This window comes from Rhamphochromis sp. 'chilingali' (assembly GCF_963969265.1).
Source record: "Rhamphochromis sp. 'chilingali' genome assembly, chromosome: 1".
Classification (NCBI taxonomy): Eukaryota; Metazoa; Chordata; class Actinopteri; order Cichliformes; family Cichlidae; genus Rhamphochromis; species Rhamphochromis sp. 'chilingali'.
In genome coordinates, this window is record NC_137929.1 from 2725268 (window position 1) to 2780811 (window position 55544).

General features: G+C 43.7%; 1 protein-coding gene across 1 annotated transcript; it reads right to left on the reverse strand.

Annotated features, from left to right (window-relative positions):
• Positions 1 to 24993: 24993 nt before the first annotated feature.
• LOC308398336 (uncharacterized protein) lies at positions 24994 to 55327 on the reverse strand. Its single transcript, XM_080884911.1, has 4 exons — positions 55273 to 55327; positions 54504 to 54576; positions 31604 to 31709; positions 24994 to 28378 (listed from the first exon to the last, which is right to left on the reverse strand). Exons 3-4 carry the CDS (start codon positions 31619 to 31621, stop codon positions 27089 to 27091), a joined length of 1308 nt encoding a protein of 435 aa, XP_080741037.1. The 5' UTR covers positions 31622 to 31709; positions 54504 to 54576; positions 55273 to 55327; the 3' UTR covers positions 24994 to 27088.
• Positions 55328 to 55544: the final 217 nt, after the last annotated feature.

Consider the following 55544-nt stretch of genomic DNA (forward strand, 5'->3'; position numbering starts at 1 on the left):
ATATATATCAGGTGCTGCTGCTTTCAGTCATTGTGCAAATGTGCTGTTTGTAAGGTTGTAAAGCTGCAGTCAGCTGAGACTGAAGAAGTCACCTGATCAGTGAGCAAACGTTTCTGAAAACGTCCAGATGAACAGAATCAACCTTTTGGGATCAGCCAGCAATGCAGCATCATTGTTGTTCAGCTTCAGAGGTTTGCAGGAATGAACTGATGACCAGAAACAGCTGCAAAGTCCAAGAAAATACCAGCTGGAGTTCAGCTGCATTTGAAGAAGTCAAAGAAAAGTAAGGATGGCAAAGGGCGACGTTTTCTTCCAAAGAGCTGCAAACATGGTCGACGCCTCATTAGAAGAATCATCTGGACATTTGTGAGGAACTCTAACCAAGAAAGCAACGTCACACAGATCCAACAGACAGTTTCCATGACTGCAAGTGTTGAGTGGAAAAATGCTACATTGCATTATTGCATCCTCTCACCACAGGAGGCGCTGTTGGCACCACTGATTGCTGATCAGCTGTTCTCTGATGATCTGATTGATACTGTGAATAACGGGACTCACTGAACTCTGTGACACAGTGAAGATTACAGAGTTTAACTTCAACATCTGACTGACGTCACACAGACAGAAGGATGAACCAGTGAGGCACAGAACACAGTTACTGGAGATACTGGATCAGCTCCATGTGAACCTCTGATGGAGAAGCTGCTGAGCCAGAGAAACATCAGGACATGACAGCAGCTGCACTTATCTAACAACATGTAGCAGAGCTGATCTATGTTAGAGGATCTATCACAGCAGCTGAAGCCAAAGTCCAACACTGGATACCAGCTGAGCCTGTGCTGAGTGTAGTGTTACAGGAAAAGGGCAGAAACACTGGTAGCTCCCAGTGATGCTGACTGGGGCACAGAGCTGAATGATGCAGCATCAGGACACTGTTTCAGTCTGACTGACAGAGAAACCTGTAGCTGTATCTACATGTGAGGCAGAGGCCACACAAGCAGCTTTCTATGTTTCACAGTGACTGAGATCTTCAGTGGGGGTGGACATGCTCCTGTACAGACCTCTGAGGAGAACCAAGGTGCAGTCAAAGAGTCCAGTCTGTCCTCACAGATGTGAACATGTGCTTTCATCAGGTCTGCTGTCAGCTAGCAGGCTCACATCAGAATCACTGTTCCTGAAAAACACAGTCTGTGTGACATCATCAGTCAGCTGATGGTCCCAGATCTGAATGGTTTCTGTCTCTACTGAGGAAGTCAGAGAATATCACTGAGGTGTGGATCAGGTCTGAGTGAGCTGTGGAGGGACAGCTTTAAACAGTCCACAGGTCTCACGTCCTGCTCAGTCTGCTAGCAGATACCTCGTATTGTTCCAGATGTGCTGACATCAGCAGCAGCACAGCTGTGTGATACCATGAATCTCAGTTATTGATCCAACACACAGTAAATACAAAGATCAGGATTTCTGAGAGTAATCATTATGAGTCTGAACACATGATCACTGAATGTTAGTCTCCACAATAATAAGCTAACACAAGCAAACACAGCTTTCAGCTCTTATTTTGAAACTGGCTTATTCAGAGAGCTGTGATGTGAGCGTGCCTGGCTCTGAGGCACTTGGGTCAGCCTCTGTTGTTTAGAAGTGTTACAGACTGTGAATGACACAGACCTGTCAGTTTCCATGTTTGTCTGTAACACAGCTCAGGGGCTCCATGCTGAACGCATCCATCCAGTGTTATTGATCCAGGACTGATACCAGCATTGGGATCAATACTACAACACACAATCACATGTGTCCACGTGATGCAGTTTGAAGAGCAATCAGATGTCTCTGTATGAGGAGGCGGGGTCACAGGAGGTTCACAGAAACTCTGCAGCAGCATCATCAGCTCACATGGAAACTTTGATGATTCACTTCTGTGGTGTTTTTACAGAAACACGTCACAAAATTAGCTCCACCTGTTTTGTGAGCTTTGAGTTTCTTGTCTTCATCCTGGATTCTTGTGTTGCTGTTTTTACACACAGCAGATATTTCCTGGTTGCTTCCTTGATGACCACATGAAGCTTTCTGAAGCTTGGATTGAAAACGCTTCATTACTCAAAGCTTTCCAACACAGGCCTCTGTGCTGCCATCTGGTGGACAAACATGTGAAGTGCAGCGTGAAGCTACAAATGAAACTGCTTCAGCTACATTTATATATAACATACTATAACCTATATAATGTGGAGATGAGGGAAATTATTTTGTTGCTACTGTTAATAATCATCATCATTACCATTGCATTAATAATATAATCTACAGCATTGATATTGCATTCAGATGTTGAAACATTTTGGTACCCAATTAGCCTTTACTACAGGTGCAGTTATAACCACTTTAAACTGTTGAGTTGAATCTATGATCTTAAATGCTTTTGAATGCTTGTTATAATCTTAAGTGTGTATGGGCTGATTCTGTTGATTCTGAGGACACTCTGTGCAAAGTCTTGACAGGAAACTGCAGGTTTGCAGAGCGTGCTTTTGCAAAAGTGAAACTAAAAGCAGAGTGTAAGTGCAGCTTATTCTGAGGAGCTGTTTGGATGATGCTATTTGAATAACCAGGTTGTTCATTATTATCTTTTATACTTTTATATTCTTTTATTAAGCTTCTAGTAGAGGTTCTTGATTAAAACATTTATTCAATATACTACATATATAGTTTTAGTAAACTGCTGACACATTTGAGAGTGGCCTCTGTTTGACTGCGAGCGTTAGTAGGTGAGAGGTGACACAGAGTGCCAAGTGAGGTCGTGACACACACAGACACACACATAGTAGATACATTCAGTTATAGGTGAGAGGTTAATCATGTTTGCTTGCAACTGTGGGCGTGCAGAAGTGGTATCTTACTGCAGAGCATGGTCTGTGGTTTTGGAGAAGCGGCAGTCAAAAGGTTGACAGGAAACATCTGCCATGAAGATAGAGATAATGTTCTTTTCAAACTGTGTTAAAAGTCATTGTGGTTTTGATTTGACGTATGTATGTATGTATCTGTGTGACGTTGAAGGGGCGTCATTAAATTCAAACCCCGATGGTATAAAATATCTGTTTATGCTTTGATTAGTCGGAGATCAGCGCTGTCTGCGTACGGCGCTGGTCCCCCCACGCCTGTGTTCATTAAAATCAATTGTTTGACCAAGCTCTTCTGGACCTGGTTGTTTGTACTCTCCTTCCTCAATATTTGAACCTTAACAATAACTATATGTATAGTGTATTATGTAGGTGTTAGAGCTGGGGGTAGAACTGCTGATGGCCTGGTTGTTATTTATGTTCCCCATGGTTCACCAGCTCTCACACAACATCAGCACCAATGATCCACGTCCTTATAAACCTCTGAATCAGGTCCTGAAGCAGTGACGTCCTGAGTGAAGACCTCACTGATCACATGACTCTGGTCACCTGGACTCAGTGTTTCTGAAGCAGTGTGCTGGGTTTTTAAAAATACGTGGCTGCTGCCTGATGTTGGGCCCACAGAGGAAGACGACTCACTCGCTCTTCTTCACTTCCTCCTTAAACATGTGGAAGGAGAGCAAAGTGCTGCCAGACTCTTATTTCTGACAGGAACAGAAGAAACCACAGCAAACTGGTCCAGTTCTTCATCTTCATCACAATCTGTTTATTTCTGATGGTGTCTTCAGTCTGAGGTTTGAAGTTTCCATGTCTGTGTGATGTGTGGTGTGAAGGCTGCTGGTTAAACTGGGACTCACTGTTTAAAGCACTGAGTGCTCATAGAGAGATGCTCCATGAGTCCCAGTACAGACTACAAACATGGTGGAAACTTAGCTTTGATATCCACACACTCTGCACGTCTGTGAGTAACTGTGATGAAGATGTGCAGAGATCTGTGTCCAAACAGGAGAAAGACTGTAAAGACTCTGTGCTTCTAACAGCCTCTGTTAACATATGTGAGGCTGTTTGTTGTTGTTGCCATGGAGCTTTTCACTGTTTGGGTCAGCAGGTCATGTGATCAGGTTTGTTCTGCTGGACGATGGTTCAGTGTCAGGTTTGTTTGCATTCATCAATAAATATCTAAATAAATCAAAGACTCCATGTTTGTTCTTTCATCATGTGACCTCTGCTCATCCATCTCTGTGTGTATCAGGATACATTTGGTTCATAATACACAGAAAAATCAGAGTTATTACCTGTAATAAATGTGAAAGATTCCTGCAGTGATAACCAGGCAGGACTGAAACACATCCAAGCTGTCACCACGGTAACAGCACCGTCCATCCACAGGTGAGGGGAGGAGCAAAAAGAGGGACTTTGACCATTTTATACTAAAAACACTCAACTAATGTTTCTAATATGAAACAAATAAGCCCACATTAATGTGAGCGTTTATTAAATAATAATAATGATGATTTCCTCCTGATCTCATTTCCACAGCAGAGAAAACTGTGGTGTATATTGAGGTGGAGGGTGTGGTCTGTGGCTCAGGTGTAGAGTGAGGGTGGGGTGCACCACAGCAGCATGCTGGGACTGCTGAGGGTGGAGGAGGGAGTGATGATGACATCAGAGCTGCAGCACAGAGACCAGTGAACACACAGTCTGTTCATCTTTGCATAGATACAATATACAGCACAATATTGAATGACAGACACGCTGTGGGAGCTTCCACAGATACACTGACGTCAGCATCCAGAGTCCTCCTGCTGCTCCCCCCTCAGAGCCCCGTGATCAGCACCAACACATTCAGTTAGATGACAGAGTCCAGCTGCAGCTAGAATCAGCTCCCCTCTGTGAACAACAGCACAGCGTCAGTGTTTCACACTCAGTGAAAGGAGGAAACAGCAGAAGAACACCATGTGTGCTACGTTTCCCAGGACACACTACAAACTGCACAAATACAGAGCAGCACGTGGAAGGACCTGGAGCTGCATTTACAGAGCTGCAGACAGCGTGATGTCCTGTATGGACAGGTGGAAGGAACCAAGTCCTCAGCTGGAACACTCGTGTTTGTCCACAGACAGGAAACACAGCAGGAAACTTCCTCACAGAAGTGCAGCTCATGGATAACACACTTCCTGTCAGTCAGAATGAGGCTGCAGCCAAACACAGAAAGGTGTTTTTGTCCAGATGAGCCCAGAGAAGAAACACGAGTGTTCACAGACATCAGAAGCTCAGAGAGGTGAAACATGAGGTTGGAGTCCTCGTCAGCATCCAGAAGAGCTGCTGTGAAACCCTGAGTACTCATGACAGACTCTGATGGCACAAACACATCATGATTCAAACAGAAAGACAAACATGGAGCTCCTGATCCTCCTGCATGAGAACAAGCTGACATGAGCGCTGTGTCTGAGAGTGTCTCCCTGTCACAGTGACAATAACACAGCTGCTGCTCACAGTCATTAAACTGACCTGAGGTCAGCTGTGCTCCTTACATATGAACCATGTGACCTCACATCAGTGCTGTGGATGACTGTAGTCATAGAAGAGTAGAGCTGTAGCAGGTGGTGTGAGGAGGAGGTGGTGTATTGTAGTTAACGCAGTACTGAAACACTCCAGCAGAGGGCGCTGTTAAGTCCTTATTGTAACACAGTTACTGTGTGCAGTTAGACTTCATACATAATCTGCACTTATTTCCATCAGACATGCTGTCAGGAAATGATTGGTTTCTATTGATTCTACTTCCTGTTGACTCGTTTGATGACAGTGAAACAATCACAGCTGATTGTGTGATGATGTAAACTGTCACTGTTACATTCAGTGTGTGTGACATAATGTTAGTGCAGGCTGATAACAGCCTGGTTCTGTTAGAAACACATGAACGTGTCCATAGATCAGTGTGTGTTTAACATGAGAGCTTCAGCCCTGCTGATGTGTTAAATAAAGACATGCAGGAAAACTGATGAGACTCTGAAATAACTCTTTATATTTATAATGTAACTCTGCATCAAAAGAACAACAAAGGATCCCAGACAGGTTTCTGTGAACAAAGACCATTCTGATGTTTCTGTGTTTCTAACACTTTGACATTATTAGTAAACAGACTGCAGTGAGCAGCATTTATAAAGAGCTTCTATATAAAGATATGACAGCTGTTTGACAAGTTTATCACTCTGTGTTTGGACCTGATCAGTCCAGCTGTTTACTTGAAACATGTTCATTTACCTGTTCTGTTATATTCATGTTCTTGTCTCTGTTGAAAACACATTTTAATGTCCCTCAGCTACTTTTTGTCCTTTCTGTCAAAAACCTTCATGTGACTCATGAGAGACACGTTTCAGCTGTTTGTGACAGATCAGAGGCCAACAAGTCATTTATAACACTTTCCATCATTGTTTAAAGTTCTCAGTGTTTCTGTGTTGCTGCGTATAGGATCTCCCAGCATCATCACTGTGCTGTCCAATCATTGTGTGCGAGGTTACCCTTATAGTGCGATGTGTGTTTGCACAAAGAGAAGCATGTGTGTCAAATATAAATAAGCACAGAACAGAAACAGCTGCTCGTTTCTTCTGTTTAGAGTCAAGTTAGTGTTTTGTGTCTTTGTTTGAGGCCTGATGTCGAGCAGAGGTGTGTGTAACTGCACTGCTCTGTTATATGTGTGAAGTGTGTGCTTCTCTTCAGCATCATCTTTGTCACTGCTGATTCCTTTGTGTCATCATGTGTTGAGAAGAGAGAACAGTTATAACGGAGGAGCAAAAGGAAGCCCTGAAATCTGCATCAACAAGGAAGTGTTGGCTCACCAGTGATCCCAGCAGAGCCACTGGTTTGGCTCCAGTTGTTCTAGATTCAATGATGTTGTTGCTACAGATACATGTCAGCATCTTTATTGAATTTTATATGAAGCAGAAATGGTGTCATTAGGAGAAGAAGAGGAGAACAAGTCCGGCGAGGAGGCAGCAGCTCTTAAAGATGAAACAGCAGCTCAGCCCTGAGCTCAGAGAGCTGCACATGAAAAAGCTCCTCAAGCAGATCCTGTCAGAGGTTTGTCATCAACAGGAGGAACTGTTCACATCATAGGATGAAGATGCTGTCAGCTGGATGAAGAAGGTTATTTAATGCAAACGTTCACACTGAAGTCAAATTGTTGTCGTGTTGAACAGATTCATGTACTGATCGTCTCCAGAATGTTAGAAGAGCTTCAATGAATCATTAGAAACAACTTACAGCTGCACAGCTGTGTCAAACACATCTGTGTGTCATTGTGGGATTGTTGTGTTTCTACATGTGACACACGTCTAAAACATGCACACAATCTGAACACAAACAGGGACTCATGTGTTCCCACAGCCAGATGCTGAGAGCCATTTCCTTGTAGTCCTGTGTCTACATACATGAACCATTAGATGTTATTGGAATGATTGTCAGCTCTGATAGTTTCATGTGTGTTTAGCTGGACGCTGTTTGATCCTCGACATGTTTAAAGGTGTCCAGTCCTGAGACACTGGGGCTGGAAACAGCTGTGATGTCATTGGACTGTCACACAGACAGAAGTGCATGAAGTGAGCAGCCGAGGAGCCGCTGATGTTTTGGATTCAACAGCATTTGAAAGGTCGACACAGACACATTTGCACACAGAAAGCTGAATCTGTCATATGCCACAGTGAACTCACTGTTCAGTGTTTTTCAGGAAGCTTCTTAACTGCCTCTGCTGCCAAACAAGCAGCTGATGTCCTTGAGAAGAAGCTGAAGAAGTCTTCAACAACAAATACAGGAAGTGGACTTTCAAATACTAGATTCACTTTAGACTCACAGAGAAATGACTCAACCAGCTGTGTTTGATTGACTCCTTTGACTATATGAAAGGTCAGTGTGTGTCTGCACACAGACTGTTGTGTTGGACTGTTATTCAGTTGTCTGCTGAATGTTTTCAAATGTCTGCATCTCAGCTGTGATGAGGCTGGGGGTCATGGGAGGCCACCGTAGCAGCCTCTTCAACATCATGACATCATCATAAATGCTGCTGGACTGTCTGATGGGCTGACGGTGAAAAAGCCGTCGGGAAGGAAACAGAAGACGTTTCAGAGGCTGCAGCAGATTTCTTTGATTCGGGGCCTTTTTCAGCTTTATTGGACAGAGCAGTGAAGATAAGTGACAGCAAAGCAGAGAGAAAGGGGGCGTGGCCCGGGTCAAAGCCAGGCCAGCTGCTCTCCACCTCGTGGTCACCTGCTCATCCTAGTGAGCTCCACCAGCAGCCCTTTCACACACTTTACACTGTCAAACACTGTGTGTGGACCTCAGCTAACAACAGGCTACATTTAAGTCTGGACTACATGCTTTTATATTGTTTTTATTCCATCAGCAGCTCAACATCATGAGCAGCTTTGACATAAAGACATCAAACTCAAGCCGACTTTAAACTACTTTTAATACAGGGGCTCAAAAACAACAACATCTTTATTATATATCAGGACACAAAGTCATTTCATCTCAAAGGGAAACAGCTTTATTTGGAATAACCAGCACTATCAACTGGTTTGGGATCTCCACCAGTTTCATGTCTTTGCAGCTTCTCCAACAAAGTTCCTGTAAAATCAGCATGTTTGTCTTTATTGGTTTGATAGTGATTGATTATTCAGTCCCAATCTGCTGTCATCTAAAGAACAAAATGATGTTTCTATGAGTCACAAAGCTCCAGATGTTGTCGGCTTCACAAAGAAAACAAAGAACTTAAACACAAAGTGTTTGGAGCCAAAATGTTCCCAAGCTGCTCTTTTTGAAATGGCAGAGGTACAGTGGTGTCTAACAGCACACTGTGGAAGGCAAACATGTTATTGTTGGATGAAACTTCATGAATCCTTTGTAGATTTGAGCTGTTGGAGCCTTTCTTTTCTCTTCAGGTGTACAGATGCTGAGGAGGCAGGTGAAGCAGGTGGAGCTGTTGTGATGCTGGCAGAGGGTGTGTCTTAGTAACTCTGTGAGGCAGAACTGGATCCAACATTGTGGATGTGTTGATGTTGGAGCCATTAAGAGTCTCTGGCCACACTGTAGGATTTCCCTTTGATCCACTGTGGGGGCATTTTGGAGTCTGTCAGTGAAACTCTTCATGTTTGTGTTTGACTCCAGTTTATAGAAACAGAGAAATGTGTCATGCTTTTGTTCGGCCTCCACAAATACACACATTTGTTCATTGGTTGGACTTTTTGGAAGGAGACACATTGAAAACCATGTTAATAAGATCTTGTTGTTTCCTGTGGATCCGACACAGAGAGTGGACTTCAGACAGAAAGCGTGGAAGAGATTTTGGAGGCCGTGTGTGGCAACAGGAAGTTTCTGTGTGTTTGCTGATCTTACATGTGGAAAACAACACGTGATGTTTGTGAAGTCCTACAATGATCATTGTTCTCACAGCATTTTGAGTGGGAACAGTTCAAACTGGGAGTAGTGGGAGTTATTTACTGATTGAAACAAGCTGAATGTTTCTGTGACGATGAAGATCAGCAGCTCAGCTGATCAATGAACTGACATCTATCAGTCGTTTCATGAGATGAAGTCATCAGCAGACATTTGTTCTGACTGTGTGATGAATGTCAGAACGTCAGGGCTCTGCTTTAGTCACTGCTTGATGATCATTGGCTCATTGTTGAATCCAGGGGCCCAGGCTGACCTCTGACCTTTGCTGCAGGTCTTCTGTGTTATCTCCACTTTCATGTCTGATCTTCTGCTGTATCGTCCAAAATAAACATCTGGATTATTTCCAACACTTCAGCAGATCTTTAGTTTGGGCAGTGCAGAACAAAATAACACATATTGTACTATACTGCCCACTTCCTGATCTTATTGGATCTGTGTGTGAGGTTGGTGAAGGAAACACATGTTTACTGAGTGAGTCGCTGCCATTAGGAACTAGTTTTTATATCACAGCCTGGAAATCACACAGGACCATTTCTGCAAGTGAAAAGTCGTCATTGGAGGAAAATGATTGTGTAGTTTGTGCGACTGAAGAATTGTCCCAACTACATGTGCTGCTGACCTTTGACCTTTCTTTAGGTGCACAGAGGAGTCTGTGGAAACATCCAGAACTGAGGCAGTGCTACAGATGCTTCAAATAAAGTGGTGTATTATCCATGTTTTCTATGGATCACATCCAGTATCCTGATCTAACGAGCCCCCTTTTTGTGGATTTTAGAGCCTCTGACTTTTGCTGCGTCTCATTTCAAGCACAAGAGCAAGAAGTGGATGAAGAAATGGGGCGAGTGGGGTCAGTGTGGTGCACGTCAGCTGTGCTCACACATGCTTTCACAAAGAACATGTGTGTTCATCTGCAGCATTAAGGCGCACTTTAGTCTTCATAATAATAAAGTATTCTGACTTTATTCTTCTGAATCCTCACAGTTATGTTGCAGCTCTGCTCTGCTTTAAGAAAATGTTCTACCAGGATGTTACTTTCCTAAACGTGTTCTCCAAATGTTCCAAAGACTTTGTTCTTGTCAGAGGTAGTGTCGTGGATGAGAGAAGGAGGACCCAAACGCTGGACTCACAGGCAGGTAGGTGAAGGTGGATGTTTATTGCCGAAGGAGCGAGCAAACAGTACAGAGGGAGGAAATGGCTGGCTGACTGAATGAATGAATGACCAAAGGACTGACTGACTGAACATACAGACGACATAGACATCAGACGTACATCATCAATGACCCGACACTGAATGGGTAGAACAGAGGGCTTAAATACACAGACTGGTGATAATGATGATAATGAGAGACCGGTGAGTACACAGCTGAACATAATGAACTAATGATAATGGGAAGAGGACTGAACATAATGCACACAGACCAAGGCTAACACAATAAAACAGGAAGTGGAACAGGCAGTAGATAAACAGTGAACGTGAACTGAAAATACTGGGTCACCGACCCAGGAACCCTGACAGTACCCCCCCGTTCAAAGGCCGGCACCCGACGGCCAAAAGAAAAAGAACCAGAACAGGGCGGGCGGAGGGGGCCCAGGACGGAGGGACGGAGTCCACACAGAGACAGTTCAGGTGGGTGGCCACGTGGCCCGAGGCCGAGATGAGACAGGTCAGGTGGGTGGCCACGTGGAAGGCAGCAGCGACCACTGAGCCGGTCCGGTAGGTGGCTGCGGCGGTCGAGACGAGACTGTTCCGGTGGACCGACCGTGCGGAAGGCAACGGCGGCGGCGAAGGAGACGACGGAGCAGTTCAGGGGGCCGACCGCGTGGAAGGCAGCGGCGGCTCTCCAGTGTTAGGCGTGCTGGCCACGGCCCGGTGGGCACAGGACCAGACGAGGCCGGCCCAGGCGACGACGGGGCCGGACCAGGCGAAGCACAGGCTGGAGCTGCAGCAGGTGAAACAAAAGCCAAAGTCGAGGCTGGGCCAGACGAGGACGAAGACTCTGAGGCTGGGCCAGACGAGGACGGAGGCTCTGAGGCTGGGCCAGACGAGGACGGAGGCTCTGAGGCTGGGCCAGACGAGGACGGAGGCTCTGAGGCTGGGCCAGACGAGGACGGAGGCTCTGAGGCTGGGCCAGACGAGGACGGAGGCTCTGAGGCTGGAGCCGGACCAGGCGGAGCAGAAGCAGAGGCCGACGCCAGACCGGGCGACGTTGAAGGCGATGCAGAGGCCGGGCCGGGCGTGGGTGCAGCTGAGGCAGAGGCCGGGCCGGGCGTGGGTGCAGCTGAGGCAGAGGCCGGGCGTGGGTGCAGCTGAGGCAGAGGCCTGACCAGGCGAAGTTGAAGCCTCTGGCTGGAGACAGGCCGGGCCAGCGGGTGCGGAAACCCCTGGCTGAGGAGCGGCCGGGCCAGCGGGTGCGGAAACCCCTGGCTGAGAAGCAGGAGAGCTCACAGCTGGCTCTGGGTGCTGTGGCTGCAGGTCCGGGAACCGAACAGGATGGTGGACAGGCGACTGGGAAACAGGAGGCGACTGGACTGACTGGACAGGGGACTGAGCTACAGGAGGTGACTGGGGGACAGGAGCAGACTGGACTGACTGGACAGGGGACTGAGCTACAGGAGGTGACTGGAGGACAGGAGGGGACTGAGCTACAGGAGGTGACTGGAGGACAGGAGGGGACTGAGCTACAGGAAGTGACTGGAGGACAGGAGGGGACTGAGCTACAGGAGGTGACTGGACAGCAGGTGAGTGAACTGACTGAAGGGAAAGCTGAACAGCAGGTGAGGGAACTGACTGGAGGGAAAGCTGAACAGCAGGTGAGGGAACTGACTGGAGGGAAAGCTGAACAGCAGGTGAGGGAACTGACTGGAGTGGAGATGCTAAGGGAGGAACAGAGGCAGGCGTGGCTGATGACGGAGCTGAGGTTGGTGTGGCTGATGGCTGAGCTACAGACTGGGCTAGACAGGGAGATAAAGCTACAGCCTGGGCTAGTAAAGCTGGTGCCTGAGCAGGGGACACTTCAGCCAGCCTAACCAGGGATAAAGCTAGTGCGTGAAAGGCTGGATCAGGTGGTGGATGAAGTGGTGGACTGATTGGCTCTTCCGTGCTTCCAGAGCGTGAGGGCACTGGCTGGAGAGCCTCAGCTGAGTCTCTAGGGGGGTCAGGCCGGATCCTGGCCGCCCTCAGCCTAGGTGCTGGGACAGGCACGGGAGGTGGCTGGACACTAGTGATGTGACGTTCTGTATCGGGGCTTCGAAGCGTGTGTCGAGTAATGGAGGGGGCGTTTCCGCGAAGCGCGTATCGAGGCTTGCTTCATTTATGGGAGGAGCTGAAAATGATGACGTCCGAAGCCTCGCTGCCCGGCTGTACCACATGACTGGTTCATGAAGCGGTTCGAACTTTGCCGCAAATAATCATTTTCCACACTGCCAGTATAAATATACACAGTACACTGCATCACTACACTATAGGTGTTTTACACACTCCTTTTGTTGTTGACATTTACAGGCTGTGTGCAAAAGGCCACACTCTTCAAATTCATGCCAACTAATATTTTTACGTCCAGTAGGTGTCCTGCTAGAGCAAATGAAGCTTCAAGAAGCTTCGCGTTGGGGTGAACCAATTGGATGAAAAGCAATTCAATTCAATTCAATTTTATTTATATAGCGCCAAATCACAACAAAAGTCGCCTCAAGGCGCTTCATAGATACAGAGAAAAACCCAACAATCATATGACCCCCTATGAGCAAGCACTTTGGCGACAGTGGGAAGGAAAAACTCCCTTTTAACAGGAAGAAACCTCCGGCAGAACCAGGCTCAGGGAGGGGCGGCCATCTGCTGCGACCGGTTGGGGTGAGAGAAGGAAGACAGGATAAAGACATGCTGTGGAAGAGAGACAGAGGTTAATAACAGATATGATTCAATGCAGCGAGGTCTATTAATACATAGTGAGTGAGAAAGGTGACTGGAAAGGAAAAACTCAATGCATCATGGGAATCCCCCGGCAGCCTACATCTATTGCAGCATAACAAAGGGAGGATTCAGGGTCACCTGGTCCAGCCCTAACTATATGCTTTAGAAAAAAGGAAAGTTTTAAGCCTAATCTTAAAAGTAGAGATAGTGTCTGTCTCCCGAATCCAAACTGGAAGCTGGTTCCACAGAAGAGGGGCCTGAAAACTGAAGGCTCTCCCTCCCATTCTACTTTTAAATACTCTAGGAACAACAAGTAGGCCTGCAGAGCAAGAGCGGAGCGCTCTAATAGGGTGATATGGTACTACAAGGTCATTAAGATAAGATGGGGCCTGATTATTTAAGACCTTGTATGTGAGGAGCAGGATTTTGAATTCAATTCTGGATTTAACAGGAAGCCAATGAAGGGAAGCCAAAACAGGAGAAATATGCTCTCTCTTTCTAGTCCCTGTCAGGACTCTTGCTGCAGCATTTTGGATTAGCTGAAGGCTTTTCAGTGAGTTTTTTGGACATCCTGATAATAATGAATTACAGTAGTCCAGCCTGGAAGTAATAAATGCATGAACTAGTTGTTCAGCGTCACTCTGAGACAGGATATTTCTAATTTTAGAGATGTTGCGCAAATGGAAGAAAGCAGTCTTACATATTTGTTTAATATGTGCGTTGAAGGACATGTCCTGGTCAAAAATGACTCCAAGGTTCCTCACCGCGTTACTGGAGGCCAAGGTAATGCCATCCAGAGTAAGAATCTGATTAGATACCATATTTCTAAGATTTTCAGGGCCGAGTACAATAACCTCAGTTTTATCTGAATTAAGAAGCAGAAAGTTAGCGGCCATCCAGGTCTTTATGTCTTTAAGACATTCCTGCAGTTTAACTAATTGGTGTGTGTTATCTGGCTTCATGGACAGATAGAGCTGGGTGTCATCTGCATAGCAGTGAAAATGTATGCTATGTCTTCTAATGATACTGCCTAAGGGAAGCATGTATAATGTAAACAGAATTGGTCCTAGCACTGAACCCTGTGGAACTCCATAATTAACCTCAGTGTGTGAAGAGGACTCTCCATTTACATGCACGAATTGGAGTCTATTAGATAGATATGATACAAACCACTGCAGTGCAGTACCTGTAATACCTACAGCATGTTCTAATCGCTCTAATAGGATATTATGATCAACAGTATCGAACGCTGCACTGAGGTCTAGCAGGACAAGCACAGAGATGAGTCCACTGTCAGAGGCCATAAGAAGATCATTTGTAACCTTCACTAAAGCTGTTTCTGTGCTGTGCTGAGCTCTGAAACCTGACTGAAACTCTTCAAATAAACCATTCCTCTGCAGATGATCTGTTAGCTGTTTGACAACTACTCTTTCAAGGATTTTTGATATGAAAGGAAGGTTGGAGATTGGCCTATAATTAGCTAAGACTGCTGGGTCTAGAGATGGCTTTTTGAGTAAAGGTTTAACTACAGCCAGCTTGAAGGCCTGTGGTACATAGCCGATTATTAGAGATAGGTTGATCATATTTAAGATCGAAGAATTAATTAATGGCAGGACTTCTTTGAGCAGTTTTGTAGGAATGGGGTCTAAAAGACACGTTGATGGTTTGGAGGAAGTAATTATTGAAGTTAACTCAGAAAGATCAATTGGAGAAAAAGAGTCTAACTTAATATCAATGGTACTAAGAGTAGCTGTAGATAATATTACATCTGTGGGATGATTATTGGTAATTTTTTCTCTAATGATAAAAATTTTATTTGTGAAGAAGTTCATGAAGTCATTACTAGTTAACGTTAAAGGGATGGTTGGCTCAAAAGAGCTCTGACTTTTTGTCAGCCTGGCTACAGTGCTGAAGAGAAACCTAGGGTTGTTCTTATTTTCTTCAATCAGTGATGAATAGTAAGATGTTCTGGCTTTGCGGAGGGCTTTCTTATAAAGCAGCAAACTATTTCTCCAGGCTAAATGATGATCCTCTAGATTTGTGACACGCCATTTCCTCTCCAGATTACGAGTCATCTGCTTTAGGGTACGTGTTTCAGAATTATACCACGGAGTCAGGTACTTCTGATTTGAGGCCTTAGTTTTCACAGGAGCTACAGTATCCAGAGTCGTACGTAGTGAGGAGGTGAAATTATTAACAAGATAATCGACCTCTGTTGGGGTAGCGTTCAGATAGCTGCTTTGCTCTGTGTTGGTACAGGGCATTGGAGATGATAACAGTGGGTGGATTATATTCTTAAACTTAGTTACAGTGCTTTCAGAAAGACATCTACTTTGATAAAGTCTACTCTTCACCGCTGTGTAATCAATTATTGTAAAAGTAAATGTTATCAGGAAATGATCAGACAGGAGAGGGTTTTCAGGAAACACTGTTAAATGTTCAGTTTCTATGCCATATGTTAAAACAAGATCTAGAGTGTGATTAAAGTGGTGGGTGGGTTCTTTTACATTTTGAGAGAAACCAATTGAGTCTAATAACAGATTAAATGCCATGTTGAGGCTGTCATTTTTAGCATCTACATGGATGTTAAAATCACCCACAATAATTATTTTATCTGAGCTCAGAACTAAATTAGATATAAAGTCTGAGAAATCAGACAGAAACTCTGTGTAAGGCCCAGGTGGACGATAGATGATAACAAGTAAGACTGGTTTCTGAGTTTCACAGCTGGGGTGGACAATGTTAAGCATCAGGCTTTCAAATGAATTAAAAGTCTGTCTTGGTCTTTCATTAATTAATAGGCTGGTGTGAAAAATTGCTGCCACACCGCCCCCTCGGCCTGTGCTTCGAGATTTCTGGTAGTTAGAATGGCTCGGGGGTGTTGATTCATTTAAACTAACATAATCATCCTGCTGCAACCAGGTTTCTGTAAGGCAGAGTAAATCAATTTGTTGATCAATTATTAAGTCATGTACTAACAGAGACTTGGAGGAGAGAGACCTAATATTTAATAATCCACATTTCACTGTTTTACTCTTTGGTTCAGATGTGGATACTGTATTGTTCTTTCTTTGTGATTGTTTATGTTTAAGTTGTTTGTTGCTGGTTTTTAGTTTGTTTTTTGTCTTTTTGGAAGCTGACACAGTCTCTATGGAGATGGGTTTTTGGGGGGGTAGCAGGAGGAGAGAAGCTGCAGAGAAGCGTGTAAGACTGCAACTCTGCTTCCTGGTCCCAACTCTGGATAGTCATGTTTTGGGGGGTTTAATAAATTTGTCCATATTTCTAGAAATGAGAGCTGCTCCATCCAAAGTGGGATGGATGCCGTCTCTCCTAACAAGACCAGGTTTCCTCCAGAAGGTTTGCCAATTATCTATGAAGCCCACATCGTTTCTGGGACACCACTCAGACAGCCAGCAATTTAAGGAGAACATGCGGCTAAACATGTCACTCCTGGTCTGATTGGGGAGGGGACCAGAGAAAACTACAGAGTCCGACATTGTTTTGGCAAAGTTGCACACCGATTCAATATTGATTTTAGTGACCTCCGATTGGCGTAACCGGGTGTCATTACTGCCGACGTGAATTATGATTTTACTGAATTTACGTTTGCCCTTAGCCAGCAGTTTTAAATTTCCTTCAATGTCGCCTGCTCTGGCCCCTGGAAGACAATTGACTATGGTTGCCGGTGTCTCTAGCTTCACATGTCTGAGAACAGAATCGCCAATTACCAGAGTTTGACCCCCGGCGGGTGTGTCGCCGAGTGGGGAAAAACGGTTAGACACATGAACGGGTTGGTGGTGTACCTGGGGCTTCTGTTTAGGACTATGCTTCCTCCTCACCGTGACCCAGCCGCCCTGATTCCCCAGCTGCTTGGGACCTGCCGGGGAACAGCTAGCGGGGCCTACGCTATTTTCGGCTGCACCAGCTACAGGGGCCTGGCTAGCTGCGGGTGAATGAAGGGTGCGAAGCCGAGTCTCCAATTCAGTAATCCTGGCCTCCAGCGCTGCAAATATGCTACATTTGTTACAGATATCATTACTGCTAAAGGAGGCCGAGGAGTAACTAAACATCTGACACAATGAGCAAGAAAGTGCAGGAGGGACAGGTGAAGTAGCCATGGTGCTAATGAGTCGGCTACGAGCTAAGCTAGGCTAGCGAGACAGTACAGAGACAGTGAGTGAATACTTTGGCTATAAATTAGGTAGTGAGTACACAGAAAGTGTGCTTCGGAGGAAGCACGTGAAGATTATACTATGAAAGAAGAATGTATTTAAAAGTTGTTAATTAAATCGCTAAGCAAATAAGCTACTCAGAAACACCACTGTGTTTGAGCAGGAACAGGAAGTGATACTCTACCACAGAGCGAGCGAACACCAAGTGCTTCATGAGGCTTCATCTGCCCATCACTACTGGACACCAGTCACCCCCACCCGAGGAACAGAGGTGGGTGTGGAGGTATACGGGGTCACAGCTGCCCTCGTCCTGGGTGCGGGCACAGGTGTGGGTGTCGGCTGACTGACAGGAGTGGAAATGATGACTGGGTGAGTGATACTGACAGGTCTATCTGGATTTATTCTGGTCCTTCTGCCACCACTATTTACAGTCTTTGACTGAACAGTCTTTGGGGGAGCAGAGCAGAAAAAATCTTCCCAGTCCACTTCATCCTCTAGGAGGGAAACATCCCATGAATCAGAAAAGAGTCTATTGTGTGTTTTAAGTGAATAATCAGATGGTGAGTGCGAAAAACAGTCACTGGAGCTCACCATCGGGAGTTGCTGGAAATAGTCCTTGTTATGGCGACGTGTGCGCCGCTTTCTCCGGGAAGAGGCAGTGGGCGGGGTACACAGCCGAGCCTCTGGCACGGGAGCCTCCATTGAGCCGAGGTGGGAGGCGGAGCCACCGTGCCATGGCGAGGTTGAAGGTCCGGTGAGTAAAATGGCTGGTGGGCGAGCGAGGAGCGGAGCAGCGGAAGAGCGAGCGGCCGAAGCCTGGCCTGTGACGCCCACTCTCCGCGGCGAATGCTCCGATGCAGGTGAGGCAGCAGGTGGAGGACCGCGGCGTCTCCGAGGCCCGCCCAGAGCCAGGCGAGTCCCCTCAAAGACGTGCTCCCTCTCTGAGAAGAGCCGCTGTTTCCACCTGAGCTTCTCCGCCCAAATGGAGAGCGCTACGTCCTGCCGCTCGAAAAGGTCCGAGTCCGCTGGGTCCACAACGCGTGGTCGGGTCATTGTGTCAGAGGTAGTGTCGTGGATGAGAGAAGGAGGACCCAAACACTGGACTCACAGGCAGGTAGGTGAAGGTGGATGTTTATTGCCGAAGGAGCGAGCAAACAGTACAGAGGGAGGAAATGGCTGGCTGACTGAATGAATGAATGAATGACCAAAGGACTGACTGACTGAACATACAGACGACATAGACATCAGGCGCACATCATCAATGACCCGACACTGAATGGGTAGAACAGAGGGCTTAAATACACAGACTGGTGATAATGATGATAATGAGAGACCGGTGAGTACACAGCTGAACATAATGAACTAATGATAATGGGAAGAGGACTGAACATAATGCACACAGACCAAGGCTAACACAATAAAACAGGAAGTGGAACAGGCAGTAGATAAACAGTGAACGTGAACTGAAAATACTGGGTCACCGACCCAGGAACCCTGACAGTTCTAAGTAGTTCTACATGATGAAACATCCACACTAAGTTTAAGAAGGACACACAAACACCATCTGTCCTTTCATCATGTGTACAAACGTGTTCAGATGTCAAATGTACCGTGAATGGATGCAAATGTGGATCGTTCCAATAACATGAGACAGTTTTGTAAGTGGATCCCAGTTTGAAGTTCATTAAAACCTATAAGAACATGTTATTCAAACCAATTTTATCCAACAGGAAGAAGCATCAGGGGAACAGGAAACATTCAAACATGTTTACTGTAAGAACTGCACAAAGGAAGGAAACACAATCCTACACACGAGCACTTTAAAATGGACATTTAGCTTTTCAAACATCAGGGAGCTGCAATAACAACACTGTGCCCATTCTGATCAGACTGAAAGATTTATAGAGATTTATCCATGTGCTGGAAAAGGATTTGATATCAACATAGATGCAGATTAGCAGGAGCATTTTCTTCATATTGATTTAGAGTTCAGTACCAGGAATATGTAGAATTAACATCTGTGTGCATGACGAGTGATGAAAATTCAAAGTCAGGCTTTCAGAGGATGTCAGAATTGGTGTCTCTATCTGTGACTGTCCCAGAGGAACCTACCTGAGGGATTATTACAGATCTGTCTATATAGAAAGACTTGCATTGATTCACAGTGTACAATTCTTTCTAATCTATTAACATCTTCCTCCAAATCCTGTTTCTGCTGTTTAATGACATATGTCTGAATACAGACAGTGGAAAAATGTCAGTCCTAGTCTTACTGGATCTCAGTGCAGCATTTGATACAGTTGACCACAACATATTACTCAAACGACTGGAGAACTGGACAGGTCTTTCAGGAACTGTACTAAACTGGTTCAAAACATACGTAGAAAACAGGAAATACTTTGTATCAATAGGTAACTTCACATCTGAGCAGACAAGTATCACATGTGGAGTTCCCCAAGGTTCCATCTTGGGACCCTTTCTGTTTAACATTTACATGCTCCCACTGGCACAGATTATAAAGAACAACAAAATAAACTGTCATAGCTATGCAGATGACACACAAATATATATCACAATGTCACCAGGAGACCAAGGCCCCGTACAATTTTCTCCAGCTAAACAAAAACAAAACTGAGGTAATACTCTTTGGCGCCAAAGAAAAACGATTACAGGTCACCAGAGAACTTCAATCTATACATCTACAAACCACAAACCAGGCGAGAAATGTGGGTGTAGTGATGGATGCAGACCTAAACTTAGAAAAACACATTAAGACAATAACAAAATCAGCTTACTATCGCCTCAAGAATATTTCAAGGATAAAAGATCTGATGTCTCAACAGGACCTGGAAAAACTAGTCCATGCATTCATCTTTAGTAGGCTTGATTACTGTAACAGCATCTTTACAGGTCTACCTAAAAAATCAGTCAGACAACTACAGCTCATTCAGAACTCTGCTGCTCGAGTCCTCACTAAGACCAAAAAAGTGGACCACATCAGTCCAGCTCTGAGGTCCTTACACTGGCTGCCTGTCCGTCAGAGGATAGACTTTAAAGTTCTGATGCTGGTCTATAAAGCTCTGAATGGTTTAGGACCAAAATACATCAGTGACCTCCTGACCCAGTATGAACCTTCCAGATCCCTCAGGTCATCTGAATCCGGTCTTTTATCAGTTCCCAGAGTCAGAACCAGACACGGAGAAGCTGCATTCAGCTTTTATGCTCCTTATATCTGGAACAAACTCCCAGAAAGCCTCAGATCAGCTGAAACACTCAGTTTATTTAAATCCAGGTTGAAGACTCACCTGTTCTCAGCTGCATTTGAATAAAGCACCAAATCCACACTTTTAAGCTTAAATTTCAAAACTTACATTTAACTACTGATTTTATCTACTGTTCTGATCTGTTTTGATTTTATATACTGTTTTGTTTGTTTGTTTGTTAATTAGTTAGTTTGTTTGCTTGTTTTAATCAATTTTAAATCATGCTTTTTATTTGTTTTTGTTTCTAATGTCTCTGTAAAGCACTTTGAATCAGCTTGTTGTTGAATTGTGCTATACAAATAAACTTGCCTTGCCTTGCCATCAGAAGGGCTCAAACCTCCTGCTGTTTCTACTGGACCATAAATTCTACTTTATGATCATCTTCAAAAATAAAAACGTGAGTTTATTTGTGAACTCTGTGAAATGTGTCTGATGTTTAGTTTGAACCAATCCTGTGTCAGCTGCAGCCACATCATTGCCACACATACAAATGGGTGCGTTCCTGTTTAGACCTGCTGGCTGTCAATAGGCTTCATTCCATTTGATTTCAGCCATTTCCGGTGGTCGGCTGTGATCTAAACTCAACATGGCTCCTGTGTTAGAAGAGCCTCTGATTTTAAACTTTGCACATTTAATAGTTTCTTTCCAACACTGTGGAGCTACCAGTCCAGTATATGTAGCCACAGTAGATGGAGTTATCAAGCTGACTGACAAACATCAGGACTCATGTGATCCCTACATGTGGACCTTTCACAGATGGATCCAAGTGCAGATTCAACTCTGCATCACATTTGACTTCAGCTGTTACACACTTTCTAGCTGTGTCACTTCCTGCTTTTTGGATCAGATAGTTTATCCATGTCCACAAATGTTTGGCTGCATGTTTTTATCATCTATATTTCCAGTCTTCATACATATTTCATGTGAACTCCCAGCTGCCAGCTGCCATCATGTTTTCAGGGTTCATTCAGTGTTGAAATGTAGGACAAACAGCAGCACATGTTCTCTAAATGTTTGCAGTCATTTTACATGAAGCTGATACTACATGAGACGTTTTCCATATTTACTGTCTTTGAACAGAGAATAATAAAGCCATCAAACATATACAGGCTGTGCAAATACAAACTTCTGTGGTGCATTTGATGACCTGCAGAGGAGAACAAGTCGGGCTTTTCAGCCCTAACACAACCTCTTTGTTCTCAATACTACAAAACCTTCAAAGGCTGATATGCAAGTTTGCATGAATCACCAACACAGTTGTGTTTGTTTCTAGTATAGTTATAAATAAGCTGATCAAATATCTGCTGACTGATTAGATCCAGTATCTGTTACAGATGAACTGGATATCACAGCATGTTGTTGATCCGTCATATCAAACTAAACCGTGTTGCTGGTGTAAATATCCTCCAATAAAGTCAGATGAGGGCTACTGTTGCCAGGTAACGATGATGTCACACTGGATCTTCTGATCTTTAGCATCGTAGCGCTCGGAGTCTGATGTTGGCTCATGTGTTGTTAAACACCAACATGACGTTCTACTAGTCAAGGCCTCAGCTTCACCCACTGATGCTGATCACACAGACCCACTAATAGAACTGTTTTATCAGGGTTTGATGCAGCGTCAGCATTAATGTCACATTTAATCAGACCACATTTACATTACAAGCCCACTACAACCATATGGAACTCCAAAGTGTTCAAAATTAAATAAATAAATAAGTCATGATGAAATAAATAACTATGTGAATAAATAAGACACAGATATGTAATGTGAGAATGATATTGTGAAATAATTGAACACATTTTGAAAAAAAGCTCATTATTGTGAAATATATTGCATTCTGCTATATCCATCCATCCATCCATTCGCTTCCGCTTATCCTTTTCAGGGTCGCGGGGGGCACTGGAGCCTATCCCAGCTGTCATGGGGCGAGAGGCGGGGTACACCCTGGACAGGTCGCCAGTCTGTCGCAGGGCCAACACACAGGGACAGACAACCATTCACACTCACATTCACTCGCACATTCACACCTAGTGGCAATTTGGATTATCCAATTAACCTATCCCCACAAGCTGCATGTCTTTGGACGGTGGGAGGAAGCCGGAGTACCCGGAGGGAACCCACGCAAACACGGGGAGAACATGCAAACTCCACACAGAAAGACCCCGGCCTGATGGTGGAATTGAACTCAGGACCTTCTTGCTGTGCGGCAACAGTGCTAACCACCGTGCCACCGTGCTGCCCATTCTGCTATATAAATTTACTTATTATTGTGAAATATTATTTCATGATCATTATTTTTCACAATAACAGAGTTTATTCCTGAGGCATTTTATTTATTCCCAGCCATTTTTAATCCAAAATGTCCTTTTTTTCAAAGTCAGTCTTTATTTCAAAATCCCGTTTTTCCCAATGGCCTATTTATTTCATTATTATTACACATTATTTGACCACGAGCAATCTTTTCTGGTTTGACGCCGTCTTTGTAGCCAGAAACCAGCTCTCTCCTCGGCTTCCTCCACTACACGCTTCCCCCACGCCAGTCTCCTCCGTCACTATAAAGGGGAGAGTCATGAGCTCCATCACCCTCACCTGTGCCGTCCAACGTCCCGCCACCAGCCTCCGCTGCAGCAGGCCAGAGACCACACCCCTGCCACAATAAGTAAAAGTATATCCTTGCTGTACCCTTAATGCTAAATGTGCTAAATTAACCGCTGCCTTTGCCCCTTTGGGATTATTCTTATGTCACTGGGATGTTGACCTTTGACCTTCACATTAGAGAGATGGGCAGACATAATTAGTGTATGAATTTTAAAGTAACAGGTAATAAAGAGAGTGCAGCAAATGTAGTCAGGTTTATTACTCTGTATCACACATGAGTGCCCGAGGGAGGCGGGGCTGACTGGGGAGACACAGGAAACAGAGAGACAGGGCTGACTCGACATGAAACGATGAAACGTGGGACACGGGAACAGAAACTAAACACAGGCTGAAATGAACACTGAGGGAGGGAGAACTAAGATTACTGAGAGCCTGATAAATAAGAAGAACAAAAAGCAAGAAAAACAAGAGTCAAAGAAAACCAAAAACACAAAGCATTGGGCCAGGACCCACTGCTGTGACATTTATATGTGATAAAAACATTAAAAACTGCTCAGATGTTGAAATCTTTCTACGTATACTTTAGGTTCAGCTCTCCAGCCTGGCATTTGGTTAAGCATGATTCAAACATTTGATTTTGTTTAACTGGTTTTAATTATAGTTACTTTTTGTGAACATTTGTTGCAGCATTTAAAAATACATCATTTATTTTCAAACTTTTATTTGATTTAGAGCATCATATTTGACCAACGTAAATGTTTTAATTTCATATGAAATAACTGAAACAGTGAACTAAATATCTGAAATCTTTCCTTCCTTAAAAGTTATAATCCTACTTAAGTTATAGTGCAAACGCTTAAGCAACAAATATACTTGATGCTAATTAATTAATATTTCCCTTTGATGTTGCAACTATGCGGTCACTTCTGTCTTTAAACAAAATAATATTTTCCAGTTACAGAAATCATAAAGTCCAAACTACACTGAAAAAAATATGTTGTTGGATTTACTTAATTCAATGGTGGACATTTGTTGCACACAGATGTTTTGCTTTGGCAGCAACTTAAACAATTGAGTTAAATTAACACAATTTATTCAAGTTCAATAAGCCTGTGCAATTTGTGTTGATAAAATGTGACTTAAACATGTTTTGATGAAGTAATTTGAGCTCTTGGAATATTTTAATCCTTCACAATTTTCTCACTTTATCCCAACACCATTCAATAACTTTTACCCAATACTACTTGGTCACTTAAATACTACATGTTATCTTCAAATTACATTTTGCTATTATATTCTAGTATCAAATACACAATTTTCAAATGGAGGCCTTATAACAGATTATATTGTTCTCTTCCAAGATGGTTGCTGGCATCCACCAGTAACCTTTCAAAACAAAATGTCTAATTTCACTGCATTGACAGTAGGTAAAGAATTAAACTGACATTACTCCTCCACTGAATCTACATAAATCAACAGTTAAATAATGTCAGTTCTTCCGTGTTCTCTGGAATCAATCACAGCAAAGAAATTAGACTGTTTCTTTTGAAAAATGTTGGGAAAGAACAAATCAAGATCAAAAATCAAGATTCAGTTAAACAACAATTATAACTAAACAATTTGAGATAATGTTAGTTTCCATTAACATTAAATTAGGTTACTGAATTGGCACCTTCCTATCAACATTACCCATTTTACCCCAATAACTAAAGAAATTAGCACTTGCAGGTCAAAACCTTTATTCAAGAGATGCAAAAATAACATTGATACAGTGACTGTCAAAAATTACAGCACTGATCATACTGTGACATGTTGGTTCAAAACAGCACACTTAGAAATATTCAACGTTCTTTACTTCAACTGAATGAAACTGAAAACACCATTTCACACGACCCAGATGGGATATTTAGACTGTATAACTGTTCACGCTACATCTCTTCACTAGTAAAAGAAAGAAAAAATACAAAGAGAAATTTAAAAATGCTGCCAAAATGCTGCACAGAGCAAAAGGAAAAACAAACAACAACAAAAAAATGGCCCTGTCCTCATGGCAGTTGCAGTGTATATAAAAATGAACCCTGCGATCTGTTCCTGGAATTGAGCTTCAAAAATGCAGCAGAACAAGTGTGAGATTTAAATGTCTTCTCACCTAGAGCTGGTCACCTTGCATGCATAACAGTGAGCTTTCCTTGCAGGAGCAGTTTTGTCTTAGTTGTGAGCTTTTCTTGTACCGGACTCTGCGCCCCAATTTTAGTGTCAGACCACACCTTCAGAGTATTCCATCAGAACCAACCACGACGCAAGAGGAACACTGATGACGTGCAACCCCATGACCCAATCTGGGGCAGTGATGTACCAGCGGAGTTCAAGTTGTGGACCACCGGACAGAAGGTCCTGCACTCACTGTTCCCATGGGTCCGAACTGGAAGAAACACGTTAAGAATTGAGACTCTTGACTACCGATTTGGACTTTTCCTGAACAGCTCAACAAAGATAAATAAGGCTCAGAATGAGGAAATCGACGCGATCAGAATAGTGGTCATGCAACACAGGGTCGCCCTGGACATGATTCTCGCTGAGAGAGGGGGCCACTGTGTCTTATTCAACACCACTTGTTGCACCTATATCCCGGACAATGTGCACTCCTTGACCATGACCACCGCCCTAGACAAGTTGCGACAACTGAGTAATGCGCAGCAACAAGACTATGTCACGAACAATGAGGACTGGCTGACCTGGCTGCTGAGTGGCAGCTGGAAGACCCTCGTGATAAAAGGACTCGTACTGATAGGAGTTCTGCTTCTATTATTGTGCTTGTTTTCTACATGTGTCCTACCATGCATAAGATCCATGATTGACAAAATGGTACAGGCCACAGTAATTACCTATGTTGGACTGCCACTAGAAGATGAACCGGATGAAGATTTAGTATAGAAACACACACACACATACTGAATGATGCTACAATTGAAAATGTTATAAGCAAGTGATTGTTGGCTGATAATAAAGTATGATTAAGTGAAAAATATTAACATCAGGAGGGGATGTTAAAGAAGAAACGCTTTTATGAGTTTTATGTTGCATTACAGTGTATGTTCATATTTTACTCTTAATAGGAAAAGAACAAAATGTACTACTCGCTCTGTTTATAGAAAGAGGAAGTTCACCCTATGACATTTATACGAACTTACACACACACACACATATATATGCAAAATTAGAGGAAACTGCTATGCTTGTTTCACCCTGCTATAAATAATAAACGACTACTGCAGCTCGGTGTGAGTCCTCTCTGAGCCCTCACCCGTGCAGCACGTTAACCGTCTCCAAGTGTCTCAGTGTTGTTTATTCACCTGTTTGATAACTGTAAATCTCTGACAACAGTTTATTTATACCATCTTCACGTGAACACATTCAAGAACATAACAGATGAAGAAACATTAAAAACTTCCACACTACATGAAGCAAGAAAAATAGTTTTTCTTTCAGGTGGTTTCAGAAAAACAGAAACATCAAACATCTCCAAGACTCTCTTTGAAAGAACTAAAAACCTTTGTTCTCATGGTCCAATCATGAGTGAACTCCCCGATGAAGCCTTGTGTGCTAAAACATGTCAGAGTTTTAAAGGTTAAACATGAGTTTCCAAAACGTTTTGCTGGAGAACAATGAACTATTTGACTGAGTTTCAATCATTTACAGACGAGCAAAACCAGGACAGAGAAAAAAGGACAAAACTGACTCAGTAAAACAACAGAAAAGAAGATCCCATGTAGATCTGTATTATGTAGAAGTTCAGCCCAGCAACCAGTTCAGTTCAACACAAGTTTAAATGATTCTATCTGAACTCTGTGGAGCCTGATCTCAAGCTTTTTGAGTCTGACACAGAAACCAGAGGATCTTTCTGTGTCTTCAGATTCACTGTGATCCAGTGATGGGAGTGATTTCAGCCCTGAGTGATCGCGCTGATGTTTGCACAGAGCAGACAATGAGGTGAATCTTTGGGCACATTGGTAACAGTGAAACAGTTTATTAGTAACGTGGGATCGTTTGTGTGCAGAGTATGAACTGAGATTCCTGAAGCTCTTGTCACACTGGTCACAGCTGTAGTTTCCTTCCATGTGTGTACGTTCATGAATGTTACGATGACCTGACTGTGAGAAGCTTCTCTCACAGTAGCTGCACTTGTAGAGTCTCTTTCTGGTGTGGATCTGTTGGTGTCGTCTCAGGTCATGTGGAGATTTAAAAGTCTTCTCACACAGGTCACATCGATAAGGTCTCTCCTCAGTGTGGGTAAACATGTGTTGTTGTAACTGTGCGTCTGTTGTAAAGTATTTGCCACACTGTTCACAGCAGTACACATCATGTCTGGTGTGAATGCGTAGGTGTGTATTTCGGCTCTCTCTCTGGCTGAAAGTTTTTCCACAGATGTCACAGCTGTATGCCTTAATTCCAGAGTGGGTAACTAGATGCTTCTGTAAGTGGCTACTGTGAGTAAAAGCTCTGCCACACTGATCACAGCTGTACACTTTAACTCCACTGTGGATGAGTTGGTGTTTTTTTAGGGAACCCTTCAAGGAAAAAGACTTTCCACACTCGTCACAGCTGTATGCCTTAATTCCAGAGTGGGTAACTAGATGCTTCTGTAAGTGGCTACTGTGAGTAAAAGCTCTGCCACACTGATCACAGCTGTACGCTTTAACTCCACTGTGGATGAGTTGGTGTTTTTTTAGGGAATCCTTCAAGGAAAAAGAATTTCCACACAAGTCACAGCTGAACAGTCTCTCTCCAGTGTGGATGACCTGATGCTGTTTTAGTGAAGCCTTCAGAGTAAAACCCTTCCCACACTCGTCACAGCTGTACGCTTTAACTCCACTGTGGATGAGTTGGTGTCTTTTTAGGGAACCCTTCAAGGAAAAAGACTTTCCACACAAGTCACAGCTGAACGGTCTCTCTCCAGTGTGGATGACCTGATGCCGTTTTAGTTTAGCCCTCACAGTAAAACCCTTCCCACACTCGTCACAGGTGTGTTTTTTCTCTCCCTTTCTTCTGTGAGGTTTGTCGGCCTCCTGAGAGCGCTGACTTCTGGCTCCATGTTGGTCCTGCAGTGACAGAGATACAAACAGAGGCAGTGAGTGAAATGCAGTCGTGGAACAAACTCAACCTTCAAACTCCATTAACACTAGTTTTAAACCTGAAGGTGGAGCATGGCACCAAACACCTTAAAGGTCTCTTATCCCCACCTGCTGGTAGTTCTAACACATTACATCCAACCTGCTGTTAAAGATAATTCATGACTGTTCAAACACTAAAATCATGCACACACACACACACACACACACACACACACACACACACACACACACTATTTTCTCTAATTTTTTAAGGCAACTTATTCCACTTAAAAGTTGCTCTAAATGTAACAGTTTTACAAAACGTTACTTTTAACTCGAGCATTTACTAAATTGCAGCTTGTTGAAAACTGTGTAATATGATGATGTATTTCATCTGGATACTGCAGCTGAGCAGAATAAATGTGGTGTGTTTAACAGAATTGCTTTCTTTAGAACTACAAGTAAACCATAGAATATTTTAGCCTGTACAGGAAGCCAAGAAAGGTTATTATGCATTTGATCAATATTAGTATAGTATGAACATCTTCACACTAATCTGGACGCCTTATTCTGGACTAACTGAAGTCTGTTAAGATCTGTCTTATTAGCTGCTGACCAAATGATTGAACAATACTCCAGATGAGACATTACTAGTGCATTAATGACATCTTTCATAATGAAGAAGTGATACACAAAGAGCATTTCATAGCCATAGCTATGCCTTGTCGGCAGAGTTATGTGACATTAGTGATGTTTGTACTTTCAGCGTTAACTTGGTTTTAAAGCCTTTAAAATATACGCCGTTCAATAGTCGACCTTCATCTGACAGAGAATGTGATGATTTTGTGGATAATTAAAGTCAGTCATATATCCACAAACACAACAAGCTGAAAGTCAGTGATGCTGCTCGGTTTGCAGTCCTGAACATCACGGCACAAGCAGGATCCACTGCACTGTTAATGTTAGCTGTGTTATATTGCTGCCTCTGTTCGGTGGTGTCGAGCCAAACGCACTTTAACGTGTGTTTGAACGAGCTGACGGTTCACTCGTTAAGCTGAAAGAAAGATGCTTTAATCACAGCAGTCACACATGTGTCCACTGCACCATCTGGAACTCTTCTTGTTTACACTCGTAATAACACAAACACTAAATCCTGCTTCTCTGGTGCTGTTGTGTAGCAGTGTGTACACCTGAGACTATCACCTGTCTGTCTGTCCTGCACTCTCTCTCTGTTTCTTTCTCTCTGATTGTGGAATAAAAGTATGAACATGTGTTTATAAGTTACACTTGTGTTTGAATCCTGCAGCTTATCACACATTTGATTTCCATGTGAGACGACTGCAAGTGTCCAGAGTGAGGACAGACTGAGGGAGCCACTGCTGCACATCATCTGTGAGGCTTTTCAGCCCTGATGATCCACCAGGACAAACTCAGCAGTGTGTGAGGAAGAGGAGGAGGAAGAGCCAGCAGCAGCTGACAGATGGAGAGAATAGACAGACTGTTCCCTGTTTGTGAAGGACTGCTAGGAAAGTTTAACATAACTGTCTGTGCTGAATCAGTCTTATTAGGTAATGTTCAAATAATGTGATCATCCCAGTGTTTCCAGTGTGGGAGAAAGTACTCAGGGCCTTCAAGTTATACACTATGAAAGGCAGCAACAAGTTTAATGTTCAGAAACCTAAAGTCTGTATCAGCAGCAGGATGGAGCTAAAAATAAATGTTGGTTTCAGTTCTATGAAGCTTTGAGTATTTTGGATCAGTAGCTGCTGTGTTTGTTGCATCATATTGCTGTAACTGTTTATATGCTTTATATATTCTGAGCTAAGTTGATCTATAGTGTTACATCATATTCTATAAGGATGTTATGTGTTTGTAGACTTTCTGCCCAGTTTGACCCATTTAGCAGAAGTCAGCCTGTTTAAGGCTCTGATATCTATTCTGTGTGACTTAAAGCAGTTATGACATGGTCTGATTTTCTCACCCAATAAAGGAATATTTCATATATCAGTCTACTCTTCATTCTATCAGACACAGTTATCACAGCTCCTACATTTGCTTTTTACACATATATGTAAGCATTGAGCCAAATTTATTACCAACATATTAAATGAACAATATTTGTCTCTTATATATGATACATCTGTATACACACTGTCACAGATACTTGTCTGTGAGTGAAGTGATTAATATAATAACTATAATATTGGCCATATTATATTTACATTACCACAGTGAGATGACTTTAGTCTCATGAACAACATCAGCTAATTGTTATTTACAGCTAATCTTAAACGACTGTTCAGCACAGAAATGAAGCCCAACAATCATGTTTCACAGTCCTGTGGTCTCAGCCTCAGATACTCATCAAATCACACAGAGCTCATGTAGAAACAAATGAACTAAATATGTTCTCCTTCATTTCTGTCAAACAAAGCTGTATGAAACGTTTCCAGCTGTTAGTATCATGGTTGCTAGGCAACCTGGGCAGCGCGACGGAGGCTAGACGTCCCATTTCACGAGCCTACGAGCCTCGCACTTCGGCCTTAGCGGTCTTTGAGTACGCGGCCCTTGAGGACTTTAAAGCTGCAGAACCTGAATCGGGATACAGCCATGATGATCTCCAGCCTCGTGCTCGCCAACATTCTCACCTGAGTTAAGAAGACGATCACTGAAATGGTCTCAGCAGGTCCTTTGATGACAGCAATGAAATGCAGCGGTAAGGCTTTTTGGGGATTAAGTTCGTTTTCATGGCAAAGAAGGACGATGCAGTTCATCTGATCACTCCTCATAACATTCTGGAGTGCAGGCAAAATGCTATTATAAAAACTTAAGCAGCAACTTCTCCAGGTTCCAATATTTATGCAATTCTCAAACCTTTTGGCCACGACTGTATAACCTCTTCTGAAGTTTAGTGGATATTATACATAGTTATGCTCAGGATGTGTCGGCCAGTTTCCACTGGAAACGCCTTTTGGTTAAACTGTCAGCGAGGAATTTGCATTTGCACTGTTACATTTTTATATAACTTTAATGCACATAAACAACAGCTGCTTGTTTCAGTGAAAATACATTGATGGGTTTTTAATAAAGTTGTGCAGCTGTAAAGTATTTTGTCTGGTGTCAATTATATCGTCAGCTACATGGTTATGGCAAATGTTCAAATGTATATGGTGATAAATATCTTTGGTCATATGGTCCTGCTCTGTCTGTCACCTTCTGTGTTGAGCTCATCGTTTCCTCTGTAGTGGCTGAGCTGAGTCCAAGTAGCTGAAAATGTTCCTCTGCTGCTCCGTCAGACTCTCCTCCTCCTGCTGATCAGCTGGGACACAAAACAGATCTTTGTTAGGCTCCACACTGCACTGAAGAGTCAAAGTGTCTCATATGTTCATCTGACAAGTAAAAGAACACATTTTTGTTTCCCGAGGTGGGCAACTTGTTGGAAACAAACACAAAAGGTTTGAGCACTGATACCTGCCATTGCTGCCATTGAAAGATGCAACGCCAGCAATGTGGATTGTCAAGACTCAAACCAATCATCAAGCAAAGACAACAGGGATCATTTGTTTCTGTTTATTTAGCATTCACAGCATTTGTAGTTGCCTTCTGTGCAGGGGAAGTCCACGCACACTGTGTGGTACCGCCATCCGCAAAAGGTGCATTCAACCTCTGTAAGAGAAACGAGATTGTCTGAGACTGAAATGATATTCACTAAAGAAGTGGTGATTTGTAAAACTTCACATTTTGATCCGGGACGTACTCTGCATGAAAACAAGCGCTCACTCTTCCTGCTCAACAAATGACAAGGGCGGAGCCTTATACCACGTGATACAGAAGCTGTGCCGTGTGATGCTAAAATTAGCAGGGAAACAACAACGGAGAGCACGTCAGGGATGACGAGAAAGTGACAGGAGAAAATCCGTCCCGGTCAACCACCCAAACATCAATAACGGGAACCTTATACAGCGCTTCCCTATACACGTCGAACTCCCGCAGGCACAAAGACATCACGGAGGCTATCACTTATCACCTGACCAAAGATATGGCTCCATCAACACTGTGCAAAACGAGGGATTTAGGAAAACGATCAACACCCTAGACAAACGCTACACAGTGCCGTCCCGCAACTATTTTTCTATTGTTGCACTACCTGCTCTGTACACGCAGCGTCGAGCAACGGTGGAGACGGAATTTCAAGCAGGACAACATTTTGCTGCAACAACAAAACGTGAGACATTTGTTGTTTTATGTTTATTTATTGTTATGAGAGAATCATGATCTCAATTCTAAGCCAAAAAATCGTGATTCTCATTTTATGCAAAATCGTGCAGCCCTAACATTAACACAAAACTATTGTTTCACCAGAGAAACACACATGAAGAGAGAGAGAGAGAGACAATAACAGCTACCAAACAGTCGTCATAATTCGTCACACAATGAGAAAAGGACAAATCAACAAGTAACAATGACTAATTAATATTAAAATCTGTAACATAATGTATTGTTTGGAGTTTAGTCTGATTGGTTCAGGATGAGCTGCCATTATCCAATCACACGTCTGCTTACCTGCATCTTTTCTCTTTTTTCTAACCTGAGCACCTGATGGCTTTGAACTTTTGTTGTCCATCTTCCATTGGTTTGAATTTTGCGCTCCAGTACAAACACAAATCCCCCAACCCGAGGATCAGCACAATTAACCTAACAGACCTACACCTTAGTTCACAGATTCACTTTGTCTAAGGTTGATTTCTGGGATTTCACACAACCTAGGATTCAGATCGTGAATCCATGATGGGCTTGGATTTACATCATTATAAATGAAATGTGCTCTACTTGGAAGCAGCCGGCCCCGCCCCTTTTGACGGGTTGTGTGAGACTTTAAATCATCAAACTGTAAATTATAAATTTAAATTGTTATTGATCCTTTACCCCAAGTCCTAAAGTGTAGATTTATTTTCTTACTCTTCTTATATTTATTGTTTGTTTACTTGCACCGCTGTAACTGCAGCCTCGTCATCTCGTCTCTCTATCCGGTTGTTCAGTGATGACGCGACGAATCCTACTTCCGGGTCTAAAGTAGTCTGCGTTTAATATAGCTTTTGTGTTGTTAACATGTTTAATATTATGTATTTTCTTCTATTTGATCTCAAAAAGCTCCTAAAACAGTCAGTGATCACTGTTGACCTCCCTCGGCTTTTATTACCGCTAATCATTTATTTAAGCTCAGTTTTTAAAACCTTAGGATGTAACTACAGCCCAGCCCATGCAGCAGTATATGAATGACTAACCTCGTATTGTGGATGGATTATCTCAGTTGTTCTCCTGGCTGAAGTTTGGTCCTTTTACAGCATCCTGCCATGCGATTACATTTGTTCCTGACCACCGGGAACACTCACATTAACTTTTATCGAGTGGAAAAAAAGTTATCTTGTTTATATTATGCTAACATAGCTGTGTCGCTAGCGGTCACGTAGCACATCATTATATACCAGCTAGCCCAACTTCAGTAACCCTACAAACGTCACTGCTGTTTAGTTTTCTGTCTTCATTTATGCTGGAAGTGATAGCAGAGCTGTACGTTTGAATTTGTTTCCAAAACCCCGCAGTCAGGACATGCTATATTGTATTTAGATGGAAGCTAGCGAGCTAACTTCCTGCTAACTTCTAACTCCGTTAAATGTCATAAATCCCGTTTTCATGGATGCCTGGATGTTAAACTCAATTGTTACACCTGGTAGAGCAGAACGCTGATCATTTTATTAAAGATGAAAGACTTTAGACAGTTTTTCAACTCTCAGTAATGCCATAGTGATCGTTTGATATATGGACCTGCAGCGGAGTTTAGACCCAGACACGGCTAGTGACGTCAGACTGAACAACCGGATATGCTGGACTGTCTGTAGCGGAGATGACAATAAAGTTTACTTTGACTTCAGCAGCGCGCAGGCGCACCGAGGGCTCTCGCGCTCACTTTATAGAATTTAGAAAAAACATCGGTGCAGATTATAAGTCTGTATCATAATATCTGTTTGTTGTTTTTATTTTGTTTTGCGAGTTGGTTATTAGATGCCGCTCCAGCCAGCCAGAGACTCCCCGCCGCCCCGCCCTCTCCTCCCTGTGCCGCCAGCAGCACCTCGCAAACGGAGGGCGCCCTTACTCCCAGCAAATGGCTGATAGAAAACCGATCGGTGCCTACGAATTTCCCAATATGCGCTGGCATGACGTCGGGGAAGCATGGGTACGACCGATTATTTTATTTTTTTCTTGCCAATACCCGTGATGCCCCCCCCCCCCCACCACGATGCATTCTATTGGTTTGCACACTTACACACACCCAGCTGTGGTTTCCTGTTTTGCTGGACTCTGGAGAGCCCCGCCTTTAACGCTCTTCTCTCACAGAGAGCAACAGAAAACTTGGAAAAACTCCAGATTGACTGAACTCAGTTCAAAGTTACCTTGACACCTTTAGATGTGAGAGGTAGTGATGGTCCGCTTGAAGCTGACGCTCCGGTGCGTGTGTCAGAAAGATCAACGCGCTGCTTCAGAAGCACCGTGTCGAGGCTTGATTCGTTTGGCCAGAGTCACATGATCAGTGACGTCTGAAGCTTCGTTTAGAACGTACCTTTTTTTAAATCGAACTTTATTGAAACACAATGAGTATACAACATACAAACAGATGAAGTTTACAAAAGAACAGAACATGAACATACAGAACCAGGAGTAAAAAAATTATGATATGAGTAGGCGAAAAAAATCAACATATTGTAACGTGCAGTGGAGATGAAGCCAGCCGCGGAGGTGTGCAGGTGGATAGCGAATGAGCAACAGCTTCTGACTTTCCAAAAAGTACTCATTTATTTACAATATCAAAAATAAAAGTGCTACCTCTACCACACATTACTAAAGAGCACACTAGTCCGCGTACACACGGGAGCATCCATTACAGGAGGAGTGCGAAGAAGAACAAAAAGGGGGTGACACCAGTCGTGAGACAGGAGGCGCCGCCATGTGGTGATACACTGCATTACAATAGCAACTATTACATAGTCCCCCCCTGGTGAGAAGAAGGCTGTCCTCAGCCGTACACAGCCGAAAAAGCACACACCACACCTAACAGTACCCTATACATAGAGGTTACAGCTAAGATTGGTGCACACACACAGGGCAAAAGACCATTTAAAAATGAAATTGGTGAAAATAAGACGAATATGTACAGTGGAAAATCAGTTTTCTTAGTTTTTTTCACTTTTTTCTTTTGTTCTTTTTTTTTTTTTCTAAGTAAATGCCAAGAATGAACCTTAACGCACGAAAGAGCCATAAAACTGGATTAAGTAGAGCAAACAGAAACATCTACATAGCATGACTCAAAGTAGCAATGCAAATAGACAGCATCAAACAGGTTTAACCAAAACATTTCACTTCAGATCAAGCCTGGTTGTGTGAAAATCATTAGTCCATCTTTTGTTGCTCCAGCCAGACGTAACTCTGGGGCAACGTCTGGGCCTGAGATTGTAATGTCCACCAGCAGCTGGGTGCTGGACAGATCTGGGTGAAACACTCTCTGGAACAGCGCCCACACCAGAAGAAGAGTCAATGTCCGGTAAATCAAAGGGGAATGGCTCAGAGTCAATGTCAGTGTCTGCAGGGGGGCCAGGGAGTTCAGACCCTCTGCGGTCTCTCTCTCAGCAGGCAATGAAACAGAATGTTCTTTGGAAGTGAGAGAGTCCCAGGTATGGAACGGTTGCATGTTCACAACATGATAAACACCTGCATCCACACCGGAGTCCACCCAAGTGAGCCTGTAGGGTTGCTGACGACACCGTCGTGGTGGGCCTGATCTCTGATAACAACGAGACGGCCTACCTGAAGGAGATTAGGAATCTGGAGAACTGGTGCCAGAGGACCTCCTTCTAAACGTCAGTAAGACAAAGGAGCTGATAGTGGACTTCAGCACTAAGCAGGAGAGGAACTACCAGACCCCCGTCATCAACGAGTGCCCAGTGGAGAGAGTGGACAGCTTCAAATACCTCGGAGTTCACATCACGCAGGACCTGTCATGGTCCTGTCACATCAACTCCGTGGTGAAAAAGGCCCGTCAGCGTCTCTACCACCTCAGACGCTTGAGAGACTTCCAACTGCCCTCCAAGGTGCTCAGGAACTTTTACTCGTGCACCATAGAGAGCATCCTGACAGGAAACATCTTAACCTGGTTCGGGAACAGCACCATGCAGGACAGACGAGCTCTACAGAGGGTTGTGCGATCAGCTGAGCGCACCATCCGCTCCAAGCTCCCTGACCTGCACTCAATCTACAGCAGGCGGTGCTGGACCAAGGCCAGGAAGATCGTGAAGGACCTCAGCCATCCCAACAACAGACTGTTCTCTCTGTTGAGGTCAGGAAAGCGATTCCGCTCCCTGAAGACCAACACAGAGAGACTGAGGAGGAGCTTCTTCCCGCAGGCGATACGGTCTCTCAATCACAATCACACCACCACACAGTACTGACCCACACATATAGTTCTTACACACACACTGGACATTCTGGACATTGTTTTCACTTCATCACTTAAATCACTGCTGCTGTTATTGTGTATATATTTATTTATACTTCTTGTGTATTTTGTTCATACATTCTTATATAGTTCTATATTGTGTATTTTGTTGTACAGTTATTTTATTTTCAATTTAATTTATATATTTTATCTTATTCTATCCCAGTGTGTTGTACAGTTATTTCATTTTTAACCTTAATTTATATTTTATTCCTTCCTAGTTAAATTTACCCTTTTTAATTTTTCATATTTATTTCCTATCTTATTCATAGCCTTTTCCTTTTTTGTTTTCTTTAGGTCACGAGCAGTTGTCCAAGCATTTCACTACATATCGTACTGTGTATGACTGTGTACGTGACAAATAAAAATTTGAATTTGAATTTGTAATTAACATCACTGAGTCTCTGAGATACACACAATGGTCCCTGAAACAGTGGTGCAAGTTTAGCAGTAAAGTTAGACTGAGCGTCTGACCTGGGGTGCGTCTTAACTCTCACAAGGTCACCAACACGAAACGTGGCATGTCGATGTCTCAAGTCATAGTAATGTTTTTGTCTGTCATGGCTATAGTCCAAAGCTGCTTTGGCGTGGTCGTGAGCTTCCTGCAGGGAGGCTCTCAGAGTCTCAGGGTAAGGCACACCCGGTTCATCAACACCTGCTGTAGAAGGCTGAGTGATAAGGTCAAGCGGGGTGTCTAACTCACGACCATAAAGCATCATGGCAGGAGTCATACCTGTACTGTCATGGGGGGCAGTGCGCAGAGCAAAGCAAATTTGAGGGAGAAACTTGTCCCATGATGTGTGCTTATCACCTACATAAGCGCGGATTGCAGTTTTCAGAGTCCGGTTGACGCGTTCAGTAGCATTTGTCTGAGGGTGATATGCCGTAGTGAGTCTGTGCACCGAGCCTAAGGCAGAAACAACATGTTCAAAAAGCTCACTCACAAAAGGAGACCCTCTGTCAGAAATGAGGTAAGTGGGTGTACCATGCCTAGCAAAAATGTCAGTGACGAATTTACCAGCTGCTACCTGAGATGTAGCTTCTTTGACAGCACTGGCTTAAACCCATTTACCGTATTTTCACAACCATAAGGCGCACTTAAAAGTCTTAGGTTTTCTTCAAAAAGTACGGCGCGCCCTATAGCGCAGTGCGCCCTGTGTGTTGTAATGAGGACGTAGTAGAGAACGCCATGAGAACGCTAAAGGGTGAAGTGCGTGCGTTGACTTTATCGCACATACCTGTATAAAAGAACAGGTATGTGCGTTATGCAGGACATCGTTGTTTTAACAACCCTGAAAATGGCAAAGAGACACGCTTACGAAGCACAGTTTAAACTGAAGGCCATCAGCTACGCGGAGGAACATGGAAATCGAGCAGCGGTGAGAGAATTTAAGATTAACGAATCGATGGTTCGCAAATGGAGGAAGCTAGAAAACAAGCTCCGGCAGGTCAAGAAAACGCAGCTGAGTTTCCGCGGACATAAGGCGAGGTGGCCCGAGTTGGAGGAAAGACTCGAGCGGTGGATCATCGAGCAAAGAACGAGCGGGAGAAGCGTTTCGACGGTCACCATTCGGCTAAAAGCAGTTTCACTTTCACTTTTTATGAAACGGTGCCATTTTTCCATCCGGATCAGGACTATGGTAGCGCAGCAACTTCCAGCGGATTATAAGGAAAAGCTGGCCATCTTCCGCTCCTAGTGCAGCAAACACATCGGCGACAAACACATCCAGCGATGGATGACCGATGGAGACCACAGTTTCACCAAGAGTGGAAGGCAGCGCCGGGCGAGTTACGCCACAATTTGCCAATGGATTGTAGATGCTTGGGCTAATATGTCTGCTGGCACTGTTGTTCGAGCTTTCGCAAAAGCCGGCATCATTTCCGAGGAGCCGCACGGCACGGAAAGTGACTCTGACAGTGAAGAAAGTGAACCTGGAATGTTTGATGGAGATTTAGCGCAGCTGTTCAATTCAGACACAGAGGATGAGGACTTCGATGGGTTTGATTGATGATAAAAATGTGAGTACCAAACTTTGTTTTGCTCCTGCTTTATTTTTAAATACGCACACTTGTATGCTTGTGTGTTGTTGATGATGACGATTACTGGTAATAAAAATGTGAGTAAGGTACCGAACTCAGGTTTGCTCCCGCTTTATTTTTAAATACGCATACGGTACTTGTATGCGCCCTATAATCCAGTGCGCCTTATGTGTGTGTTAAATACAGTAATGGCACACATAACTGAGACTGCGCCTTTTAGCACAGTGCGTCTTATGGTCGTGAAAATACGGTAGTCAAATAGTCAACAAACACGATCAAATAAGCATTACCAGTGGGGGTGCGGGGAAGTGGCCCAACAAAATCCACACCCACATACTCCCAGGGTTTCTGGGGGACAATGGGAACCATAAGACCGGCTGCTTTTTTCTGACTTGGCTTGGTGAGTTGGCACACTGAGCATGAAATCACATAGCTTTTCACATCAGCTGCCATTTTGGGCCAGAAAAACCTAAAACGCAGTCTAGCCAATGTCTTAGAAACACCCAAGTGACCTGCTGTGGGGTGGTCATGGTAATAGTCCAGCAAGGTGCCTCTCATGGAAGTAGGGGCAAACAGTTTCAGCTCTTTCAAAGGGTGCAAAGCACATATGGACTTGGGTTCTCTGTGATACAAAAGAGAGTCATACACAACATACTGTAACAAGGTGGCATTGTCCGAGCTGTTCAGAGAGTCTGCTTCAATGTCTCTGAGGAGTGGACCTGTGACATGATCGTCTAACTGCAGCTGTCTGAATTGTGAACGGTCAGCCAGAATGACGGGGGGCAGAGTACGAATGTCCAGGCTGCCCATAACAGCATGATCTGGTAAAAGATCAGTCGGCCTGTCACAGGTCAGAGGCAAAGGGTTGCGTGACAGTGCGTCGGGAACTTTGTTCTGTGCACCAGGTTTGTGCACTATTGTGAAATCAAAGTCCTGCAAACGAAGTGACCAGCGGGCAAGTCGGCCCGTTGGGTTTTGACGAGACATGAGCCACCTGAGACTGTTGTGGTCAGTGAAGATAGTAACATGAACACCTTCAACATATGGGCGGAAGTGTTCCAGAGCCCATATCACAGCGAGGCACTCCTTCTCTGAAGTGCAGTAGGGGAGTTCAGCTTTGTGAAGGGAGCGACTAGCAAAAGCCACAACGTACTCACGACCCTTGTCATCCTTTTGCATCAACACTGCCCCAAGACCAATGTCACATGCATCGGCGTGAATGGAAAAGGGACGGTTGAAGTCTGGAAATGACAGGATCGGGGCTGATGTGACATGATCCTTCAAAGTGTCCATGGCCCTTCGACAGCTGTCGTCCCAGTGGAAAGCATTGTCCTTTCTGGTGATGGCGTGAAGAGGTTCGGCATGGCGGGCATAATTCTGAATGAAGCGTTGATAATAGCCAGTCAAGCCAAGGAACTGACGGACGTGTTTCACTGAGGTTGGGGTATCAAACTCCTTAACCGCCTTTACTTTGTCCGGATCGGGCTTAACACCTGATGATGTGATGCGGTACCCGAGAAAGGTGAATTCATCGAGGCAGAATTGGCACTTTTTGAGCTTCAATGACAAGCCAGCAGCCTGGAGTCTGCCCAGCACCTCCTCAAGATCCACTAAGTGCTGTTCAAAGGTAGGTGAGGCGATAACAATGTCATCCAGGTAGACTGCGCACGTTTTGTAAATGAAGCCAGCAAGCACAGAGTTCATGAGTCTCTGAAAAGTTGCAGGTGCGTTGCAGAGCCCAAAGGGCAGCACCCGAAACTGGAAGAGACCGCAGTGAGAGATGAAGGCAGTTTTAGGCTTCGAGTCCTCTGCTACAGCAATCTGCCAATAGCCTCGCGCTAAGTCCAATGTCGAGACAAACTTTCCTCTTGCCAGAAAGTCCAAAGACTCATCTACACGAGGCAGGGGATAAGAGTCTTTTCGGGTAACTTGGTTGAGCCCTCAAAAGTCCACGCCAAGTGAACTCCAGGAAGCCCTGATAAGTATGCCCAATAATAAGGCCCCAGGTCCAGACGGTTTCCCTGCAGAATTCTACAAAGAATTCTGGACAATTTTGGCACCAGTATTCCACGGCATGTTGCAGGAAATCGAGGAAAATGGCAGACTACCACCAAATATGAATTCTGCCAACATTAGTCTCCTGCTAAAACCAGGCAAAGACCCTTTATTTCCCTCAAGCTATCGTCCAATCTCTCTTTTAAATGTAGACCTTAAAATAATCTGCAAAGCTCTCTCAAAGAGATTAGAGAAAATGACCCCCCTCTTAATTCATCCTGACCAAACTGGTTTCATAAAAGGTCGGCACTCCTCAACAAACACTCGTAGATTACTTAATTTAATAGACTACTCATACGATAAAAACATCGAAACCATAATATTATCTCTAGATGCAGAAAAAGCATTTGACAGAGTTAACTGGAATTTTTTATTCGCAACTTTACACAAATTTGGTTTTGGAAACTCTTTCATAAACTGGATAAGAATATTATACAATTCCCCAACAGCTCGTATCAGAACAAATGACCAGACATCCTCCAGCTTCTGTCTCCTGAGGGGCACCAGACAGGGATGCCCACTCTCCCCTTCACTTTTTGCAATTTTTATCGAACCTCTAGCAGCAACATTTAGACAGGCTACAACAATTAAGGGCATAAAATGTAAGAACATAGAACATAAAATCAGTCTCTATGCGGATGATGTGTTGCTTTTTCTGCAAAACACACAAACCAACCTCTCTGAGGTAATTACTTTAATAAACTGGTTTTCAAGAGTTTCAGATTATTCAATTAACTGGCCAAAATCTACAGTTCTCCCCATTAACTGCTCCTTCCATAATTCTTCCTCTGCCCCACTGCAATCCGGAAATATTAAATATTTAGGTATTAATGTCTCTCCTAAGCTTTCAGACTTAACTAAATTAAACCACATCCCACTTCTAAAGAAAGTAGAAGGCGATCTGACTGGATGGAAATCTTTACCCATATCACTCATGGGAAGGGTCGCCACTATAAAAATGATGATCTTGCCAAAAATAAATTACTTATTTTTGATGATCCCTAACAAACCATCACAAGATTGGTTCAGATCTCTGGATTCATATATTTCCAAATTCCTTTGGAAAGATAAACCCCCGCGTATCAGCTTAAAAACGCTACAAAGAACCAAGGATAGAGGAGGATTAGATCTGCCTAATTTTTACCAATACTTCTTAGCCAACAGGCTTCAGTTCATCTCAGAATGGTTAAAACATACCTTCTTAGTTGAGCCCTGGCTAGATGTTGAACAGGCACTATGCAAGGATCTAGAGATTTCAGACCTACCATTTATTAGCTCAAACATCAAAAGACATGAATGCTTTAAAAGTATCAACATCAGCTTTTCTCTGACAGCATGGTGGGAGTTTCTAAAAATAACGGAGTCTTCATTAATTCCATGCAAACGTACACCTATCTGGAATAACCCTGACATATTACAAAACAATAATATGATTAATTTCCCAGAATGGAGTTGTAAAGGAATTAAATACTTAGAACATATATTAGAGGGAACAGAATTTATTCCATTTGACAGACTAGTTGCACAATATGGGATCAACAAGACAAGATTTTTAGAATATCAACAAATTAAATCCATAGTAAAAAAGAAATTTAACCTCAGTCAAGTTGAATTACAAACACCACTAAGTGCGGCACATTTTCTTACTCTTAAATCCCCCAAATTATTATCTAAAATATACAGAACACTTTCTAAATTAGATGAATCAATATCCCTTCCTATTGCAAAGTGGGAAGCAGATTTATCAGTCAGCTTAGACCAAAACTTCTGGTCTGAGATTTGCTTAAAAACCTTTAAATTAATGAAAAATCCCAGTCTGCAATAAATAAAATACAAAATACTACATAGAGTGCACTATACAGGTCATCGGATGTTCAAGATGGGCTTTACATCCTCCGACAACTGCTCACACTGTCAAGGCAATACACCAGACAATTACATCCACGCTCTTTGGTTCTGTCCACCAGTGCAAAAGTTTTGGCGCGAGATATGTGAAGACTTATCAAAGTGTCTGAAATGTAACATTCCAACTTCCCCCTTAGTGTGTTTGTTGGGCAGCTTAGATAATGTCACTTCAGAAAAGAATATAGCCCATATGGTTTTCACTGCCCTATGCATAGCCAAGAAAACAGTCCTCATGAACTGGAAAAATAAAAATAATCTTAATTCTAACCAATATAGAAATTATCTATTAGATTACATTAGTCTTGATACAGCCTCTGCCACCACATCAGATCAATTGCTCTGGGCTCCTTTTATCAGCTCCATCACCTAGTGGGGGTGGGGGGTCATAGTTTGGTCCCGCCTTCACTGTTGTGATTGGTGTGGGGGTAGGGACAGGCTTAGGGCGTCGGGGGGTTCCCCGGAGGCATCTTCCTTGGGGGGCTCAACCCGGGGTAGCGGTCATGTCCGGTTGGGGGCGTGAGGTTCTGGGGGCGCTCCGTCCCCGGGCTGGGGCCCGGGCCGGGGCCCGGGCCGGGCCTCGGGGGCTTGGGTCCTGGTTGGTGTGTTGCCGGGGTTGTGGGCGGGTGGGTGCATGGGGGCCCAGCCCTGGAGCAGGGTGCCGCCGGTGCGTCGAGCCACCTGGGGGGCTCTTCAACTGGTGGGGGAGATGGTCACATCTGTAGGACCTTTCCTCTCTTCAGGGACTCTCTCTGCAGGAGGGGGAGATACAGGAGAGGTGGAGGAAGATCTCAGCCTGGGCGTTTACTGTCTTATGTAGTCTGGAAGATGAGTGGATGGTGGGGTGGGTGCAGTTTTCTCTGTGGTGGGGTTGGGTGAACTGTCCCGGGCTCTGTGGGGCCGGGAGGCGCTGCTGCACTGGGCCCCGGTCTGGATGGGCCTGGGCCCTCTTTCCCTGGCGGGTCGCGGAGTGTGGGAGTGCCTACTGGGGTCAGCGGGGGAGCTGGCCCCAGGGAGGGGTTACCTGCCCCTCCCTTCCTTCCCTCCCCATCTCCAGCTGCCTCCCTCTTCCCGCTCCACCACAACCACCCACACATGCAGGGCCTTGGAGTAGGGGTATGTCACCAGGGTGCAGAGGAGGCTACCCCCCCCTCTGTCCCCTTCCGGCTGCCTCTGTCATGGTCCTGGGTCGGTGACCCAGCGCTTTTAGTTATCATTTTCTAGTTTATGATGATGATTATTATTGTTTGAGTTCTGTGTGTTATATTTGGTCTGCCTTTGAGTCTGTCTCTGTCTATGGTGTCACCCCATCTGTTTGTGAATCTGTCTGTTTAGTTCAATGTCTTGCCTGGTTCCATGTGTCTGAGTTTCCTGTTTTATTGTGAAGGTTTGTGTCATATGCGAGTGTGCTCAGTTACGTTTCCCCTGTCTCGTCAGCTGTGATTTCTCCCAGGTGTGTTCCCCTTCTGTCTCTCATCCCTTGATTACTGCCGTCTGTGTATTTAAGCCCTGTGTTTCTCTGTGTCAGTGTCGCGTCGTACCCTCAACTAGCTGTGTGTTCTGCTTCTATGTTCCTAGTGTTTGGTCTCCCGCTCCAGTTTAGTGTTTCTTTCCAGTGTTTCAGTCCTTGGTTCCGCTGTTCTGACTTTTGGTTTTCTTTTGGTGAGTTTAGTTGTACGAGGTTTTTCCCAGCAATAAAGCTGCGCCTTAAGTTTCACTTCCGTGTCTGAGTTCTGCATTTTGGGTCCACCACTCCTGCTTGCCTGCCACACAGCGATTCATGACAGCCTCTGCCTCAATTTTTTCCCACAACTTAGACATTCACATTATTCACACTCTCATTACACATACATATAGGATCTTGGGGGTGGGCACAATCACCGAGTCCATATTACCATCAGGGTGTATACCTCACCCCTGGCGTCGTTGCCCACCTCTCAATTTTAAATACACTTAGACATTGAGGGCTATCAGGAGGGACTATGCGCTTACCTGCTGCTCTCTGGCAGGTAGCTCCATGCCCTCCTGGGTTTTAATTGCACCTTAGAACACACATGCATCAACACTACAATGAGCGGGTGGAGGGAGGTTTGGAGTCTTCTCCCACCCCCATTCTCTGCGGCCTGCTGGAGCGGGAGGGCTAGGAGGAGTTGGCCGTCCGACTGCGGTCTGGAGTGTGGGGCCTCCCTGCTGCTACGGAGTCGGGGTGGTCTGCCTCTCCCCACCGCAGGGAAAAGGGTAACACCACCTGGGTCTGGGTGCAGTTCCCCCCTCCAGGGGCAAGGGTACCTAGACCCGGTTTGTAGAGTACGCTTGGGGAGTGTGATCGTGTGTACAGCGTCTCTTTATGTCTGTCTCCACGTTGGTTGAGTGTGGAGTGAGTGCACATGAGAGCATGAGGGGGGGAATGGATGTTTGTGTCTGTGTGTGCCTGTATGTCTGTGTCTATATGTCAGGTTGGGTATCAGACACCATCTCTCTGGGGACACCTCAGGCCCTCCAAGGTTTGGAGGCCTATCTCCACCCACCACCACTTCCCCTGCCGGTGGCGGACTCCCTCAGGTGTCGGTGCGTTGGTGGTTCTTTGTGTCTGGGGGTGGGCGTCCAGGTACACACCGGCTCACTCCTTGGTGGCCACTTATCGGGGCCTGGAACCTGGGGCTCGCTCGGACCATTTCGGAGGTGGGGTGCCCCCGGCCTCTCGGCCTGGGGCTCGGTCACTCAGGCACAGCTGGCTGCCGGCGGAGCTCACAGGCGCGTCACTGCAACTCCCCCTGGCTTCTGCTCCGCGGCTGCTGAGTGAACCCTCATCTGGGACTCTCCTCAGCTCTTGCTGGGACAGTGGCGCGGCTGCCCCTCTGTTGGTTTTCCATGGTCTCTTGTGTTCTGGGGGCCTCTGGATGTCTGGAGTTTTGATCTCCTCCATACCTGCTTCATACCCTGGAGGACGGGGCTGTGGCCCCCCCCCCACACTCCCTAGCAGATCGTTACATGGAGAAACCTTTGGAATACAAGCACGCTGATCCACACAGGTATGCACACGGGTGTTCACTGCTCGTAGACTTAAATTACACCCTTCTTGGCTACTACTTCGAAGCACATCTGTCCTGCGTGCTGCACAACAACATTGAATATTTAGTATTTACTGCTGTTTACACTTAGCTAGATTAATGCGATGGTGTTGTGTTTAGTATGTTGCTTTGTTTTTTTGCTTGTTTTCTATTCTTCTCTCAACAGGTGATCCAGGAGATTTTTATTTTTTTTCTCCCCCCCTTTCTCACTGTCCCTCTCCCCTTCTGTTTTTCCTTTCCTTCCTCTTTCTTTCTCCCTTTCCTATCCCTCACTGATGTCTGTCCCGTCTGTAACATCTGAAAATAAAATATAATAAATAATAAAAACAAAGATCGACCAAATGGACCAATACGGCAATGCCACGAAGATCCATTTGGCAAAGTAAATCCATTGGGTACCCTTGTTGGTCTTCAGACAACAATTCTGATGGCTAAAGAACCAAATGGGACAGGCAAAAAAAAAAAAAAAGTCCACACAAAACCTTGGTTCCGTGGCCGCTCTATTTACAATGACTACAGGAGCTGCCCAAGGGCTTGTGGAAGGTTCAATGATGTTGTCCTTCAACATTTGTTGCACTTGTTCTTCAATCACACGTTTCTTAGCAGGTGACGTGCGATAGGGTGGGAGATTGACAGGTGTTGCATTGCCAGTCTCTATGGCGTGCTCAGTGAGAGCCGTTCGACCAAGTTGACCATCAAACAAGGAGCTAAACTTGCTGAGCAGATTTAGTAAAGCATCCTTGTTGTTCTCTGAGAGACTTGCTTCAGACAGTTTGGCTGTTAAGTCTGAGCGAACCAAGTCCAAAGACATCAGTGTTCCAGGTGAATGTGAGTAATCATTTTGAAGGTCCTCTTCATTGTCTGCGAGTGGGCAGGGGATGTCCTCAATGTAGACTGTTCTAGTGGGAATGTGAATAGAAACAGAAGCTCTTGCCATAAAATCCATTCCCAGAATGAAAGGAGAGGACAAATCTGGTATTATGGCAAAAAGCTGGTAAAAGTTCTTGTTCATGAATCCAATATCCAATATCCAAAATTCCTCTCAGGATGCGTTCTTGGTTGTCGGAGGGCAGAAAAACTGTCTTAAACAGTTGACAGAATTGAGCCCATGATGTGATGTGGGAGCTCAGTGCCTTGAACCATTTCCCGGGCTCTTTTGCAAGAAAGTGTGGCAGTTCGTTTAGCAATTGCCCATCAGTTAGGTTCAATGAGGCTTTGTATGTGCCAACTGCATTTAACCATTCCTCAGGTTGCACTTTTCCGTCCCCAGCATACACAGGAGGCTCCAGCTTTGCGTGATGTAAAGCTGCCGCAATCACTCTGGAAGTGCTGCTGAGTTCAAGTGAGTGAGATGGGAGGAAAGGATTTGTAGGTTGAAATGGGTTGCTGGGCAGGAACGGATTGGTACTGTTGGTGGGTTCAGTTTTGTCCATCACATGAACATGAGGTGTCGATGTGGCCATTGGGAAAACAGGAGACTGTGGGACTGCAGGAGGGGGAGAGTTCCCCGTTGTGAGTTGGTCCCACTGCCTTAGTAAACTCTGCTGTATGTTCAGTGAATCACGTAAACAATCACTAAGCTTACTCACCTCAGTTCTTAACTCCACCACTTGTTGGCTAAGGCTAGGAGTCACATTTTCAACTATCTGGCACATAGGTAACGAGGTAAGTTCCATGTCTGAGTCAGAGTCGTCTGGGCAGTGTGCCATTGCGATTTCAAAAAAATTAAGCCGCTCCAGGGCACAGCGCAGTTATTGATTTAGCAGTAAAAGAGTCAGTTAGGTCAGACTAGAAAGACAAAACTGCAAAAATGCGTTCAAGATTAAATTTAGAAAAACCACATATAAAATTTCGCCCAACAACTGAAATTAGACTGGAGTGATCAGAACCATGTTATTACAATAGCAACACTGCAACACTAGAGCTCAATGCAAGATTAGTTTTAAGTCGTTTCGTTATACTGAGCCGAAGACCAGCACCAACGGTTGTAGTCGGCCAAGCTATCACTTACATGTGCTACAGTCAGTCTCAGCAGAGGGAAAGGGGAGAGAAAAGGCAGCAGAAATGTTCATGTCCAGGCTCTCCACAGAAGAATTAATCCTTAGAAGACGAAACCAACAACAAATAACAAATCCACGGAGTCCATTCGCGTCGCGGAGTCAGCTTCTCTTTTTCTTTCTCCCAAGCGGAGCAGCGGCACACCACGGTATCCAGAAATTAGTCGGGTCCCACCTGAGCTGAGGCTGCGGCCATGGCTGGAGAAAACGTCCGAGCGTCCGCAAAACTGGGGGGATTTCCGAGACAGTTCACGTGCTAGAAGAGAAGAATCCTCGGCGGGATGCAAAAGTCGAGGCGCCGCCATGTGGTGATACACTGCATTACAATAGCAACTGTTACAATATAAATATTGTTCTGAGAGGCTTTTTGTTGGTTGAGTCTGAAATTGATTGTATGTACAATTCATATCCTTATAAAAAGGCAGAAATATGGTGTTTTATTAATAAACTTACATTTATGGATATAAAATAGCTAAAAGTATTAACAAATTTTTTATAAAAAAACATTTATCATTCTTCCTGGGGAACTTAAAGAAACAGAATAAAACATTTTGCCATCGTAAAGAAAACTCCCTTAAACTATAGACAATAACAAAACTGCTAAATTCTTCCAGAATCTCTGTGTAGAGGAACCAAAAGAGATGTGCCACAGTTTCTGGATGATCCCCACAGAAAGTTCAATTAGTATTTATGTCTCTTTTAAATGTTACCATATAGTGACTGGCTGGGTAACATTTATGAAGAATTTTATATGAGATTTCCTTCACCTTGTTCACAATTAGATATTTATGGGATCATCCAGACTGTCTTCCAGGTGATATCTGGAACATGTCGGTTCCAGTAAGATATTCTATATATGGGAGAGACATGATATCTTCTTGGAATAAACTACGTATTCTCTTATTGCTGTTACCAAGTTCCTGTGACATTAAAGTCCCTTAGGGTATGGCACCAAGCACCATTGAGAATTCCCCAACACTGTTTGACAAGTTTGACGAGCATCTTGACTTTTGGTCTTTGGATATTAACAGTCCTGGATATGTGACTTCTTGTTTAACAGAAATGTTACAGAGAGCATTTGCAGTGCAGCCTTTAATTGCTAGTAATTCACATTTTTTAGATTTCGACATAAAGCAGATGCCTCAGAGAAATCACTAATAACACTAAGGGCTGGACGGATTTGATTTGCATTCTTCAAGAAGAGTGTGGTGTCATCAGCTAGCTGGCTGATGATGAGCTCCTTATCAGCTGTGCTGATTCCTTGTATAACAGGTCAAATCTCGGGGTGGAGTCTTAATCATTTTAATTGAGCTATTGCCATTCGTGTACAAGGTTTTGATAGCTTTACAGAAAAATGCCAAATTTTTCCAAAGAGTGGAAAATAAATTGATGTTCAATTGTATCAAAAGCCTTTTAAAAATCCAGGAAGAGAATGAAGCTATAGTCAGATACCAAATCAGAGTAATCAAGTAGATCTAAAACCAGTCTCATGTTCTTAGAAAGGTGTCTGTTTCTCATAAAGCCTGATTGTGTCTCATCGATAATTGTGTCCAAGAACTCTTTCATTCTGTTAGCAAGTACTAAAGCCATAATCTCATAGTCATCATTGAGCAGACAGATGGGTCTCCAATTATCAATAAGAAGTAAGTCTTTGTTTGGCTTTGGAATAAGTGTTATGAGACCCTGAGTAAGAGTAGGAGGGAGGATGTTATTCTCTACACTTCCTATGAAAAGCTGCAGTAAGAACGGAGCCAGGAGATTAGAAAATGATTCATAAAACTCTGCAGTTAAACCATCTTTGCCGGGAGATTTGTTGGCCTTAAGTGCAGAAATAGGATTACAAACGTCCTCCACAGTCAGAGGGCTGTCACAGTGACTTCTATCTTCCACAACAATAGTTTTTAGGTTTTTAATATTATTGAGAAACAGCGTTGAGACATATATATATATATATTCTACTTTTCTAAATGATTGACTATTTCAATGGAGAACCTAAATGACACGGACCCGTGTTTGTTATTACATATCTCTATTTTGAATGTGACAAGTCTATCATTGCCTGTTATTCATAGGTATTAACAGAGTTTTTGGCCTTTTTTTCCTCTATAACAGTTAATTGACTCTTTACAGTGGCCTGCTATGGTTAATAATAACATGTTCAGTCATGAGTGAAATCAAAGCTTTTCTTCACTTTAGCATTTAACATTCCCAACAATATAATGTGATACCTTAATTAAAACACAGCTAATAAAACACAATTTTCTTAATGCAAACATCAGTGACTCAACATTAGCAACCAAAGGGTTCAGTCTGCAGCTCACACTCATGTGAAGCTACAGCCTCCCCCTTTAGTCTCTGTCATCCTTCTGCTCCTGCAACAACAAAACAAGACAAAACCTCCACCCTTCTTCTACAGGCTGGGTGAATTGTTGTGGACATTCACTAATCCTAAAGTCGGCACCGTTTTTGTCTCAGTATCAAGTCAGTTAAACTTTTAGTCGTCAGTCCGTCACAGTCCAGTCACATGCATACATCCACACACATTCATACCAGATATTGCTGATAATGGAGTCTCACGCGCAGCCTATTCGAGCCTCCATCACCAGCAAGATGACGTCATCATTTTAAAGGAAAACAGCTCCTTGTTTTTGGACTGGATTGACTCGCTGCAATCCTTTTAGGCTCAGGACTTCTCATGTGATCAATGTCACATATAAGTGAATTTCTCCCAAGCCCATTATAATCATGGAGAAAAACACTTTGCCACTGTTTCCAGTAAGAATATTTTATAGCGCTTTAAAGTTCAACCTCTCAGGTCTGGATTAAAGAGCTGATTTGTTAAATCGGGAACTCACAAAATACCAAAATATCACCACCGGTGGATCACACCTCTCAGATGTTCTTATCTCAGTGCACTGTAACAAAAGCACAAACAAACGCAACCAATAAAATACTAATAAAGTAACAAATACTGGGGCCCATTGCAAACATGTCCAAGCATAAAACCATCTTTCTCTCTCTTAGAGAAAGAAAACAATCCAAACCTCACTGATAAAATCAACCTAGTGTCAAGCAAAACCCAAAAATCAACCAAAACTTCACCAGAAAGTTTTCCTCCCTCCCGGGACAATATTGTGCAGGAATACAGGCACCGTAACTCCTTTTTGCACTGACAAAAACATGTTGGATTTACTTGATTCAATAGTGGACACTGGTTGCACACAAAGGTTTTGCTTTGGCAGAAACTTAAACAACTGAGTTAAATCAACACAACCTTTTCATATTCAGTAAAGCTGCATGTTGTGTTCATAAAACACAATTGAAACATGTTCAGATGGAGTAAGTTGAGCTCCTGGAACATTTTAATCCTTCAATTGAAATTGAATGGGTCTACAACAACTACCATCCTCCTATCTCTATCCTGGTTGCAGCAGGGCTGGGAAATAACCCTGAAGTGATAGGTTACCAGGCAGGGTACACCCTGGACAGCTCACCAGTCTATCAGATAGAAACACACAGCCGTTTACATTCATGGATAATTTAGCCCAGGACCTTCTTACTGTGGAGCAACAGCACTAACCAGCATGCCAACAATGGAGGAAATACAGGAAAGCTATGATTTCCTGTATTTGAGGCAGAATTATTTTGTTCTTGCCCTTGACAGGTTAATCCACAATAAATAGCAACAGCATGCATGTGGTGTGTGTGTCGTTGTCTGCCTCTTATAACTCCAGTGATTTTCCTGTAGTTTGAAATCTTATGCGGTGTTGACACAATAATTTGTTGTAAACCAGGAAATTCCCAACTGTGGTAGAAAGCACAGCTTAGCCTTAGCAAATGTTCAAAGAAAAGTCGTCACTTCCTGATTTCTGCTTCACTGATAAATGTTGTCACACTGGGGTTTTTGCAAATGATATCAGTGAGCACTGTGTGGCAGCTGGAGTCAGACAACTGAAGCTCCCACAATCAAGACCACAAACAGCTTTCAAAGGAGATTTGAAGCTTTTCTGGCAGCAAGCTTCATGATTTATGGGACTGGAACTGGAACAGAAACTACCTGATCACCAATGGTGAGCTGGCATGGAATTATTTTTATGACATTTTATCAAAGTTATAAATAAGCAGAGGTGGGACCAAGTCATTGTTTTGCAAGTCTCGAGTAAGTCTCAAGTCTTTATCCTCAAGTCTCAAGTCAAGTCTCAAGTAATGTCAGGCAAGTCAGAGTCGAGTCTCAAGTCACTGGTGTAAAAGTCCGAGTCAAGTCACAAGTCTGAAATTTTGAATTTCAAGTCCTTTCGAGTCTTTAAAAAAAAAAAACGAAAAAAAGCATGTTGCAGTTATGCTAAATGTAAATATTAGACCATGTAATTTTTAAATCTGTTTTTCTCAACACATGACAAAATAGTGAACTTAGAAAATATACACAAATTGTGAAATTGCACCTCTTTAAAATGCAGCTCAATTAAACCTAGCTCCAAGAATAGTTTTCACCGACAGTTCTGAGATAAGCTGCATGTTATTCTTGGATGCGGTTGTAGGACCGTCTTTAAAATCGCATGACAAAAATATCATACATATTAAAAAAAAACTGCATCACCAACGTAGCCTGGACAGCATTTGCTAGTTAGATGAAGTCAGCTATCTCATTGTAGCATATTTATATGCATATTTATAATCATACGGTTCTTGGAGTGAGCGCATACACTCATGAAGTTTAGTAACTTCAGGTCACTGCAACAAGCCCAGGTACAGTTTACCGACGGATGGGTGCAGGACCTTGAAATGCACCGTGTAGAACGAAAGACCATCGTACGTATCATAAGTTTACCAGTCTCACAAATTGTCTTCATAAATACACATTCCTTAACTGTTTATTAATAGGACCTTTGAGCTCAACGGTAATTAATTAGTAGTGGAAATAATTTCTGGTAGCATCACAGAAATGTAGCAGTGACAATAATACTGTATGCTGTAATCGTACTGGACAATTAGTGATACAAAACAACTGTTTTATCCTGTGAATAAAAGTATATGTTTTTGTCAATGTGACATAATAACAGAAGCGAAACGCAATATTGTGTCAGGACAATTCACTATTTATGTACAATTAACCAATTAGCATAGCGCGACAATTTCTGTTCAGCGCCAGACTTGCTTGTAACCTATATCACCAATTATGTTAAGAAAAATGACGCATTAACTACAACAGCAGACTGACCTTTGTGGAAATGCTTGGAGCAGACTAACCTGTGAGCTGGAGTGTTCTGGGACGTTATATTTGGTCTTTGAATGGCTGCAATCCAGGCCACCCGTCGCCTGTTTGTCACTTCGGAAACATGGCTCGAACAATTTCTCTTCAACGACGTAATCCGATAACAACCGATCTCTTTACCCGTCGGCTTCCCGTGGCTGTCATGCGACCGGCTATTGCAGTTAATAATACAACAGCTTCTTGACATTTTTGTGTTTCTTTTTATCGCTGTATAACTGATTTTAATTGAAAGCCTGCGTGCGCTAGTACCGCTTGCCACGAGTTCCCAGAATCCTTTGCGGTTCTACCCGTGAATGACGTCACATTTTCAATCTCTATATAATATGCATGTTAAATTTTATATTTGGGGTGAAATATCAAGTCTTTTCAAGTAAACCGGTTCAAGTCCAATTCAAGTCCCAGGTCATTGGTGTAAAAGTCCAAGTCAAGTCACAAGTCTTAGAACATTTTTTCAAGTCAAGTCTAAAGTCATAAAATTAATGACTCGAGTCTGACTCGAGTCCAAGTCATGTGACTTGAGTCCACACCTCTGTAAATAAGCATGCCCATTAACACATAGTGAGTGAGCATGTTGTCTTCCCACGCAGTGAACAGCGGATGCTAATGTTTTTGTCACTTTTTACAGAGTCAAACTCAAAGTAAGGTCAGTGCTTCCACGCTTTAAACGCTGCACGCTCACACTCTCTCCACACTCGATAGATTATCCATTGTTCATCTGCACACAGCTGCGGTTTTAGTAACGCAGTAACGCAGCGTGCTTACGGGAAAGTAACAGTAATCTAATTACCTTTTTTGCAATAGTAATCCCTCACTTTACTCGTTTCTTGGAAAAAGTAATCGGATTACTGCCCATCTCTGGTTGGAGCTGTGCACTTATGGGTTCCACCTTGTGTACACGTTTATCTTTGCTGTGTGTACTTGTACCTCTGAGTGGAAGCTGAACTCTTGAGTTCGAGTATCGAAGCATCAGCTGTGACGTTAAAGTCCAAACAGCTCGTTCATTTGACATGCAAATGAACGAAGGTAACGCCGTTTTCATGTGGATGTGTCACTGAGACACTTTCCACATCCACAGCTCACAAAATGGGAAAACTATAGAAGTATAACAATGAAGAAGTTACTATGTTACGGGTCCCAAGGATGAAGACCTCGATGACAAATATGTTACCTGTAAAAGCAGGTGAAGAGCAGAGTAAGGAAGACACGATGCGTCTCTGCTTTCCTCCAGAACGTGTCTGAGTCTGATTTATTTCACACAAATAAATGCTATAAAACACTAAACATGAGCTTTCAATATACTGTTCAGCTGGTTCCTCATTCACATCAATTACATTTACTTATTTCACAACATCAGTGAAATATACTCTTTTTAACTGGTTCAGTTTCTCAAGTTCACACTTCTTTCCATAACAGCTACATCCTTTTATCATATCAATAAACACATCACATTGTCTTCTGCAGTGTCTTACTGGCTAAACAGTTCTATTCAATAACAGCATTGGTAAATACATTACATTTGTTCCCTCCAGTAATTTACTGGCAAAATCACTATTTAGTGCATCATGAAACACAGCTTGTTTAATCAACCCATGAATGCCTCTGTTAGCTACACAGAGTTGCTCAGAGTGCTTGTGTTACACTAGCTAATCTACTCAGTCACTTTAACAGAACTATTAACATTCACATCTCACAGAACTGATTTGATTGGAGCATTACAACACGTTTGCACAGAGCATAGGAGCGCACTGACTCTGCTTCACGAGCGCTCCACCTAACGAGCGGGCTCGCGGTGCGGTCGCGCGGGACACTCCTCTGGTTTTCTCCCGTGTTTACATATAAATAACTTTGGCGGACCGCCTTAACTCTCCCATTCACATTAACGTGGGTAACCATGGTGACAATAAACAACATTTTCGGTGCGAGCACCGTGTACCGACCTGTAAAAGCAGGTGAAGAGCAGAGTAAGGAAGACACGATGCGTCTCTGCTTTCCTCCAGAACGTGTCTGAGGAAGCAGCGGAAGGTGGGCTCCACTTACTGCTCCCCGAAACCCCGGAGCAAGCACCAAAGTTCCGCCCTCACTGCTTTCTAACATAAAATGAATCCCTGTTACATGGATTTTCTATCCTCTTAAAGAAACTGAAAATAAATACATATAGCAATGAAAAATGTCCCGTTACATGAGTGTTTTACACAAAATAATATTCATG